The 70,782-nt window shown below is 49.5% G+C and overlaps 2 protein-coding genes across 4 annotated transcripts; both read right to left on the bottom strand.

Annotated features, from left to right (window-relative positions):
* Positions 1-354: 354 nt before the first annotated feature.
* Fbxo41 (F-box protein 41) lies at positions 355-32,385 on the bottom strand. 3 transcript variants are annotated; one of them, XM_039107603.2, is made up of 14 exons: positions 32,061-32,385; positions 16,346-16,385; positions 14,311-15,348; positions 11,510-11,735; positions 10,981-11,054; positions 10,381-10,739; positions 9,390-9,631; positions 9,096-9,211; positions 8,846-8,998; positions 8,620-8,715; positions 6,617-6,735; positions 6,179-6,337; positions 4,002-4,117; positions 355-3,882 (listed from the first exon to the last, which is right to left on the bottom strand). In XM_039107603.2, exons 3-14 carry the CDS (start codon positions 15,207-15,209, stop codon positions 3,820-3,822), a joined length of 2,622 nt encoding a protein of 873 aa, XP_038963531.1. In that variant the 5' UTR covers positions 15,210-15,348; positions 16,346-16,385; positions 32,061-32,385; the 3' UTR covers positions 355-3,819.
* Positions 32,386-40,700: 8,315 nt separating this feature from the next.
* Egr4 (early growth response 4) lies at positions 40,701-43,160 on the bottom strand. The gene is given in 2 exon segments (NM_019137.1): positions 40,701-42,521; positions 42,837-43,160. Coding segments are annotated over 2 exon segments (1,437 nt in total). The 5' UTR covers positions 42,970-43,160; the 3' UTR covers positions 40,701-41,217.
* Positions 43,161-70,782: the final 27,622 nt, after the last annotated feature.

Below are 70,782 nucleotides of genomic sequence, written 5' to 3' on the forward strand. Positions count from 1 at the left end.
CTACTGGTACAGCAGCTTAACCCAGACCCTCAGTACGCGAGTAATTAAACACGTCTGCCTTCCTCCTGTCTCAGTGTCCTTAGTTGCAGAAGAGCTGTAAGGAGGCCTGAGGATGTCTGTTAGGGTGCTCACCCAGCATGCACAAAATCCTGAGCTCAATCCCCACCCTCACACAGACTGTATGATACACACATGTACTCCCTAGCACCAGACAGCTAGAGCAGAAGCTGAAGGGGTCTTCAGTATTGACTTTGAAACCAGCCTGAGCTACGTTAGACTTCAGAAGCAAAGGGTCAGCAAAGGGTCTCACAAATTCAGCTACATGCCACCGATTTCCTTCGGCCGCACACCATCTTTTCAGTTCACCATCTTTTATTGGATACAGAACCATAAATTCTGACGCCCACGAGTCCTTTTAAATACATACGCTCGGATACATTCTGCAAAGGGCATCTGGGCGACATGGGGCAAAGTGCTGGAATGGCAATGCCTGGTGGGGCAGGTAAGTGGGGCCAGGGAGGGCCCCCTGGGGGCTGGAGGTACAGGCACCACTTTAGAAACAAAACTAAAATCAAAAGTTCCTGTCCACCCCTCTGCCTAGTGTGCATGAGGGCAGGTTGCAGCCTGGCTGTGCAGGGAGTCAGGGCCTAAGGGCTAGCTGTGCCCTCTTGAGCCACCTCAGGTCCCTGCCTGAGATCCCTGCCAGGGCCGAGTAAAGCCTTGGGAATTCCAGGTCAAGCCTCCCCAGGGCTGTAATAACCACAGAGGCCCAGAGCTGGCCTCCTGGTGGGGTGCCTGCTTGATTGTCGGGCAGTCTAAGGACTAAGGTCCCAAAAAGTTAAGGAAAGCCTAATGGTCTGCTCTTCACCCACCCTTAAGACTTGTCCTCAGGCAAGGACTACAGCTGAGCTCACTTGTCCAGGAGTGAATATACACAGTAATATATACAGAGAGATGCTGGCCTGAGCCAAGGCTGGATGAAAAAGCATGGCCACCAAGGGCAGGAAACTGTCAGGTCCTCAGGCTGGTGACTAGGGTAGACCCCATCAGTTCTTAACTCCACCGGGCACTGGACCATGTCCCACTGAGGTCTCACCTCTCCAAGTTCACCGGGAACTGTCTTTGGCACCAGCTGTCAACTCTGGGAAATTGTCCTTCAACATTGTGCCTTACACACTGGAGTTGACAGCTTATTGCCTGTGTTCTGGATTCAAGATCAGGGCTGGTGACAGAGCAAAGCAGGCCTTGGGAAGAAGGCCTGGTAAGTTTCTGATGCAATTCCTGAGGCTGACTTAGCCTCAGTTGTCAATGGGGTTTAAAAAAAGAAAAGCCTGATTTTAGGGTACTCTCCATGGGTGGAAAGCTGGGTGTCTGGGCAGGGCGCATACCTTTTTGCCATAACTGGGGGAAAGCAGCCTGCATAAGCATTAAGTACTCAAGCCAAACCATGCCACAACTTAGATGCGCCAGGCTGTTTGGCAGGGGATGGGAGTGTGAGAGATAGCAAGTGGTTGCCCTCTGTGAGCCTTCTCTGCTGACCCAGAGCTGCTTTCTGGAGCAGGGCATGCCCACTCGGGCTTCCTGTGCCTCAGTAAGTATGAGATGCAGGGGACTTTGAGTAGCTGATGAAAGGCTGGGGTGCTTCTAAGGAAGCCAGGGGCTCACCCCATGCCCAACAGGCTCTGTGACTGCTAAAGATGTAAATGAGCACAGCATCCAGAGGCAGGGATTGCCCCCCTTCGGAGAAGGCAAAGGGTCCACAACTTGGTGTCAGAGCTGCTGGCTCTCAGCATGCCTGAAGACTATGATGCCCAAGACTCAGCCAGGCAGGACACAGTGACCTGTCACTTAGGTTGGTAAAGGCTTAGGTTAAAACTTACACTTTACTCACCTTTACTCAGAACAAGAACACGGGTGGGACCTCTTAGGGGTAGGATTCCCTCTCCGTGGATCAGAATGCCCGGGGCTAGCTAGCTTCTTGCCCTGATGGCTGTGCACCCTGATCTACTTCCCCCAACAGCAGGTGCCTCCCCTACCCAGGGAGATGTCCAAATCCTGGGGTTGTGAATCGGAACCCCCTTGGGGCAGGCTTGGCCAACAACATTACTTTGTGCTTTATCCAAGAGACAGAAAGGGCAGCACCTCAGTCTTGAGAGTCACAGGAAGCAGGAGCTACATGGATGCAGCTGGCAAACACCTGACCTACTAAAGGCAGCTGGGGCCCAAGCGCACCTCCACCCCCTTTCTGGGCCACTGAAGGAGGAAAGTTGTGCTGTTGCCTGTGACTCCTGGGGACAAGGCTGGGGAGGTGGGAGCAACCGGAGGCAGCTGTGAGAGGTAGGGGCATAGATACCGCACAGCCAAGGTTACATGCAGGACGAGGCGTGGAGTACCCAGCACGACAGCCTTGGCATTTCAGTCTGTAAGGAGCAGGTACAGAACAAGCCACACAGCTCAGCGATGATGACAAACTGGGACAGAGCTATAGGGTCAGGGAGCATCCAGCTGGAGGCTGTGCAGCAGTGGAAGGGACTTGTTTGGCAACAACCTACAGATGTGTTTGTGCCCAGTCCAGGTTGTGCACAGCTGGAGAAAACTGGCAAGAGGATCCCACCTTATAAAGGAGCAAAGAAAACCCTAAGATGTGGATGACAAACCAGGCATTTGAAAGATCTGCCCAAATGAGGGTGGCCAAGACCTGTGTCTTGGCCACTGCAAGTTCCGAGCAGAGGAATTCAGTTAGGGGATGCTCAGTCTGTGGGGTTTGGTGACCAGACTTCCTGGGTATGATGCAAGGGCCAGCGACACCATACCACAAGTATTCTCCTACTATAGTTTCAGCCCAGGACTGTAAAGACTCAGGAAGACGGGCTGTGGAAGTGATTCCTCTGTTAGGTAACGCCACTCCCCCTCCCCCAAACTCCAGCACAGCAGGTAACCCAGAGTCCCCCCTCCCAATGGCCTAGGGACCTGAAAGGCTTGGGAATCCTGCCAAAATGCCTGGGTCCCTTCTCACTGTAGGGCTTTGGTGGGACCCCAGCTCTCTGATCCCTCAGCAAGGAGCGGTATAGACTACTTTGAGCTTAGCTCTGGAGTGTGATGACAAGAACTCTGTCTTAGGAGTAGCCTCCTCCAACTGGCCAGTCCTCTGCCTGCTTGGGAGGTGCAGGTCTCGTCCTGGTGTGTTCTAGACCTTTTTTTTTTTTTTTTAACCTTTTGAAATTCAACCCTATGGCCCTGCCCCAACTTCAGCTAACCTTGTACTTGGATTCCTAGACTTGCCTGGATTATCACAGGAGAATGTGGACCTGGAAGAAAGTCTCTCTGTCCAAAGGGAGTGCCTTACAGAGGGCTTGGTCAGGGAAAGGGGAGAAGAGTCCTCCTTGTCATGTCTGAGCTGCCTTAAGCCCCTTCTGGCCTGTGGCTTGACAGGCTCCTGACCAGGAGATGGCCTCAGGAAGGAGACCTGCCTGAGCAGCTGAGGAGCTGCTGGGTGGCTACTGCAGATCCTCTGAGCAGTGACAACCAGCTGCTGGTGTGTCGGCTCAGCTCCTTGCTGGCTGTGCCAGAGGCTGTTTCAGCTGGGAATGTGAGGGGGGAGGTGTCTCAGGGCAGCTTCTTTTCAGCCCCTGTCCTGGGCAGGCAGTGCTCTGGGTCACCTGTCACTCTGCTGTCCCAACTGGACAGGATATTCAACCACTGTCTGGAACCTGGGGAAACACTAAGCCTCCAAAGGTCTAGTCCAAGCCAGGGCCCCTCCAGAGGTCCAAAGAGCACTTGGTGTGGGGCTGGCAGGTGCCCTGCCGCCCCTCACCCGGGTTAGCAGCCACCTTCTACCTTGATGTGCAGAATCTTCGAGAAGCCAGGCCTCCGTCTCAGGGCCTGTAGGAAAGGACCCTAAATTAGCTCTCCTTAGGTTGGGAAGGTAAACTACTACCACCCTCACCAGCCCCAGTCAAGGGGGGAGGGTGTCTTATGTGGCCTTAAAAGCCACATCTCACCTGGAGTTTTGTCACCATATCCTCAAACAGCTTCTGGGCCTCGGGACTGCTGGGCTCTTTGAAGTAATCTGCAATCCCAATCTGCACCACAATGGATTTGAGGTTCCGGCAGATGCCTGGGAAGCAAGTAGGGCAGATAGTGCTTGGCAAGGGCAGTGAGTGAGCTGCATCTTTTCCTCTCATGTATGAAACCAGAGCCCCAGTGAGAAGCACACCTGTGCCAGTACAGGAACAAGAGGACCAGGCCTGTGCTGGCTGCAGCTCATAAAGAAACGTCTTAAGACAGGTAAAGATAGGGGTTGGGGATTTAGCTCAGTGGTAGAGCGCTTGCCTAGGAAGCACAAGGCCCTGGGTTCGGTCCCCAGCTCCGGAAAAAAAGAACCAAAAAAAAAAAAAAAATTTTGGGGCTGGGGATTTAGCTCAGTGGTAGAGCGCTTACCTAGGAAGCGCAAGGCCCTGGGTTCGGTCCCCAGCTCCGGGGAAAAAAAAAAAAAGACAGGTAAAGATATCCTGAGAGGACAAGTGTGTGACAGCAAGCTGCTCACTGCCCTAGCAACTTCCCGGCAGAGGGGACAGCTGTGCCATGGCCTGGGCACTTGGAAATGACCTGAGGGGCAGAGCTGTTGAACTGAGGCTGAGTGTTGAGTGGGAGGCAATCAGACAATGAAGCAAAGGTTTCAATAACTAGCAGCCATGATGTCAGGGAGAGGCAGAATGAGGTCAGGAGCTGGGAGGGGCCTGGACAACATGATTTGGGGGACTGGGTAGTGAGCTCTGGGTGGCCATTTAGGTAGACATGAGGCGAAGGTAACAGGAAGGTCCAGGAGGTAATAAGGTTAAGGAAACAGGTGTGATGGCCCAGGGCTGTCACCTCAGCTACTCAAGAAGTCAAGGTCTGCAGGGACAGCTTAGTAAGACTGTCTCAAAGTAAAAATGCCAAAAAGCCAGGCATGGTGGGGCATGGCCTTTACTCCCTGCATGGGGAGAGGAGGCAGAGGCAGATGGGTCCCCGAGAGTCTGAGGCCAGCCTGATCTAAGTCCCAGCATAATCAGGGCTAAACAGAAAAACCCTGTCTCATAAAGGTGGGGATGGGGTGGGGGTGGGGTAGAGACTGGGAGCATAGCACTTAAAGCAGCTGGATTGAGCTCCAGTACTGGGGGAAAACCGTGGCAACCTCCCAGAGACCACTGGGTTCTGAGTGGTGGTCCACAGTGAAGGCAGAGATGTGACGGAGCAGCTGGAATGGCGTAAGCAGCAGAAAGGGCCAGAGCGAAGTCCTTATCTCCAAGAAATATCCCTGAGGACTCACATATATTTTAATCTACCACCTAAAACGTTGAAATATGAGACTGCAGAATTCAGGAAGCAGAATCGTGTGTAGAAGAGTACTATCTCTTGCTGCTCTCTGCCTGTCTGCTCTGTCTCTACCTCAGTGGGAGGCTCACGGACAAACTTAGTGGCACCATACACACAGCCCTTGGGGACAGGACAATAGACACCCTATGCAACTCAACAGTTGACACTGAATGCTGCCAGGCCTGCAGTACTTCAGAGGCACTAAACGAGCCCAGGCAAAAACTCTGTCTGCTCCTGCACTGGTTAGAGCAATAGGAAACAGTTACACTGCCTGCTTGTACAAGACTCTGTAGCAACCATCACCATCTCATTGGAGAAGCTAGGACTATCCCAAGAGACCCCCACCCCCACCCCCAAGATTGGTCTTATTGATTTTTCTGAATTGGAGAATCTTCAGGGTCACCAGGTCAGAGACCCTCACCTAGGCTATCACCCAGTCCCTGCCCCCTGCCTCCCCCTAGGTGTGTGCAATTTTGCTCCAGCTGCGTGTGGTCTTTGGAGGTACCAGAGTAAGAAGAGCACTCCGCCCATACAGCTATGAGGAGGCTGTCATCTGTGCCGAGACTTTTTGTTGGAATGGCTTCTTTGGGGTGAGCCACACTGTAAGTAATCCTCACACCTATTCTGTAAGTAAACCCAGTCAACACCACAGTTCAGCAAGCTGGATTCTGGAAGCACTACTTGGTACAGCACAGATGCCCCTTCTGGGAGAGGCAGGTATCTCTGTCTGCATCCCCCCAGGAAGAGTTCACTCAGTGCTGCAAACTGTCAGAGGATAGGCTGTAGCCATGCCCTGCAGCCCCAAACCCCCATTGCTCACTGTTAAAATGTAGCAGGGCCTTAGGGGTGACAGGGGTGGCTGTGAGCACCAGCATCTCCAGTCCTTTCAGGCCTTCCCGGCAGACCTCTGCCGCCACCTCCTGGGTAATCTCTGACACGTGGTCCAGTTCCAGGACCTGCAGCCGCATACAGTTTCTTGCTAGGAGAGGAAGAAGATAGGCCTGGTGACAAACTCCCTGACCCCCATCCCCCTGCCCAGCACCCAGACTGCAGCCCCTAATGCTCGTAAGATTTCACAGGCGTATCTCACCTTCGCCCGCTTCTTTTTTTTTTTTTTTTTTTTTTTGGTTCTTTTTTTCGGAGCTGTGGACCGAACCCAGGGCCTTGCGCTTCCTAGGTAAGCGCTCTACCACTGAGCTAAATCCCCAGCCCCCGCCCGCTTCTTACCTACACACTCCGACCCCAAGGGAAGACTCACCAAGTGATGCCAGGCCCTGTACCCCACAGCCGGCACCACCTACGCCCAGGGCCCGGAGGTGGGGCCAACAGCGTCCAATCATCTGCAGGCAACGGTTGCTGAACCGGGTGGGCTGCTGGCTGAAGAATGGAGAGTGGAAAGTGGTCAGGGAGGCATTGCACTCCCAAGTGTGACAGCCTAGAGGAGGATGTTTTTCATGCCTCAGGCACGCGCCTTGCCAACAACAGCTGGCTTTTCGAGTCAGAAAATCTCTCATCTCTGACTCTGTCCTCTCCTCTCTTGCTACATCTGGCACCTTCAGATTTCAGAGCCCACCCCGGTCTCCATTCACCCTGTACCTGGTGACCAAATCCTCATTGGCACCAAGTTCTTATCAAGTGTGTGTTACAGTCAAGAGGAGCCAGGCTGTGGAATGCAGGGTGACAATGAAGACACAAAGCTCCACCCTCAAGAGCACGGGACGATTCACACCCTGGGTTCGCCAACAGACTTAGCACCAGACCTGTATTTGCCACTGCCACCTAGCCTTGAACTAGCAGAAATCCTCCTGCTTCAAGTGCTGAGGTCACAGACCTCAGTTTTTGATAACTTTATTAGATTTTTATTGTTGTTTAGATTTTGTTTTAAGAAGTATCTCATGCAGCCTAGCCTGGGTGACTTCAAACTCGTGAAGCTGAGGGACCCTCTTGCTTCAACTCCCCAAGAGCTGAGATGACCGGTGTGTACCACCGTGTCTGGTTCAATACCTTTCTTAAAACTGACAATCTTCCCAATAGCCACCTCATACTTTCTAGATAAGATACACAGGTCTACATCTCCCCCAACCCCCAACCCTGGACAGGGTCTGTTTCTACCCCCTGACCCCGAGACAGGGTTTTTCTGTGTAGCTCTGGTTGATATTGCACTCACTATGTAGACTAGGCTGGCCTCGAACTCAGAGAGCCGCCTCCCTCTGCTCCCCAAGTGTTGAAGTAAGTAGAGGTGTGTGTGCAACGCAACCTGTAGCTCTGCCGTCTTTTACCAAGGCCTTCATGGCTTTGTCCCACTTGCCTTCCCCTATCATTGTCGGCTTGCCTGCCCTACGCACTCCAGGCATCCCTACTACTACTCATCCCTCAACATCCACTCAGGCATCAGTATCTCCGTCCTCTGACCCACCCACGGCAGCAAGGACACAGAAATGACAGCGGAGACTCTGCCTCGAGAACCAACCCTTGCAGAGGAGCTTGAAGCAGAAATCACTACAGAAGAGGTGCTATCAAGGCTCGGGATGGGGGACACTGGGAGCCAAGCAGGGACCACAATGACAGACTCCAACAGTGACAGTGTGGAGGAGCTGGCACGTTGGGGAGAACACTGGGAGGGTAAGGGGCAGCACACAGGCCTGGTAACGTGAGGAAGTCCCAAGGAGAGCAAGGGACGATTCACACCCTGGGCTCTCCAACGACAACAGACTTATTCTTGATTTGAGATGGAATCTCGAGAAGTTGCTCACAGAGGTCTCGAACTCACGATCTGAGCTCTGGAGTAGCTCAGACGATGGGCGTATGATGTCCTCCCCAGCTTCTTTGTTGTTACTGACTTCTCTGACCTGCCTATACTGTGTCAGGGCAGTGCTGACTGAACGTGTATCACGGACTTCAGTCTCTGTGGACAGGATGCCACTGAGCCAGTAGTGACAGCTCTCATCATCAACGCTGTGAATCACAGGGCTGAGTGGCAATGCCAGGCTGTTAGGATGGCTCAGTGGGTAAAGGCACTTACCACCAAGTCTAATGACATAAATTTAATCTCAGAGACCCACATGGTGGAAAGGCACATACCCAAGTCCCTTGACAAAATATGTAATGAATTTTTAAGTGGCACTGCCAGCAAGCCAGAGGAGACTCCAGGTTCTCTGTCACAGCTCCTAATTAGCAACAGCAAACCAGCTCGGTCCTCAGCCCCAGACCAGGCGGGCCCACTGCTGTTCTCTCCTTACCCACCCCCTGGCCTAGGCTTACCAGGGGTGAAGTGGAGCCACCTGGAGGGAGACAATGTCTCTGCAGCCTGCGCCCAGGGCCCAGATCACCTCATGGCCGACAGGGTCCGTGGCACTCCTGTGGAAAAGTCGAAGCTCAAGTAGCCACTGGTCCTACTAAGAGGCAAGACCACGTGGTACCTAAGGATCTTTGGAGCCAGCCTGAGGCACACAAGGGGTGAGCTGTGCTTCCGCAAGAGAGGACCCACCTGTAGGTGACAGCCTGCAGGGCACGGCAGTAGCAGCTGGCCAGCCAGAGTGACCGGTCAGTGAGGATGTTGGGGCAGTGGGAGATCCGCAGGATCAGCAGGTTCCCACCAGCGGCCTTCAGCAGGGACTCCAGCCCTGCTTCAAGGCAGCCCCTGGGGATGACCAAGGTCAGGGAATTGCTGGTGGTCATTTTACCCCCACTGAGCTCTCGGGCTACCCACCCACCGACCCACCGACTGCAGGCCTCACCGGGTGCTGCGGGCATACTCCTCCTTGCTTTCCTTCTTTCCCCGCTGCCGGGGCTTCAGGTTCTGTAATGTTAATGAGTGAGCCTGGGTGCACCACTGAGCCAACATCGCCAGGAACTGAGAAAGACCAAGTGATATGAGCAGAGGTCTGAACTTGACTGGCTGGTGATGGGTTAGCCCTGAGGAGGCACCATGAGAGCATCCTGGGGAACCAGGGCTGTAAGGGTTACAAAAACTAGTCTTGGGCCAGTTCTGCTGAGCAAAGTAGGGCTCCCAGGAGGGCAGGGGCAGGCACCTTGGAACAGACTCGAGCGTTCTCGAGCAGCACTCTCGTCCAGACAGCGGGATGGCGCGCCACAAAGCGCCAGTCCCGGCAGACCTCTGCAGCATGTAGCAGTGTCCGGGTATCCAGGTAGGTGAAGATACAGAAGAGGGCAGCACGCATCTTGAGGATTTCTGGGCTGATGACCTCATTGGAGCGTGAGGGGCTGCCTCTCTCCATCCGTCGGCCTCGCCCGCTGCCTCCTTCAGGGCGGGCTGCAGAACACCAGGGCCAAAGGGAGGAGCATAAAAGACCAGTCAGGGTTGTGGGTGAGGAGCCGCAGGGGTGAGTATGAGGCCTCCCACCCCACTGAGGACTGACTCCCTGGGAAGACAGCGTCTCTGCATCCCCTTTCTTTGCAGTACCCCAAATTTTACTAATTGGAAAACGAAGTTGTCTCACGAGTTCTAGCCTGGCCTTGAACTCAAGCCCAGGATGGCCTTGAATTGCAGATTCTCCTGCATTTGCTGCCCAAATACTAGGATTACAGGTGTGCATCACCTAAAGCCAGGGCCGCATGGATCTAGACAAGCACTGCACTAACTGAAACACACACACACACATACACACACACACACACACACACACACACACGCACCTCCACCCAAAGCCCCAAACTTTCTATTTAAGAGTCACCCTGACTCTAACCCCCTAAGCCATCCACCTAAGTACAGAGCTACTCCCTCAAACCCCTGCTCCCTGCCAGGTGCTTGAGAGCCTAGAGTAAATGCTCAGCTTCTCTCCCTACCCGTGATGGAGCCTACCATGTACACAGACTCCTTAAACGGGGCGTCTTTAGGTCACTGCAGGCCTGCCCCATCACATAAACCCTTGTTCCTTGCTGTCTTGTCACATAAGCTTGAAGTAAGCAAGAGGAAGCGAGGCGTAGGAGCAGAGGGTCACCACCTCCACCCTGTGTCTCCTACGAGAAGCTGGGCTGTCTACCCCCTCTCTCAGGACTTACCCGAGAGCCGGCAGCTGTTCAAGGGTCCAGCCACAGCAGGTCCAGGGCGTGGGACATCAGAGGGTCCTTCAGCCTCTGACTCAGTAGTTCGGGAGCCCACATCTGAGACGTCACCTTCCTCCCCTTCCGTGCTATGACGGCGCGGTCGGCGCTGCCAGTTCTGGATGGCCTGTCTTCGTAGACCTGAACTACGAGGGGGCTGGGACCGCTCTGAACCACCGTTGGTTGCCTGGGCCCGTGAACCCAAGCCCCCAGGGCCACTGTCCTCCGAGGGCCCTTCCTCTTGTCGGGGTAGCTCCAGACTGTCACTGTCATAGCAGCCTGAGCTCTGGGATGCAGCTGGCACACGGCTGGAGGCCCTGGGGTGGGTGGGGGAGTGCATACTGAAGACTGAGGGATACCAGGCTGTCCCAGCTCCCCACGATATCCTTACCACCAGCCAAGGGTAGCCCACTGTCTTGCTTTCCAAAAGTTCCCTCAGCATGGAAAGCCAGACTGGTGACAACAGGGGGGTGGGCCCAGGAGACAAGCCTCTGATGGGCCAGCAGACCTTCCAGGGTGAGGGTAGGCTGTTTGGGGTGGGCCAAACCCAAGGCTTACCCTGTGCTGGGAGAGGAGCCATGCCGTGATACAGCATATGTGCTTGGCACAGCTGGGCCTGCATGGTGTTCTCGCTGCAGCCCCCAGAGTGGAAGGGAAAGAAAGGATGGGTAGAGGAGGCCAGAGAAGAAGGCAATTGTAGGAGAGAGAGGGAGACGGAGAGAAGAAAGGAGAGAGAAGAAAACAGTTGGGAAAGATGGATGAATGGACAGACAGGCAGCCCAGACAGGCAGACTCCCAAATTCCCTCCCAAGCCACCCACCCAGCATCCCAGGGCCCCGCTCGTGACTCCTAGGCTCTCATCTGAAATGTGCAGAAGGGCTTCTGAAGGCTGAGGCGACTGAAGTTGCCTTGCCACAGCCTCAGAGCCAGCTCTGCTGCCCTGCCAAGAGTGCACCTCCCTCCCACTTTAGACCTGGAGTTGCTTCTAGGGGTATAGGCAGAGGGGGTGAGTTGGAGTGGTGCATGGGAAGGCGGTGGGGGGGGGCACACATGAGCATGTGAGAAGTCAGGGCAGGCACACACTCACCATTCTGCCTGGGCCTCTCAGCCCAGGCCCCGAGGCACTGCCCCCACCTCCTCTGCCCAGGCTGGCACTGGGAGTGCTGCCACAGCTGCTGCTGATGACCTGCAACTGGCGCTCAGCCCTGTCTGCACGCTCCAGGAGCTCCTCAATGAACTGTTGCAGCCGCAGCTTGGCACTGGCCTCCCGGGCTGCCGTCTCTTTCAGGAACTGGTCGATCTGCACCACCTCCCTGGGCGGGGAGCAGTCTCTTACCCCAGGCCCCTGACCTGACTGCCCTCAAACCTCCCATTGGAGGAAAGTGGCCAGTAGGAGAGAACTAACACAGTGGCCTAAAGTGTTTGCTCATGATCCCATGGATAAGGCCCACCACATCCCCTCCCAACCCCCCAACACACACACACACACACACACACACACACACACAGATACACACAAACACAAACAGGCAGACACACAAGGCACACAGTTCAGGACCTCCATATCAAAATTGTCAACCTGACAGAATCTAGAATCACATACAAGATGAACCTCTGGACAAATCTATGAGGAAGTTTCTGGATGGTGCTAACCGAGAGGGGAAGATCCACCCTAAATTTGGGTGGCGCCATTCCATGGGCTGGGGTCCCAGGCTAAACAAAAAGTTGAAGCAGGCTGAGCAGCCGCCTCCCCTCTGTTTCCTGGCTGACTTGATGTGACCTCACACTCTTAGGACTACACCATCCCTACAACAATAAGGTCTTTCCCCAAACCACAAGCTAAAACACACCTTTCCTCCTTCAAGTTGCTTTCTTTTTTTTTTTTTTTTTTCGGAGCTGAACCCAGGGCCTTGCGTTTGCTAGGCAAGCGCTCTACCACTGAGCTAAATCCCCAACCCCTCAAGTTGCTTTCAAAATACAAATCTTTATTACATGTGTCTAGAGAGACCACTCAGCCACTTGTTACTCAGAGTGCAGAAGTCCTGAATTTGGTTCCCAGCACCCACATCCTGGCTCACAACGGCCTGTAACCCCCTCTGCAGGGGATCTGACACCCTCTTCCCACCTCCGTGGGCACCAGAGGTAATGTATGCACACATGATACTTGTTTACACATAAAATAGCAAAGATAAAACTCAAGCAAAAACATAAGCAAGTCTGGGCTCCAATGCCGTGCAGAGGCTGGAGGGCAACATGAAGGAATTGGCTCTCTCCGTCACCATGAGACCTAGGGAACAAAGTGGCAGCACTCTAAACATGTCAAGGCCACAAGCAAAGTTACTAAGCACAGCGGGTCTTCCCTGACACAGTCACAGGAAGGCTCATTCCTACACACAGAGCCCCATAAACAAAAAGCAGAAGTTCTCAGTTCCCTGTGGCCTCAATACACTGCCTCCTCACCAAGGGCCATGCCCAGCCACGTTAAAAACCTCACAGCAGTGAACATATATCCTAACTTGACCCAACACACAGCCCCCAACATGTTCCTATGTATGCAATCATATTCATCCTCGGGCAACTCATGCTCTGAAGTATATCAAGGACCACGGAGGCTCAGCCCCCCAACCTGCTCAAACTCACATGTGCTCCAGAAGCGTCAAAATGAAGGGAGTCCCATCTACACAGGCATAAAGAACGCCTACAGCATCACCAGGTACCACCTCCCAGCATCCAAGGGGGACATACAAACACAGCACACTGTTACCCAAGTGTGTGTATCCCCACATGCATTCAGCTGCTCATGGACCCATTCAACACTTCATCCGGGTGCTAGGCACCATCTGAAATACGGGGAAAACATGACTAAACAACAACCAAAAAGGAAATCATGGATGGTGCTGTCCCAAGGTCCGTGGTGCTGGGCTGTGTATAAAGAAGCAAACTGAGCAACCGCGGAGAACAAACCGTTGCGTAAATGCTCCTCCCTGGTCTCTGTTCCAGTTCTTGCCTTGAGTTCCTACTCTGACTTCTTTTTATGATGGATGGAGGAGTATAAATTATAAATAAAAATAAACCCTTTCCTCTTTAAAAAAAAAGGGGGGGGGGACAATGGGGACAAGCACAATGTCTGACTCTATGCATTCCTAAGGTTCCGTTTGAGACTAAGAGAAGCAAAAGGGAAGCCTGAAAAGATGGCTGAAAGGGGGTAAAGACAGAGGAAAGCTAAGTGTGGTGATGCATGGCAGTAATACCAGTACTCCTGAGGCTGAGGCAGGAGGATCACCAGGTCAGAGGTAGCCTGGGCTACGGGGTGAGGCTGGGGGGGGGGGTCTGTGTCAGGATGCTGTAGATGGATCCAGGAGGATGAACAGTAAGTTTACCGATGACATAGTGGCTGGTGGTGGAGGTGGCAACCTGACCCCAGTGGGTAGGTTCAAGAAAGAACTAGAAATGCAAGGAAGGCCTTCAAGAATGCAAGAGTACAGAGGTAGCAGGACAAGAGGAAGCAGGCGCACGGTACCTCTTCCGTTTTTAAAGAAGGGATACAGTTGTGTCTGCATGCTCTATGAAGTACAAGACATGGAGAACTAGGTCATTTCTTTTAGTAGGCTAACCGAAAGATCTAGTACCAAAATGCAAGCGCTGCCTGGCCTGGATAGCAAAGGTGAAGAAAGACTTTCAAGGATGGGCACAAGGTCCCAATAACACACAGTCGGAGGTCCCAAATCATCACCACGACACCCTTGAACTCAGTGACATTACCATCACAGACTCATCTTAGAACTTACATTCTAAAGCCTGGCCACATGGAGACACCCCAAACACGTGTGTGGATAAGTGTGTGACACATACGAACACCCACCCGCTGGACTTCCAGGGCCTACTCACTGCTGCTTGCGGCTCAGCTCCTGTTCCTTATGCACCAGGTCCTGCTTGAGCGAAGCCAGCAGTTCCACGCTCACGTCCACTTGGCGCGAGAGCTCAGACGCGCGCTCCTCCAGTTCCTCCTTCTCACGCCCCAGGCGCGCGCTCTCCTGTCGTGCAGTCTCCAACTCTGCTGCCTTGCGCTCCAGTTCAGCCTGTAGCCGACCCACCTGGCCCGCGATCTTCTGCTCCACCTCCTCGCTCAGCCGCTCTAGTCTCCGGTCCACCTCCAGCTTCTCCAGGGCGCGGATCTTGAGGCGTGCCAAGCCCTCTTCGTAGGCGACGTCCGCAGGTGATGGCGACGCCGGCGATGCAGAGGTAGGCCCGGAACAAGGACCAGGGCCAGGTCCGGGTGGCGGCGTCGAGCAGGCCGAGGATGCCACGGACTTGCGCGCGAAGAGCTCGCCGAGTGGGATTTCGATTTCGCGTAGCGCATAGCGCGCAGCGGGCACGAGCCCCGGCTCGGCCAGCTCCTCGCAGGGCAGGCTGGCGGGCACCAGGTCACCGGGGAAATGCGCCAGTGGCGCGTGGTGGTGATGATGGTGCAGCAGGTGCGGCCCCGCGGGCGCTGGCCCCGCTGCCTGCTCCTTGCCCTGGAAGGACGTGCTCTCGAAGACCTCGCGCCGGGCCCCGGGGACAGCCAGCAGGGCCGCGGGCTCAGGCGCCAGAGGGAAGCCAGAGGCTGCGGCAGCTGCAGCTGCAGCGGCGGCCGCGCCGTCGCAGATGCTGTTGGTCTTGGAGAGGATGTAGAGCGTCTCGTAGGTGTGGCTGTATTCCAGGTGCGCGCGCAACGACGACAGGCTCCGGAAGCGCTTATGCTCCCCGCAGCGCGGGCAGCGGTACGGTAGGTCCAGCGAGGCCATGGCCCAGCCGCCCTTGGGGCGCGCCGGCTCCACCGCGGCCGCCTCCAGGGTCAGCCGGGCGCGCTCATGGGGGGCCGCGGGTGGGCCCGGCCTGTGAGATCAAAAAGACTGGGTACACCAACAGCCAGGGCCCCGGAGGCTAGAAGAGAGAAAATGAAGCTCAACATCTTGCTAGCATTGCTCCCACTTGCTACTCCCTGCTCCAGCAACCCTCTACCCCATCCAGCGGGAAACCAATATGCCCAGGACGGCAGAGCCAGAGGTGGCCAAGAGCCACTGGCCTCCTGCCTTTCAAGTGCTAAGATTACTAGGTCTTGGTGGTTGGGTTTCATTTTCATTAATATTTGTTTTGGAAGGCTGGAGAAGACAGTTAAAAAGCAGTTGTTGCTCTTGCAAGGTACCTGGGTTTGGTTCCCAGATGCACACAAATGATTCCCAACCATTCTAATTCCTGTTCCAGGGGTCCATTTCCTTTTTCAGTCGTCCCTGACACACGTCTGGGCAAGCACACGACACACATATACAGATGCAGGCATTCATACACAAGAAATAAAGTAAATTTTTAAAAATGTAGGGAATGTTTGTTTGCCAGTGGGGCAGGTGCTTATCATCCCAGCACTTGGGAAGGGAAACCAAGAGGATGAGACATTCAGGATTATCCTCAGCTACACGAAGAGGCATGGCTAGCCTGATCTACATAAGATGCTGCCAAATGTTTTGTTTTCGATGTGGTTTTAATCCCGAGACTTGCTGGCCTGGAATTCACGATGCAGCCCAGGCAGGTCTTGAATTTTCAGGGATTCACTTTCCTTAGCCTCTCAAGTGCTAAGATTATAGGCAAGAGCCACCGTGCCTGGCTTAAAGAAATAATTATAATTGTAAGGATTCCCAACCTAGAAAAAAAACTGTCCAGGCACTCTTCAACAGCAGAGTGGGACCCAGGCGTGGTGGCATATGCCTTTAATCCCAGCACTTAGTAGGCAAAGGCAGGTGAATTGCCAAATGTTACAGAATTAAGATCCCAAGCAAGAAAACAGAATGGATCGATTTTGGTCTATTCATAACGTACTGCTTCTCTGTAGTGAGCAGTGAACCAGTATCCATAGCAAAAGACGGATCTGCTTAGATTTACTTACAGGAGAGAAGCCAAACCGAATACACTGCAGGATTCCAGAGCTGGAAAGCAAGACCAAGCATAAGTCAGAGTAAGAGGCTCTCCCTGAGGGCTTCGTGGGAAGGAACCCTGTGTGCTACTGAGGAGGTCCTGTAGCTTGATCAGGGCTGTGTTTGTGTGTGCCTATGTAGATAAAAATCATCAAGACATGTACATGACCCCGGGGTGTTTATTCCATGCGCCCTAGCTCATGTATGTGACATCCAAGGTCCTCAAACAGACACTTAATTTCCATCTTATGAAGACCACATCCGACATGTAGGCTGGATGCTAGAACTAAGTTGCAGAGACCAAGATGCTTACCCAGATATGACGCTGTGGGTGGCACTGTTCCATGCCACCATTCCAGGCACTGATGTCCCTTCCTCAAACTTGGATAAGTTGGCTTTCAGGGAATGCTCCTGCCGCTCCCTCCAAGGGCCCCATTATCTTTCCTTTCCTACCATTCCTGACAGCAAGCCACCCATCCTCCCGCCTGCCTGCGGCTTCTCACACCTCCCCATCTTCTGACTTCACCACTCCATTCTCACAGACTTCCTTTCTTAACTCCCTGAGTTCAGGCTTCATGCTCTCTCTGAGGACAATGCAGTTGTCATCAAGATCTTTGTCCACTTTGTCTGTTGATGCTCAACTTTTCCATCGAGGCTGCCGTGATATTGCCCAGGGCGGATGTGGTGGTTTGAATAGGAACGTTCCCCATAGACTCATGGCCTTACGGATGGCACCATTAGGACATAACCTGCCATGTTTCCCACCATTGATGATAATGCACTAAACCTCTGAAACTGTAAGCCAAACTCTCTAAAAGAGTTGCAGTGGTCATGGTGTTGCTTCACGGCAATAAAACCCCAACTAAGATGGAGATTTTCCTCTGAGTTTTGTGACTTTTCTGTGCTTAATGGATTCCAGCCTCTGTGTGGTAGCCCCACAGCCTCTCTCTGTCCCCAGTGACTCACACCTTGAAGCTTCTCTCAGCTCCACCTCTACCTCCTGATGGTTTCCAGACTTCTCCTGCCTTCTGCCATTTCTACACAGATGTAGCGACATCCCATGACCACCCAGCACTTAGCCTCCACCTCAGATCAGCACTCTGCTTGGATCGTGGGGAGTCTGCCTTTCCCACTTTCTCAGTCCATCCATGTGGACTAGGGCAAATAATCAATTCCCCTGCTTTGCTTACAGTGGCTCTGCATTCCTTGTACTAGGGGAAAACAGCTGAGAAATTAGAGGCAGATTCCTTTTCCAAATAGTAGGTAGGCCCTATGGTAGTTAGTGGCTTTTTCTCCCTTTACATTTAGTCCATTTTGTGTGGGGTGATCATGCCATGGCCCATGTGTGGAGGTCAGAGGTCAGGCTGTGAGAGTCAGTTCTTTCCTCTCACCACAAGGAAACCTGGGTTGTCGGGCTTGGTGGTAACGCTCTGTACCTGCCATGCACCTTTACCTCACAGACATCTCCCTCGCCCTGTGGTGTTAGTGTTAACTGTCAGGTTCACAGAATCATCTGGGAGATGGGCCACTGGGGAATTTTGATTTCGGTTGTCGAGGTGGGAAAACTGCCCACTTGGGGTCGTGTCAGTCTCTGACCAGGACCCTAGACTGTATACATGGATGAAGAAGCCAGCAGCAGCTCACGTCAGTGCTGTTTCCTGACCCTGCAATGCAAACAGCTGCTGTAAGCTCCTGTATCCTGGACATCCCTGCCATGATGTACGGCACGGTGAACTCTGAGCTAAAATAAACCCCTTCTCCCCGAGTTGTTTTTGTTATGAAGACTGCTCTTGACCAAGCTGTTGAAAAATGGCATTCAAGCCAGATCAGCCAGGTGGTGGTGGTATACGCCTTTGATCCCAACACTGGGAACTTTCTCTAAGTTCAAGGCCAGCCTGGTCTACAGAGTTGAGTGCCAGGACAGCCAGGGCTACACAAAGAAACTCTGTCTTGCATGCCTTCTCGTCCCCCTCCATGCACAAGGAAAAAAAACAAACAAAAAACAAGAAGAGAGATTAAGGCGGGGAACATTAAGATACTAAGACAAAGCCGCCCCACTTGCCTGCACTCCCTAGTGAAAAATTGGTGGTGTTCCCAGCACTCAGGAAGCAGAGGCAGGCAGAGGTTTGTGAGCTGGAGGTCAGCTTGGTCTACCTAATGAGGGCTTCAAAATAAATAAATACGTGAACCCCGTCACAGCAGCAAATCAGCCCCTGGAGCTGAGGCCATGTCCCCACAAAGGCTGTTAAGTGTTAGAATGCTGTTAGGGGTTGTGGTCTTTGCTATGGCTTTCTCAGTAAAGTCCAACAAGACCTATTTCAGTCAACCTGAAGGCAGAGGGAAAAATCGCTTTCCTGGAGAGGGCCCTTCAGCCGGGAGCCAGTAATCTAATATAACCGAGATAATGAAGAGCCGGTCCTTAGCTTTAAACCAAAGTGAACTCAAGCAAAAAAGAGAGGAGGCAGGAAGCTCAGCGGGAGGGCAGTCTGGGACCAGCCTGCTCTCAACTTCTCTGGCCCTCCTGTGTCCTCTCCATGGAAACAGCCATTATAAGCAGTCTGGGTGAGGGGGAGTTCAGCTTGAGTAGGAAGAGACCAAAGAGCTTGGGGTCCTGCATCGCCCCATGGCAGGGAGCCCTGGCTAGAGCCCTTCTCCCAAGCGGGCTACACAGGGGGCCTGTTGCTAAGAGATAACTCGATTCCTTATCCCCACCACCATCGTGGAATCGATTCTTGAATTAAAACTTTCAATGAAGTCTCTGGCTTTGTATAAACACTCTGGGGATAAAGAAGGCAAGGAGATAGGAAGCCCTCTTGAAAATCAAGACCAGTACACTTCTAGAAAAGCCTAGAAAATGTTACCCCTAAGATTGTGCCTCCTGTAACCCAAACAGAGGCTCCCTTTCGTCCCCTCATAAGGAGCCTCAGAGTACCAAGAATGGAAACTGTAGCATTAGCTTTAGCTGGGGAGGTCAAAGTCCTTGCTACAGTCAAGGCTGTGGGCTGTAGACTAGGTGTTTTTCCTTCCTATCCCTCTTCGGCTGGGTACTCCACCCCCCCCCCAGCGCCCCACCCACTCCCAGCGCCCCACCCCCACTCCCAGTACCCAACCCCCACCCCAGCTATACAGTTTTCCCTCCATCATTCGATTCTGGTCCCAGACTAAAAGACCTTAAAGACTAGATTACTATTTAATCAAACACAGCACAATGTTCTACTTGGACTGGCTGTGTTCTGGGGACGAGAGTGTGATTGACTTTGCTTCTTCTGGACACAGGGCAACCATAAGTTTGTGAAGGCTGGCTGCACTGGCTGAACTGGGAGAACATCCTACATTACTAACCAGTTGAGTGGAAACCCACGTGTCTATTAAAAGTGTCCTACAGTACTGCTAGCCATCTTTACTTCTTTGTTAACACACCCAGTTTTCTCTTGGAGAACTGTTTCGGGTCAACTCTGAGTGGGCGGAGCTAACCGCAGCCCTGGCTCCAAGGAAGGAGCGTCTGGAAAGAAATGAACAAGTCTCCCACTCCTGGTTAACACAGGTACCCCGGGACCTCTGTGTAACTAGCAAGACAGGAGCCTGGGGCTTCCGATGTCACTTAAACAGTGACACCCAAATCTGCCCAAAACTTTTTACTCAACACATAGATTTTTGTTGGCAACATGATGTATACAACTTTTGCAGGCTCCCATGTGCTGAGGTGTGTGTGTGTGACTGTAGGCACCCATCTGCCACAGCATGTTGTGGATGTCAGAGGACAACTTTCAGGAGTTGGTCCCTGCCTTTCCAATTTCTTTTTCTATTTTGTGTGCACATAGAGACCCTAAGCTAATAATGAGACTATCCTTGATCACCCTCCTACCTTATTCACGGAGGCAGGGTTTCTTAATCAAACCCAGAGTTCACTGATTATACCTAGTCCTGCCAACCAGCCTGCTGCTCTGGGGAATTCCCTATCTCTGCCTTCTGGGGCTAGAGTCACAGGCTGGTCATCATGGCCACTTGGCATTTATATGGGGGATCCAAACTTATGTGGGACAAGCACTAAGCCATCTCCCCACCTTCCACCTTATCTAAAAGAAAGGTTTGGTCCCTGTTTTAGTGGCTGTAGAAGTCAGGCTAGCTGGTCTGAGAGCTTCTGGACAGCTCTCCTGCCTCCATCTCCAAGGAATGCTGGGATTACAGACGTGTACAATGCCATCCAGCTTTGATAGGGGTTCTGGGATGAAACCCAGATTTCTCAGGCTTTCATGGAAAGGGCTTTAACCCCCTAAGCCATCTCTCCAGCTTTTGTTTTTCTAATTTTCCAAATGACTCACTTGAACATGTTGCCAGTCTCTAGCAAAGAGACTCTAGATGAACTCAGCGACCCACGGTGTCAAAACAGATTCCAAACTCCCACTCACTCCCAGCAGCCTGGTTTTCTTCAATGTTGCCACCCTCCTCCCAGATATACTATAGCTATCTTGTTTTTTCTGTTTCGAGTGCTTTGTGCTCTTTCAGGCCAAGGCCTCCTCACAACCCGGCTGGCCTTCAGTCTCACAACTCTCTTTTATCCTACATAACTATATGCCCTCCTTTTAAATTACTTTTTTTTTTTTTTGTTACCACATGGTCTCATTCTACAGCCCAGGCTGAGCTGGCCTGCCACTTGTGCTCTTCCTGTGGCCACTGTCTGGAGTGCAGGCATTTGCCTTCATGCCCCACTCCAGACCTGTCTTTCAGTACAGGATTTCTGTTCAAGACTCCTTTCGTAGCCTCCCCACTGCCTGCCTACCACTGCCAGATTCCAGTCTCCTGTCTGGTCTCTGTGTGCTCTTAGAAACTTGAAAGTGAAAACAGACCTGGTTTCTTCACCTGAGTTTCTTTGATTGCCCTATTTGGACACTTCCCCACCATTTTTTAGCCATCTTGGTCTCTTAGTGATTTGACTATATACTATGCTATTTGAATATGGGGTGGGAGTGTTAAACTACTGTGTGTGTGTGTGTGTGTGTGTGTGTGTGTGTGTGTGTGTGTGTGTGTGTGTACATACTAGGAGAGATGCACAACGGCCACAGTACACATGGAGGTCAGAGGATAGTTTGTGGGAGACAGTTCTTACCTTCTACCATATGGGTCCTGGGACTGGACTCAGATTGTTAGGGCTAGCAGGAGCAAATGCTGTGATCTACTGAGCCGTCTCACCAGATCTAGTTTTGTGAGACAGGGTCTCACCATATAGCCCAAGCTGACCTGCATCTCACCATATACCCCATAGCTGGTCTCGAACTACCCATAGTCCTCTTTGTCAGCCTTACAAATGCTGGGATTACAGGCACAAGCTGCTATGCCCAACCCAATTTTGCTCATTTTCACATGGAATATTCCAATTTCCTTACTGATCTGCAAAGGCCTTTATAATATCGATCTCTTGTCCCTTATGTACTGCAAATATATTCTCAAGTATGTTGATTGGCTTTTACTTTATATTTTTATTGATATGTTAAAAGTACACCTCAGTAAAACTTTAATGATTTCTGATTTTGTTGCTATGCTGAGGAAGTCTGTTCCCACCCAAAGGCTGTTACCAACTACACGTGTTCTTTAGTGCTTAAGACTTTATTTTTTTTCCAGAGTATTTTTAAATCGACTCTGTGTGTATGAGTATTTTGTCTGCATTTATATCTCTGAAAGACCTGTGGGCCTGGTGCCTACAGAGGCCAGAAAAGGGTGTTAGATCTAGAACTGGAACCAGATGTGAACTGGAACCAGATGTGGGTCATCATGTGGGTGCTGGAAATAAAACCCAGGTCCTCTGGAAGAACAGTTAGTGCTCTTTATTTCTGAACCATCTTGCTAGCCCCCAGGATATTTTAAGAATAAGTGTTTTAAGTAAATAACCCTGCTACCACGGCTGATGACAACTGGGAAACGTGCACGTATGACGGACTGTGTGGCCCTCTTCACATTTGGATCCACAGTTAGATTTCTTTCCCCACATTTAGAACCGTCAAGAGGACCTTTTTCTTGTCTCCCTTCTTAAGAATGTAAATAAATAAAATATTTACATCATTTTAACATGTGTTTGTGTCTGTGTGGGTATGAGAGCGCAGGTGCCTGAGGAGACCAGGAGAGAGCCCCTGGAGCTGGAGTTATGGGTTGCCAGCAAGCACTCCCAACTGATGTGCCGTCTCTGCAGCTCCCCCTTTTCTCTCTAAGTGGGGTCTCATGTAGCTAAGGCTGGCCTTCAATTCCTGACTTCTCTGCCTCCATTTCTGAGGTGGTAAGATTACAGGCCTTCTACGCCACACCCAACTTAACTTCCTTCATTTTAAACAAATATTTGGTAATTAACTTTGAAGAACAGCTCAGTTGGTGAAGCACATGTCTTGCCTACACAAACCCTAGATTCAACTCCCAACACCACACAAAAAAGGCTAAGGTCACTAAATACTCAGTGTGCCAAGGTCACCGTCCTTTAGGTATACTAAATTCTAAAAACAGCCAGAGGAAATAAATTTTAAAAATGACTTTCTAGAAAACACTAAATATATATATGGAGAGGGAGGGGAAGGGGAATGGAGGGAGAGAGGGAGAGAGAGAGAGAGAGAGAGAGAGGGAGGGAGAGAGAGAGAGAGAGAGAGAGAGAGAGAGAGAGAACAAGAACATATATGCAACCCTGAGATGAGGGACTTACTGGCATGCAGATAGATTTTTTTTTTCAATTATGAAAATACTACTAGGTACAACTCTTGGCCCAAAATCTTGAAAATCTGAATGAGCTGAGTGCTTTTCTAGGAAAATATAAAACATCAAACTGACTCAGGAAGAAATAGAAGAGCTTGAGCCGGGCACAGTGCCACATGCCTTAAATCCCAGCACTCAGGAGGCAGAGGCAAGTGGATCTCTACGAGATTGAGGCCACCTTGGTCTAGAGTGAGTTTCAGGACAGCCTGAGCTGTTCCACAGACAAACTCTATCTGGAAAAACCAAAAGCAAAAGGAAAGAAAAGAAGAAAAGAAAAGGAACAGAACACCCAAATAGACGCGTTACAAAAGGCAAGACTGAGGAGGCCAGACTTGTGGAACAGCTTCCTCTGAGATTGAAACATTTTATCCTGAGGGGGCATTAGACTAGAAGGTAAACAACTCAAAATTGTTCCAAGTCCCTGAAACTGAGCAGACTCAGTAGGCCCCTCTCTCCCAAGAGTAAACAATGAAGACAGCTGAATCATCCTCAGAGGAGCTGTGCTGACCAGCTGCATGGAAGAAGCAAAAATAAGCAGTCTAGACCAGCTGGGGCTCTTGGGAAGGCCGCCCTCCAACCTGTTGTGCTTCCTGCAGGCTGTGCAGTGAGCTCCCATTTCCCAGCCTTTGTGAGCTGTCACCCAGGCTGAGGGGGACCTTGGTAATGCAGCTGACTCTGAGTCCTTTCTGCTTCTGTAAGTCGCCTCTCATCCATATTCTTCTAAGTTAGCCCCATAAAACTCATTGGTTTGCCAAGGTGGCCTTTGGCGATATCCGTACTTTGATCTGTTGCTGGCTCTGTATCTGGGGTGAGTGGACAAGTGTGTAGTGTTCCTGTCACACAACAGTGGGCCTGGAGATCCCCAGTTCACATACACAGCTGGTGGGGAGCAGGGCTGCTCTGACCTGAGTGAGTACCTGTCTGCACTAGTGTCCTATGTGTGCTTCCAACTCTCTCCCTGTCCCTTCCCACATTTGAAGAACACTTTTTTAGCTTTCATGGCACCCTACTAGCCAGGCTCCAGGAAATCAAGGAGAGGGAGAAACAGGCCTGCGGCAGGTCTGTGGATAAACACCAAAGCAGATGGGAAGAGAGGCTACTGATCTCCCAGAAGCTCTTTACCCCAACACATCCTGCAGCTGCCTGCTGTCTACTGTACCTGAGACATGACTATGAATTGTTCTTGGGAATACTCTTGTCCAGACTTGCACACCTCCACGTGAGCATGAAGCTTTCCCTGAAGGCAACCCAGAAGTTGGTGGGGCTTGAGAAGGTGGCTCAGTGGTTCAGTGCTAGTTGGGCAAGTATGAGGACCAGAGTTCAGAACCCCAGAAACCCACATCCGCTGGTGGGCATGGCAGCCCGCCTGTCGTTCCAGCATCAGAAAAAAAAAAGATACAGGGGACCCACAGAACAAGTTGGACTACAAGACCAGGCATATCAGAGCGCTCCAGGTTCGTCTGATAGACTCTGCCTCGATGACTAAGGTGGAAGATCAAGAGGGATGACTCTTTTTTTTTTTTTTCCTTTTTTCTTTTTTCCGGAGCTGGGGACCGAACCCAGGGCCTTGCGCTCTAGGCAAGCGCTCTACCACTGAGCTAAATCCCCAGCCCCAAGAGGGATGACTCTTAACATCAACCGCCAACCATCACACGTTGGCACACTCACACGAGTATGAGTGCTACACATGCGAACATTCACACACACACACACACACACACACACACACACACACACACACAAGAATGTGGGAGGATGATGGAGGGTAGAGAGTAGGATGAGAAAAGATGAAAAGGACGCAGTTTCATCATCCACTTAGATTCCTGGCTGTATCTGAGCATGGCAGGGGTGGGGGGGAGGGGCTCTAATCCAGAATACCCATCTCAGCGATCCTTTCTTTCTTTCTTTCTTTTTTTCTTTTCTTTTCTTTTTTTTTTTTTGGAGCTGGGGACCGAACCCAGGGCCTTGCGCTCTAGGCAAGCGTTCTACCGCTGAGCTAAATCCCCAACCCGCGATCCTTTCTTTCTACGCCCAGTTTTCAGTTTTCTCTGGCTAGGATTCTACAGGCTGAACTCACTGGAGTAACTTTTTCCATTTATTATTTATTTACTATGTTTAGCCTTTCAGGCCCATCTCACCACTCCGAACAAGACTTAAATCCTCCCGAGCTGAGTGTGTCCTGTCACAATCTTACCTGTTATTCCTGCCAGAAGCATAGGGAATCTTACTCTATGGCTTGCACTGCCATGTGGACCCTGGTGAGTCCTGCAGGGGACATTATTGTCAACTTCACCTTTTGATCACGCAGCAACCAGCCTTTCTTTGGCGAGCTACCCTTTCTACTCCATGTGCTACTGGCAGGCCTACTAAGCCCCAGGAAGTGGACAAAGGATCTGGCCACGTTTCCCTGGTCATGACGACTGACCCAGGATGGGTACAATTCTTAAACTGAGTCAGAGGTTCCCTTCATTAGATTTGCGGGGGATGGGGAGGGAAGTCCTCTTTTCCTTTGGAGATCACATGCTAGGATGAAGCTTTCTGAGACCTTGTGCAGTCTCCACTGAACTCTAGAAGAGAACAGGGATGTCAGTGCACAGACTGACCCGCCACACAGTCCATGCACAGAGGGGAAAACGTGCCAATACCCAAGGAGGCAGAGCCAGGAGCTGAGGAGTCACCCCACTTCTCTGAGACCCTGCATGCAGGTATGCCCAACACCCCTTCATCTCCTCTCTTCATAGTTACAGAGGTCTCAAGATCTTTTATTGGGGGCTGGAGAGATGGCTCAGAGGTTAAGAGCACTGACTGCTCTTCCAGAGGTCCTGAGTTCAATTCCCAGCAACCACATGGTGGCTCACAAGCATCTGTAATGAGATATGATGTGTGTCTGAAGAGAGGGACATTGTACTTACATACATAAAATAAATAAAATAAATTTAAAATTTAAAAAAGATCTTTTATTGGTTAAAATAAAATTGGGATGGGTCACCAAGCCTGAACCTGAGTTCAAACCCCAGGACCCACAGGTCGAAGGAGGGAACTGACTTTTCAGTTGTCCTTTGACCTCTCTATTCTAGGCCATAGCACATGTATACATGCATGCACACACACAAATGATGTAATTAAAAGTAAATGAGATTGGATTTCTGTCACGTATAATAAAAGCCTCTTCTCCTCTAATCAACCAAAGCCTTTACTTCTTACCTAAGCTGTAGTTAAACATGAGTTCATTCTCCGTACACTTACTGAGTGCTGCTCAAAGTCACACATACCACACAGGCACAGTGCTCAGGATATACTGGTTGCACAGACAAATATGGGTAGAAGATGATATGGTCGGAAAGAGCATGGGAGATGAACAAAGCCTCTGTGGTTAAGAACACACACTGCTCTTGCAGAGGACCTAAGCTCAACCCCCAGTACCCACTTCAGGCAGCTCCCGCCCACACTTCCCTGTGGCTTCAGGTGCTCTGATGGTCTCTATGACAAGAAGGCAAATGCAAACCCTGACATCCACACCATTCAAAGAGTTGGATGTGGTGGTACATGCCATTAATCCCAGCATTTGGGAGATAGAGGCAGGTGGACCTCTCTGAGTTTAAAGTCAGCCTGGTTTACAAGGTCCAAGCCAGCTAGGACTGCAGAGTGAGACCCTGTCTTGGAAGAAGGAGCAAAAGCAAACAAACAAATGGGGGGTGGAGGGATGGCTCGGTTGTTAAGAGCACTTGTTGCTCTTCCAGGAGCTGAGTTTGATTCCCAGCACCCACATGGATGCTTACAACCACCTGTCACTTTGGTTCCAGAGGATACTTTGAGCCTCCACAGGAACCAGGCACATACATGATGCACACATACACACAGACATGCAATAAAATATGCATACACTTAAAATGATGATGATGATGATGATGATGATGATGATGATAATGATGATGGTAATGACAACAGCAATACAAAGCAGGAATGAAGCTACTCGTACCTACTTTGCAGTCTGCAGCCAAAAATACATTATTGGGAATAGTAAGGTGGCTCAGTGGGTAAAGGCACTTGCCACATTCCTGAGTGGCACTGGAGTCCACATGGTGGAAAGAGAAAATGGACTCTCCCAAGTTGTCTGTGTGTACATCCAATTCTATACACCCATACACAAAGCAAGTGAGTGCAATTTCAAGAAAGTAAATGCATTACTGGCCAGATAACGCTTAGAACCCCAGAAGTTCCAAGGCAGAGGCAGGAGGAGCAAAAGTTTAAAGTCATTCATAACTACGTAGCAAGTTCAAAGCCAGCTCAAGCTACACCATTTTTTTTTAAAGATTCATTCATTTATTGTATATAAGTACACTGTAGCTGTCTTCAGATACACCAGAAAAGGGCATCGGATCTCTTTACAGATGGTTGTGAACCACCATGTGGTTGCTGGGAATTGAACTCAGGACCTCTGGAAGAGTAGTCGGGTGCTCTTAACCGCTGAGCCATCTCTCCAGCCCAAGCTACACCATTTTTTAAAATGTAAGCATTTAAAAAAATTAGGCTTATTTATTTCTATTTTGTGTGTATGACTGTTTTGCCTGAATATGTGTCAGTTCATCATGTGTGTGCTGTATCCTTGGAGGCCAGAAGAGAATCAGATCCTTGGAACTGGAGTTACAGATGGTTGTGAGCTGCCCTGTGGTTAAGGAACCCTACCTGGGTCCCTCTGCAAGAGCAACAAGCACTCTTAACGCTTAGTGATCTGTCCAGCCCCAAACTTATGCTTTAAAATAAAATGATACTGGGCAAGCAAACCCAGGGTGGGAACACAGAGAGAGAAGAGAAGGGGGTAGAGAGGAAGATGGAACCTTCAAAAGATGGAGGACAGAGAAGAGCCAAAGAATCTCAAGAACCAACAGCAGAAACAGGAGTTTGGCAGGAAACTTAGGAAAGAGTGGATGGAATCTGGAAGGAGTGGGCAAGTTCATGTAGGACTGGAACTGAGGAAGACCCATTGGGGACTGCTAAGAGGGCTGCTTTAGTGAGTCTGGGTGCTGTGGGCTGAGGTGTGTATAAGGCAAGGCACGGGTAGACATGAGTTCCCTGTGCTGGGAAGGAGGCAATGTGGGCGAAATTTTTAAGATAGGAGAGGATGAACATCTTAGAGATAACCTACTTCCATGGGTCAGAGATACAGATAATGCCTTGAGCTTGAAACTGCGCTGAAGATCCCTTCCTTCCTCCTTCCCCCTTCCCTCTCCCTTCTCTCCTCTTTTTTAAAGCTTGAGGTGAATTAAAAAAAAATCAGTAAAGGATGAAATGAGTTCCCCGGGCAGTGGCTGTGCATGCCTTTAATCACAGCACTCAGGAGGCACAGGCAGGTGGATCTGGGATCTCTGTGAGTTCAAGGCCAACCTGATCTCGAGTGAGTTGAAGACAGGCAGGGTTACACAGAGAAACACCATCTCAAAGAAAAACAAACAAATAAATAGACTCAAACGGATTATTTCAATATTGGCAGCCAAAATCTTTAAGTGGGTAGTTCTAAACTGTTAATACCATTGTACACACGCTTACAATTCCCAACTTAACCAACAGCCTTGTTACCAGTTCAGCACCATGGACAGCAACACCACTCGCTTTTGTCCAATGTGGTCGACTTCTTGCTTTTCCGGTAGTCACTGTTGCCCGTTGGACTTCTATCCTTGTTTATTTAGACTTAAATTCACCTATCCTGCAATCCTCATGACTTCTGAAGCTTTTTGCAAGTATTAACCCAGTCGTGCATGTCACATATGATCTAAAACACGGGCTGTGGAAAGGTGCTTTCTGCAGGAGCATGCAAACTGAATTCAGATCCTCACACAAAAGGTTCAGTGTACATTTACAATCCCAGAACTGGGAAGGTGGAGACGAGAAGGCTTGATTTATCAGAGGTCCTCATGCAGCAGCCTTACTAGCTGGAGAATAAAGTCCCAAGAAGGGATACCAGTCTGAGCCTATATTTGAAGATGTGAAAGGGCCCAGTGCTTCCCAATGGAGCAAAACCCTGATGAGGCTCAATGGCGGTTTGTGTGGAAAGGGAGAAGAGACAAAAGCTGGTGCTGGCAAAGCTGAGGGCGGAACAGATTCAGCCACCCTTGAAGGCAAGGATTGCAGGTATACTTCACCCCCGAGCAGATGGGGTGGGAATATAACTCAGTTAGGTTGCTGGTACTATCCAAGCATTCAGGAGGTAGAGGCAGGAGGATCTAAAGTTCAAGCCCATCCTTGGCTTCACAGCAAGTTTGAGACCAGCCTGGGCGACATAAGAACCTGTCTCAAAGGAGGAGGAGTAAGAGACCATTCTTCAGAAATTATTTTACTTGTCTGGTGTGTGTCTATGTGTGTGTGTGTGTTCATGTGTGTGTGCATGTGAATGTGTTAGATGCTTTCTTTACTTGTTCTTCACCTTGTTCTTTAGCAAACAGGGTCTCTGACTGAACCTGGGATTCACTAGTTTGGCTGGGCTGGGGTGGCCACTGTACCTCCCTGGTCACTTACTAAGAGGTCAGAATTCCCTGTGTCTTCTTATCCCCATGGTTTGCTCTAGTTGGCCTCTGAGGCTTCATGATCACCTGCTTTATTCTATGTCATGTGTCCAGCACAAGATGACAGAGTCAAGTGGACCGACGACTGTTTCCTAATTATTTCTGGTCCATCACCACGTTCACAACAGTGCTCTCAAAGAGGTGGAAGGCTTCAGTGCTGGAATGAGGAGGGCAAGGCTTGGATCGGTCAGATCACCTGCCCACGGCCGATAAAGACCTGTAACAAATTGCTGCTGAGGAATCAAGCTTTCTAGTCTTGCCCTTGTGTGCCTTCTGTGCCTCCCACACTGACTCAGAGCTCGGCCAGATGGGTATCAGCAAGCTTCATGCAAGCAGAAGCCACTAAGTAGTTGTACATCAGGACTTGTCATCTTGGAACAATTCCCCTTAGGGAGCCTTGGGACCCAGAGGCTGGGTTGTGTAGGAAGGATTACCTGAGGTTACTGTTGAAAGGAGGCCCCGGGGGGGGGGGGGCGCTGAAAGGCCACCTTGAGGATCACTATGTGATTCCAAGAGATATTCACAGATTCCCATAGCCACAGTCACAGGCAACTCACAGACCATGAGAAACAGTGTCATTGCTAGTGGTTGATACATGCCTGAAGTCCTAGCAAATTGGGAGACAGAAAGACCGAAAGTTTAAGGCCAGTGGTAGATCATATGCCTAGTAGGTGCAAGGTCCTGAGTTCAATTCCCAGCACTGAAATAAGCAAGCAAACAAACAACCTCCATCCAAAGTTTCTGTGGGTGTTGGTTATATAGTAGTAAATAAAAAAAAACCCTTTACAAACTGGGATTTGAACATAAGACTTCCAACACCCTGACCAACTCTTATTCTATGCTACCTTCCTTCTAGCTGAGAGTGGAGCGCCTGTACCAATCCTGAAGTATTCATTGGATAAAGGGCCCATAGTGGCACTAAGGGGATATTGATTGACCATACAAAGCACTATCAGAAGAAAGTCTAGGGAGCTCAGAGGCCAGGTAACTACTACATTTTTACAACCTCCACCACCTCTTTACTCTCCCTAAAAGCTAGGTACTCCTCAGTGTAGGAATGAATATGTCACAGATCTCTGTCCCCTGTCCTACCAGTTAAACTCAGATCAGGCAAACTGAGAAGCTAGCAGAGTTTGTTTTTTGTGACTTCCCTATCTGGCTCCCAACTTCCTGCTTGACCTACCCACTGTTATCTTCTCTCCCTCCCACTTGGCCTTCAGGGCCCAGGAGCACTTCCCTCTTTCCAATGAAAAATCCACTTGCAGGAAAGAAGCACAGGAGGCAGAAATCGGACAACAGAGCGGGTAAGGTTTGGGTGGTGGTGGATGGATTTAGAAGCTCTAAACTAGGTGTTTACCAGAGGCCTCCACCAGCAGGTGGAGGCATTCTGAGGATGAAGAGGTAACTGGAGGTGTCCACATTATACCCCCATTATGCCCCAGTGGGTGGAGAATAAAGAAATGCCCTGTCTGTCTAACCCCCCTGCCCAATCTTCCAGGAAGCTTGGGCCCGAACCCTGCAGCTATGGAACCCCAAACTGTGTGCCTACAGAATAGTCACCCAGCCTGAAAAACCCACAGGAGCCACTGCAGCCAATCTTCTGCTTCCCGGCCACCCCCCACACTGCCTTTCTGTTCTAAGCACCCCCTCTCGTGGTCCTAAAAACATGCACACGCCTCCCAAGGTCACACACACACACAGGCTCCAGCACCTGGATCCCACACCCGGAAAGCCATCTGAGCCCCTCACCGCAGGCTAAACCAGAGGGAGGGGGCAGGCCTCACTCTTCCCTAGGCAGACTGTAGGCAGTGTACACAGGCACAGCATCACACACACATGCAAGGCGATGGAGTGGAGCCCACACCTCCAGAGACACTGTGGGCACAGTCACCCGCAAAGGCACTGGGGCGTGGGGAGGCAGAAACATGTGTGCACATATATGAACACCTCCAGACGATCACACGTGCACACCGGCACGCACCTACAACCCGCACAGGTGCCCAGCCAGGCCTACCAAGACCCTCCCCCATTCCATCACCAGCAGGTGAAGAGGACTGGGCTTTCAGGGCACTCCCCCTTCTCCCTCTCTAAGGTCCAGAGTCCCAGTGGGTTTTTTCTGGAGCCCGCCCCCGCCCCCCAACAAGGCTCAGGCAGCGACAGGCGGGAGGGGGGAGGGGAAGCCTGGTCTCAAACCCGTTCTGATTTTAATTCCTTAAATTAACACCTCGGCTGCCTGGAAGCCTGGCCTGCCCAGAATCCCTCCCAGTTCTAGCGGCCTCGCGGCCTCAGGAAGGCAACAGGGAAGAAGGCAGGGGAGGAGGGGGCAGCGGCTGAGGTCTTCCCTGCCTAGCCTCTCCAGGACCAGTCCCGCAGCACGCTCCAGACTTGCCTTTACCTCTTCCAGCCTGTGGTGAGGCCAGGCACCGTGGCCCTGGGCTGGGGGCGCAGAGGCACAGACCCCCGCGTGCCCGGTCCAGACGCAGGGCCGCCGCTGGGCCTTAGATCTTGGTCCCCACTGCAGCCTTGGGTGGCCGCCGCCGCCTCCCGGTTGGGGCGGGGGCGGCCGAATCCCCCAGCCCGGCGCAGCGGGAGGGGCTCACGATGCGATCACGGGCGGGGTACGCAGGGCGGAGAAGGGGGAGATAGGAGGGGGCGCTCGGCCGGGGCGCAGCTAGGAGACAGGGAGGGAGGCGGCCCGGAGGTGGGGCGGAGCCGGCCCCTCCTCCGGGGCGGGCTTTCCAGCAAGAGGGGAGCGGCAGTTGCAGCCAGAAGCGGCTGCGCCTGGTCCCCACGTTTTCCGCAGAAGCTGGTGGCTTGGGTGGAGGATGGGTACTACTGGGGTGGGAGTGCAACCTTCCCCATACCAGGCACCACCACCAAGGCATTCCTGTGCCTTGGAGCTTCCAGTTGTGTCCTCTGCTGCCCACCTTTAATCAGGGCCTGTCCACCCTAACCCACCCCTAGGACTTGGCCTGCACCCAGAGAGGAGCAGATCTTGGGATGGATGGTTCTGGAGACCAAAATGAGGCTGGCATGGGCACTATGGCATATACCACAGTTCAGCGTCCTCTTGGGCAGCAAGCCCAAGTACAGGTCTTGTGCTCAGTGACTTCAGGTCAGACGTGTTGTCTTAGGGAACACTTGGCTGCATTGGACCACATTGTGTCATGTTTCCGGACCTAATATTGCACGTAGGTCCTACAAATGGAAAGGAGCGGGGACCGGACATTGATTTGCTCCAGATAAACCCATTGCTTCCATAGGCTAGCCCCGGAATTCCTGAGTCGGAAGCACCTAGAAGACCCCTCACCCCTGACTTCAGGCCTACTTATCTGCGGAGATAGGCACAGCCTGGCTGCCCTGCAATAGAGGAAGTTCGCAGGGCTGGAGTTGAACTGGGAAAATAAAACAAAACAGCCGGTTGGTGTTCCCAAGCAAGGCTAGAGCTGAACTAGGCCTTGAACGAGGAAAAGGGAGATGCTACTTCGACCACACAGTGGTGCCTGGGCTCCATCGCCTCTGCTGGTTTGTACCCTGGGGCCTGCAGCAGAGCAGAAATCCAGCATAGTTCTAGTACTCCGCTGGAGGCTTTGGGAGGCTTCCATTGACCCCATCCCACACATGAGAGGCAGAAGCCACAGGGAAATGGAGTGTGGGTAAGGAATCTGTCGACTGGTCTAGAGGGAAATGGTACATCTAACAAGAATTGGGGAGTGTACAGTGGCCAAGCCAATGAAGTATTCCCTCTTTTTCTTCCTGAATCCCTGAACCTTTCCACCTCCAGGAAGTCTTCTTAGATTAAGAAGGGACACTTCTAAGATATAAGTCCCTGTCAATTAAGCAGCAGGCATCCCAATGGCGCTTTAATACACATTACTCACTTTCCAATAGAGTAACAAAGCAGAAGCTATTACTACCTCTCTGTGATGGTTCATCCTCTCTGTGAGCTCCAGGGGGTTTGCAATCACCTGAGGTGTGTCTGAAAAGGGGTTAGAGAGAGGTTTAAATGAGAAGGCTCACCCGCGTGGGCAGCACTGTCCTATGCACTGAGGTTCCACACTGAAAACAAAGGTATGTCGGGCACTGCTCCTGCCGTCGGCTTCCTGACTGGAGACACTGTGACTAGCTGCCAATCACTCCTACTGCCATGCCTTCCTGGCCATGCTGGACTGCATCCCATCAAACAGTGAGCCGAAGTAAGCCCTTCCTGCCTTAAATTGGTTGTGTCAAGATTTTTTTTTTTTGTCACAAAAGTGAGAAAATACACACACTTCTGCATTGGAGAAGCTAAAGTTCAAAGTTCAGCGAACAGCAAGACCACAATTTGAAGGCCAGGTACTCAATCCATCCTATGAGCAAAACACAGCGTCTGCACACCGCTTCTTTGTTGCAATAGAGTTCCCGGCCTGAGCCTGTCAAAATGCAAACTTGATAAATCCACCTGTTTCTGTAGCTAGCCAAAAGTGTCTCTTTATCATCTTGACCTTTGTTGTGATATTGCCTTTACTCTGTGCGTGTTGTGCTTACATGAAAACAATTTAAGGCATGGAGTGTGCTGTGTACGTGTATACGTGCATTTGAATGGCTATGCAGGTCTGTATAGGTGCATGTGTGTATTTGTGAGTGCATGTGTTCATGGTTGTGTATGCATATGGATGTATATGTGACAGTGTGTGTGCTTATGTACATAGGTACACGCACATATTCCCACACACATATGTATGTGCATATGCATGACTGCATATGCGCATGTGTGACCATGCTATATTTCACAGACAACAGTTCCTGCTTGGTTGTTATGGGAACCACTGTTCTAAAAATGTAAATTCCACTCCATGTGGTCCAGAGAAACCCAAAGAGAGAGTGCTCGGTGACAAACACATCTAGGGCTCTCAAGGCTACGCAGGGAAACATGAATTAAGAATCAGGCAGGTCCCAGCCAGTCAGAGGTATAGTCCTGTTCTCAGGATCCCCCTGTTGTGTCAGGGCTGCCATCCTGCCTTTTCTCATCTCTCCTCTTCTCCCTGCGCCATGCTCTCTGGATGCCTTCCTTCTCTCTTCCTGCTCTTGTGAGCTAGTCAGAACAGTGATTAAATCCTTAAGTGAACTATGCTGTCTTGCTGAGGTGGAGGTCACACTTATGGGTCAGAGGAGGTTTCCACCCTAAAGGGAGCTCAAAGGTGGGAATGTTCTGCTAAGGGAGAGGATAAAGAGATGGAGGTGGCTGGAAGACAAATTTACATTGGACGTGGGAGGTTTTATCTGTGCAGTATACGTGTGTTTCTTTTTAAGATTTTAGTTGTGTGTGTGTGTGTGTGTGTGTGTGTGTGTGTGTGTGTGTGTGCGCGCGCGCGCGCTACAGTGGCCAGAGTGGAACATGAGGTGGAGCTGGGCTTATGGATGGTTATGGGCTGCTGTTCTAGGAACTGAACTCACGTCCAATCCAGTAACAAGTGCTCTTAGCTGCTGAGCCACCTCCCCAGTCTTTATGTATTAGACAAGAGCTCTCCATACAGCCCTAATCTGGCTGTCCTGGAATTCTCACCATGTAGGCCAGGCTGGCCTCAAACTCATAGAGATTCACTTTGCCTTCTGAGTCTCAAGGTTACAGGAAGGTGCCACCATGCCCCAAGTGTATGCGTTTTAAAAATATTTCTTTGGTGTGCATACATATATATAAATATGGGCTCATGTGTCCCATGGTTTGTGTGTGGAAGTTAGAGGGCAACTTTTCTTTCGTTTTGTTAAGGCAGAGTCTTTCTTGATCTATCTGCAGGTGCCTTCTACACTTCATGCTAGCTGGCTGTGAACGTCCATGTGATTCTATGCTTTTCTTGTCTCTACCTCCTACCTTATGAGAGGCATGCTGGGATTACAGGTTCCTGTCACGTCTGGTTTTTTAGTGAGTTTAGGGCAATAAACTCAAGTCATCAGGCTTTGTGTGGCTGTGGGCACTTTGACCTCCACAGCCATCTCCCTGGCCCAGGTATAAGTATTTTGGTACAAGGCTAGAAGTCCTGGTCAATTTGGGTTAAACCACTATTATGTCACGAATGGTGTTCTACAGAGTTTCTATTAGCACTATGTGATGGAAGGATATATGAGACAGGAAATAGTTGGGCAGTTTAAACTGGTTATACTGGCCTTATTTCAAACGAACAGGGGTTGCTTGGGGTGAAAGGAAAAGACAGAGCAAATGTTCTAGGCTGCTTTGTCCAAGGCTTCCAGAGCTTATCTCATCAAACTTCTTATTTCTGGGCTTGAGGATGTAGCTCAGTGGGTAGAGGGCATGCATAGCATGCAAGAGGTATTGGCTTGGGCCCACAGTGCCAGATAGATGATAGATAGATAGATGATAGATAGATGATAGATAGATAGATGATAGATAGATGATAGATAGATAGATGATAGATAGATGATAGATAGATGATAGATGATAGATGATAGATAGATAGATGATAGATAGATAGATAGATGATAGATAGATGATAGATAGATGATAGATGATAGATAGATGATAGATAGATGATAGATAGATGATAGATAGATGATAGATAGATGATAGATGATAGATGATAGATAGATAGCAGTGCCAGATAGATGATAGATAGATAGATGATAGAAGATAGATAGATGATAGATGATAGATAGATGATAGATAGATACATACACACATACATACATAGGTAGATACATACATACATGCATATATACATAAATAGATACATAGACGGACAGACAGATACATGCAAAATTTTATGAAGGGAATGGAATTTAGACAGAGAAAAAAATGTCAGCACAAAATTATGAAAAATGTTGAGTGCAGCCCCTGGAAGGCTTGGGGAGGAAGTCAAGTAACCTGTAAGCCCTTTGGAGAAGGAGAGACTGCCTCTGAAAAGTTATAACTATTTATACCTATGTGGAACAGGAGCTCCAAACAAAGGAATTGTCAACAGATTCAGCTGGGTGTGGTGTGGCATGTCTGTAACAGCACTGTGGAGGCTGAGTGAGCTTGAGGAGGGCCTGGGCTACATGACTCCACTCAGCACAACAAGGACTTCACTGGCTCATACTCTTAGCGTGCCAGGTGAGGGGAAGAGGGAAGATATCCTCAATCTGGACCACAGGGCCCTGCTGCCCAAGTCAGTCCCCAATGCCAGATGACTTTAGAAGCTAAAAGCAGTAACTCATAAAACAATGGATCACAAAGGAAAATGCACAAGATGCCAAAGAATGCCCGACTACTCAGTAGTTAGAGGCACTGGCTGCTCTTCCAAAGGGCCCGGGTTCAATTCCCAGCATCCACGTGACAGCTCACAACTGTCCTTAACTCCAGCTCTGGGGGTTCATGCAGATAAGATACCAATGCACATAGAGTAAAAATAAATTATTTTAAAAAGCAAAATAAATAATAAAAATTAAAACAATAAACCCTAAAACAATAAAAATCAAGTCAAAATGAAAATGAACTGACATCCCTTGATGCTTTTTGAGTTTGATTTAGGTTTTCTGGTTGACTTTAATTTTCTCCATCTCTGGCCTAACATTCTCTTCCTTCAAAGCCCTTGGGGAATCTCCACTACATGGGGACAAAAAGGACTTCTTGGCCACTCACCAGAATTACTACAAGCTAAACTTAATAGTAGGGTATGAGGACAATGTGGGGAAGGACAGAGATGACCACGGTGATGGAACCCAGCAGGACCGGGCAAGGACCTTCTGGTTCAGAGACCAGCCACCAACGACAGCCTGTCTATATGACCTCCTTTTGTTTAGTGGTATGGTTTGGCACTGCTTAAAATGTGGGCCTTTTCTGTCCTGCTGATTCTAAGCTGCAGGACCTTCATGACACAGAAGCCAGAAACCTCGAACCAGGATGATGACTCATTGCAATAAACATTTGCAAGAGATTACGTGTGGACAGAGGGAGACACCATGGGACACACTGTGATACACCACTGCTTCCATGATGAGAGGCTTTTTTCTATGCTTTGTTTATTTTTTGTTTGCTGTGTGTTTTTTATTTGGAGGGTGATACAAGGCAGAGGGTGGATACAAGGAGATGGGGAGATGTGTGGGACTGGGGTGCATGATGTGAAACTCACGAAGAACCAATAAAAAGTTAAGAAGTAGAAGAAGAGGAAGAGAAGGAGGAGGAGCTGGGCCTTTATGCTTTTCCTTGTCCAACTCTGCACAGAAATGAAGTCTGAGGTCCATGCCTGTGAATGAAGGTATAGTTAGTAAGATAATGAGGTTCCCCTTTTATCTCAGGTCTCCTGAATCTACCACTTACCTGACAATCATTATTTGAGCTCCAAAGGGTTAAATATTGCCCCTGCAGGCCGTACTTCTGAAATAGCAATTCTTTTGGAAGAGACAGCATCAGTTTGTCACAACTAGTTTATTATACATAAGTCCTCATGCACTTAATAACTAGGGAGAGAAAAGGCTACAGGTCTGGGACTCAGTCATTTTGTCTCCCATCAGCTGTTGGGGTTGCATTTGAGTGACATCTCCTTCGGAGACAAAATACATTCATCTACTCACCCCTGGATGTGAACTCATGACAGACCAAAGTACAGACACCAAAATCCAACTTGGTGAACCAATGAGTTTTATTGAGGTTACTCACAGGAGCAGAAATGACTCAAAGGCAGCTGCATCGCCACGGCCCACTGCAGCACGGGTGACACATCTTGTAAAAGCTGGGAAACGTGACGTGCACTGCACACAGCCTGCAGGCGGCTCAGCAGGTTGGAGGGTGTCTTTTCCAGGCACTTTTCCCAGGCGCTTCAGCTGGAAACTTGACTGGTCTCAGGCACCTGAGTCTTCTGCAGACTTTCCCCTTCTCAGTTCTCTTGGCGACTCACCTAGTTTGAGTGTGCAACTGGGCTCCACTTACTCTGGAAGGGAGGAGCCTAGTGAATCTGGTTAGTTTCAAGGAGGTCTTGAAGCTTTTTGTTGTTCACCTCCCGGTTTAAACTCCCTACAGGGTGGAATGTTTTAATCTCAGGTTACTGAAGGGCAAGCACAAAGGAGAGTAGGGGCTGAGAAAGCAGGAACACCAACCCAGGGCATCATCTGTCTGTGGTCTTTCCTGGTTCAAAAGCAGCTGGGGGCTGGACAGCGATCTGTTGGTAAAGTGCTTGCCTTGCCAGCATGACTTAATTTCCAGCCCCAGAACCTATGATAAAAAAGAAAATCTGGGCAGAGTATGATAACCGAGCTGGGGAGTCAGAAACAGAAGGGTCCCTGGGCTTCACTAGTAGGACAGTCAGACCAGATCAGTGAGAGACCTTATCTCAAAAGTCAAGGGAGAGCATTTCTCTCTTAGAGTATCTCCTACTCTGAGGATCCCCCCCCTTTTCCTTTAAGAAAACTACATTTCTTCAGCAAAACAAAATAACTAAACAAGATAGATGGCTGGGAAATGACCAATGGCTAAGCTCATTTGCTATGCTAGCTGGATAGTGTGAATTTTAATTATCAGTACACACAGTAAAAGTCGATCATGGCCAATGATAACATGGGGATGCCTGTAAGCCCAGGGTGGAGGGGTGGAGACAAGTGCATCTAGGAAATTTACTGGCTAAATAGTCTAGCCAAAACCCTGACCTTTAGGTTTTGAGAGACCAGATCAGAAAGAAAGAAAGAGAAAGAAAAACTACAGTGGGAGGGATTTGGGGAGATGTCCTGGTGGTTGCTTAAGAACACTTGTTACTCTTGAAGGGGACTGAGGTTTGATTCCTATGACCCACTCAGTGTCTCATAACAATCTGGAACTCTAGTTCCAGGGGATCTGACGCTCTCTTCTGACTTCCATAGGCACCAAATACACATGCATACATCCAGGCAAACAGTTATGCATCCAAAGTAATTAAGTGAAAAAGCATATGGTGAAGTGTGGCGAAGTCATCTGACATTCTCCTTTGGCCTCTGCAAAGGTATGCACTTGCAATACACACACACATATACATGTACACACATACAGAGATAAAAACGACTGAAACCCCAAGTAGATGGCTCCTGAAGAACATTACATAAATTTGACCTTTAAACACTTTCCCCTCCCCCTTCCCCCTCCCTCTTTCCCCCTCCCCCTCCCTTCCTGAGAGGACAGCTGAGTTGGCCTACCCTTGCTTTAGCATAGAGCTGTCATTCAGGGGCAAAGGTAGGCCTTATAAAAGGCGGAAGACTTTGAGGAGCAAAACAAGAGGATAAAAAGGATGTCCCACCTTCCTTGTTACAGGATCATGCTTTCCTGTGCCTGCCTGCACCCCAAACCATAAAAGCTTAACCTGGAAGTAAAGTTTTGGAAAGGGTTTTGACTGTGCCATAAAAGGCTGTTTAATAAAAGGACTGTATTCTCCTGGAGAAGGCTCTTCTGAGAGCCTCTAGCTTTTTCTTCACAACCTCAGGCCTGGTCTAGTTGAACCCATGTGATTTTTTTTTTTCATCTCTGAACCCATGTGATTCTTGAACAGATGTATCTGTGGTAGCAAATACTAACAGAATAATCACATTCACTAAAACGCAGCGGCCTCTGCCGCCCAGGGCGCCCTCTAGTGCCACATCTTTCCTGTTTGGGAAGCCGTTTCCAAAGGCTCCTCCTTCCTCCCATTCCGGGGCTGGAAAGCAAGCCTTTCGAGTTAGGGATAACTAACTGACCCTGGTGTTTCCAGTTGGATCACACAGTAAGCAACTTACACTGACTGATTTTGAAAATAGTACTAGAGAACTGAGGCCTAGAGGACATCACGCCATTACTACCTTTCTTTGCCTTCCACTTTTGGTTCCAGAAACATTGCTAATTCTTCAATCAGCTGTAAAGGTGCATATTAATTCATTCTCTTGTATTTATGAAATGCCTAATGTGTGTGTGTCAGTGTCCCGTAGGAGTGCTTGTCAGTAATATATCAGAGTAATGTATCTCACCAATGTGGGTATTTTCTGCTTCCTGGCATATACTGTCCCGGGACAGAAGTTAGGGGTTCAGGATTAGGAGTTTTTACAAGGCAGATTCGGTAAACTTTTAGCACAATAATTTTAATTGCAAAAATAAACAGTTTTGTCAAATGCTTGAGAGTAGCGTCTGCTTTACAAAAAATGAACGACAACAAAAAGGAAATAACCCCAAAGCAAAGACATCACATCCAAAGGCTTGCTGGACTTGCTGTACAAAGTTCTTGAGAGACCGGCTCGGTACATCCCCAGCTTGACTCTGGGAAGGGATAAAGAGGAAGGCGTGGGGCGTACGCCAGTTACAAAAACTCTCTTCAGTCCTAAGGTATCGCCTGCTCTGTGGGTGGACCGAGAGGACAGTCCCCAGAGCGGGTGGCTAGAGGAAGGCGGCTCCGAAAACAGCGGGCGCTGTCCGCGGAGCCCGTGCTGAAGGGCGTGAGCGGCGGGCGCTTCGGGGGAACTGGAGCTGGGCTGCGGGTGGCCCCGGACGTGCGTGGAAGAGGCAGGGAAGGCAGCGGGGACGAGGGAGCGGCAGGACCGTGTCGCGTGCGCCGAGCGCCGGCGGCGCCGACCTACGGAGCCAGCTCCGGCTACAGCGCGGCGAAAGAGAGGCCCAGCGAGTAGAAGCCCAGGCCCTTGAGGCGCTCCTCGGCGCGCGCCTTCTGCTTGAGGTGCACCTTGCTGTGTCGCTTCTTCTCGTCGCTGCGCGCGAAGCGGCGGCCGCACACGTCGCAGGCGAAGGGCTTCTCGCCGGTGTGGGTGCGCACGTGCGTGGTGAGGTGGTCGCTGCGGCTGAAGTTGCGCAGGCAGATGCGGCACTGGAAGGGCTTGTGGCCCGTGTGGATGCGCAGGTGGCGGTTGAGCTCGTCGGAGCGCGCGAAGCTCCGCACGCAGCTCTCCACGGGGCAGGCGAAGGCCTTGACGTGCGGCCGCGGGCAGAAGCAGCGCGCGCTGCACTTGCCGCCCCGGCGTCCCTTGCGCCGGGCTTTGGCCGCGGGGAAGGAGGTGGCGGGGGATGAAGGCGCCGCCACTCCGCTGCCCCCCGGGAGGTCGGCCACCAGGGCTTTGGAGAAGTCTGCCGTGGCGGCGCCGCGCAGGCCCAGCGGGGACAGCTGCGCTTGAGGGACGGCCAGGAACTCTCCGCCTTCGCCGCCGCTCCCTCCCTCCCCGCCCGGAGGGGTCAGCAGCGCCGGGAGGCCCTCGGTCCCCTCCCCTAAGTCACCTGGGGCCAGCGAGAAGGCATCGTAGGCCCCTGGCGGGTAGAGTCTGCTAGCCGGACCGGGCAGCTCGGCGGGGCAGCTGATGGACAGCAGGTCCTCGACCTTGGTCCCCACGGCGGAAAAGCGTGCCTCCGGGGTGGTCTGGAAGCTTCCCTGCGACCCACAGTTCCCCGGAGCCCCGGCCGACAGCAGCTCCCAGGGGGCGTAGGGCCCTTTGAAGGCCGAAGCAGCAGCGTCCAGCGCTGGCGAAGCGGGAGGCGCCCTCAGCCCGGGCTTGACGTCGGGCGGGGAGAGCTGGGGCTCGAACAGGCACTGCGAGGGAGCGCCCGCCGAAGGCGCGGCCTCCCAAAACGCCTCCGGGAAGGCGGCCGAACTCAGATCCGGGGAGTAAAGGTCCGGCAACAAGGCATCGGGGCCCGCGGGGAAAGGGACATCCAGGGGGGACCGAGACGCTGCCGCCTCGGGGCTAGGGAAGGGTGCCAAGCCCAAGATGCCAGACATGAGGTTGAAGAGGGCCTCCGGGTCGTGCGGGTGTTCGGGAACCGCCTGGATGAAGAAGCTGCCGCTGTAGCTGAGGCCCGAAGGGGGCGTGGGTGCAGGGCCCTCCAGGAAGCAGGAGTCTGTTAAGTCCCCCCCGGCGCCGCAGGTGCTCAGAGCCCAGCTCAAGAAGTCGCCTGCCAAAGGAGGGACCACGCATCAGCCCCGCACACATCCAAGGGCGTGCCTCGGAGCCTGCAGCCGCGAGTCCCTCCACCCGAGCCCTCCTGGCGCAAGCCACCCGCAGAGCGCCTCGTGCACTTCGGATCCTGCAGCGCAGGGACCCCCACGGACGCCCCAGGGCGCGCATACGCACGGGCTCCCACACAGACGCCTGTGGCCTTAGTGGGAATGGTACCGCGCGCTTGGGGACCCCCACCCCACCCCCGCACGCCTCTCCCATCACCCCTCGTCGCATTCGGCTTCTTCGAGCTCCTAGCCCCGCTCCTTACCTCCAGGATACGCGGCGGCCGAGGGAGCGTCCCTAGCAGGCAGCCGGGGCAGCTCGGGGCTGGTGTGGGCGCAGCCTTCGGTGGGCTTGGAGAGGAGCGCGTCGGGGCCGGAGAAGTCGCTCAGGTGGAGCATGGCGTGGTGGCGGCGGGGCGCCCGGGGCCTCGCTGGGCTGGGGCGCGCGTGGCTGGCAGGGAATCCGGGCGCCCCAGCTCCAGGCTCCCGGCGCTTGGCTCGGGGACGAGGGTTGGGGGGCCGCGGCGCCCTGGCTCGCCCGCACCTGCCTCGGGCGGCGGCTCCTGGTTTCTCCAAAGTGCAACCGGGCTCCCCCAACCTACAGTTCCCCCACTTATATAGCTGCGGCGGCGCTGGCTCCGGGCTTCCGACTCCCCGGGCTACTGCCATTTCGGGAGGCCCCGGCCCTGGCGCCGTGACGTAAATGACCAAACATGGACACAGGATGTATGCCGGGGACTCCCGAAAAGGAAAGCTCGGCCTGTGACGTCGCTGCCGCCGCCGGGCTCGCGCCGCTACGTGCGCGCGAGTCCCCAGAGCGTGGAGCCTCGTGCGCGTCGGGCCACGGGTGCGCCCCGCAGGGGCTGAGGGCCATGTGAGAGCCCGGGATGCGCGGCGCCCTCCAGTCCGTAGAATCACTAGTTCGAGTCCTCTGTTTCCCATTTAAAACGTTCGTTTCCACCTAACACCAGTTTCTTCACCTGTGCGCTTGCTAAGGAGAGACATAACCAGATAACATGAAGTCCCCGGCACACTTAGGAACCCTGAAGTGGTTAAGAGCACATGAGGTGCAAGCAGGATTGACTTGCATGAGGATCTGAGTTTGAAACCATCCACAGAAAAGGCTAGATGTGATTGCATTGGGGGTCTGAGATAAACAGGTCCTTAAAGATCACCTTTATTTAGGGGTGTGTGTGTGTGTGTGTTCCTGTTTTAACATTTTACTCTGTGCTTTGGAAAAACAAAAAATCGTCATAATGAAAGATTTGATAATGGAGGTGGATGGAATCAACTAGTATACAAGAGCATTCCTTTCTTTTTTGAGACATGGTCTCACATGGAGTTCTGGATGACCTGGAACTCACAGTGTAGACCAGGATGGCCCTGTACTTATAGAGATCCACCAGCCTCTGTCTCTGCCTCCTGAGCCCTGAGAGTAAAGGTGGGTGTCACCATGCCAAGCTGAAAGTACATTCTGAAAATTAAAGGTTTCTCATTTTTTTTTCTTGAGGTAGCCATGTTGACATTTCTTAAGTAGTTTTTGGGAAAATATTTTTGTCCATACATCAAACTGTTCTGGAAATTTTCTTTTTACTTTAGCTGAAAGATTGCATCGTGTCTGAAGACAGAGACCTAGTTTGTTACTTTCTAAGGCTGAATAGTTCTCAGGAAGACCCTGAATTAGCCTCGGATTGGTTCCTATTTACGAACACAACGTTCTGCTTTTTAAAAAAATGTTGGTGTTGCTGTCCTTAACTATGAATATGAACTCATCCGGGATAAATTCTCACACATGTAAGTCTAAGCTACAGGATATTCAAGTTTTGACAGACAGCTGACAAATTGTCCTCCAAAGAAGTGGCAGTCCCTGTTCTGCCACCTGCAGGGGACCGGATGCTTCTGGGATTAAAGGCCATTATGGCAGCCTGAAAGAGCATTTTAGATTTTTTTTTTTTTTGGTTCTTTTTTTTTGGATCTGGGGACCGAACCCAGGGCCTTGCGCTTGCTAGGCAAGCTCTCTACCGCTGAGCTAAATCCCCAACCCCTAGATTTATTTTTATTATTGTAAATTTTATGTCTCTGTGTGGATATGTGCATGCGAGTGTAGATGCCCACAGAGCCAAGACATGCTGGATCCCCCCATGGAACTAGAGTTATAGGTGGTTATGAGTAGCCCAGTGTGGGCTGGGAACAGGACCTGGGTCCTCTGCAAGAGCAGTGAGTTCTCTTAACTGCTGGGCCACCTCTCCAGCCTGAAACAATATTGAAAAGTAAAGAGCTTCAATTTCAGGGACTCTGAGCACTGGAGGGCAGGGTAGCAGGTCTGAGGTCCGCCACCTCATTTCCACTCTCCCCGAAATGGAGATAAATTCCTCGTGGGGCAAGGGCTTCAGAGAGGCTGCCAGTGTATCTCCGAGAATCCCCTCCCTTTATGCTTTGTCAATAGTCTGTGTCCCGTTCTCTGCTGCATAAACTCGGTGTGGCAGAACACTGAGCATCGTCTCAGCGTTCATCCCCTAGGCTCCTCTCTGGGCCCAGGCGGTCGAGTTCAGCTTCCACTGGGGAGGTCCACTCCCATCCTTAGCCGCCACTCCACCCACCGTGACTTTCCAAGTGCTAACAGAATCAACTCCATCACACATCTGCAGGATACACTGATAGACTTCCATGCATCTTCCCAAGTCTACAAGCTGGGTGAAAGATTCTTTGCAACCATGCACAGATGTGGTCCCGTGATGGCCACGGTTCGAATTCTATGTCATTAGCTCTCATGTGTCCATTTTGAAAATACAGAAGCAGGGATGTTGCTGCGGCTCAGTGGTAGGTGCACACACATCCCTATGTAAACCAGGTGTGGTGCTTCACCTTTGTAATCCCAGCACTGTGGAGGGAGAAGTGGGGGAGGGCGGTTAGAAGTCCAAGGCCAGACTTGAGCTACATAAAACCCTGTCTACAAAGAAACCTGTTTGTAAGGAGTGCACACACATGCACAGAAATTTTTTCTTCTGCTCTGTTTCGGACCCAGAGCTTGACTCGAATCCAAAGGCATTGCCTAGGCCAGGTGAGCCCACACCAGACAGGAAGGGCACACGTGTCTCACATATATCCTGGCATCTTGTGGCCTAAGGGGAGGGGAAGAGAGGAGCTTGGCTGGGCAGGTGTCCAGGGCTCCTCGGGTGGCCCGTCGGGCCAGATTGGCCAGCCCCAGGCTGCTGATTCCTTCTGCTGTTCTTTCCTCAGCCGAAGCCTCCTCCTCCCTCTTAGTCATGGATAAGTCCCGTAGTCCTGTGTGGGGTGCCAGGCCACTACCACTCTCTGCCAAGAGCTGTTGGGCTAGGTCTGTGCTGGGACAAGCATCCAAGTCACCTCAATTTGCTCTTGCTAGAGGCCAGACCTGGGGCTGGGCTGGAAAGGAGGAGAGATTAGGAGACAGGAAGACCGAGGTCTGAATTGGGCCTGGCACACCAGGACAGGACATGGTAGTGGCGGTAGTGTGTGTGTATGTGTGTGCGTGTGCGTGCATGTGGGGTGGGTGGGTGTGGTTGTCACTCTGTGTGCTTACATCAGGAGACACATTCACACAAAATGGATACTCCTGGAGGATAAAGCATTTATCCGTATTTGTTTCCCTGTGAACAAGGAGGGACTAGATGGGAAACTTGAGTATTTGCCTTCTACTGTGGCTCCCTTTTCCTCCAACTTTGTGCATGCACGTTCATATGGAGGTCAGAGGCCAATGTCAAGTGTCTTCAATTACTGCCCCTCTCCCCCCCAGCTGAGGACTGAACCCAGGACCTTGTGCTTGGTAGGCAAGTGCTCTACCACTGAACTAAATCCCCAACCCCCATCTTCAATCACTCTCCGGTTGACTAATTTTCTGTCAACTTGACACAAGGTAGGGCCATCTGAGGAAAGGGAACCTCAACTGAGAAAAAACCATCAGGTATTTTCTTGATTAGTGGCTGGTGTGGGGGAAGGGCCAGTTCACTCTTGGCTCTGCTGCTCTAGATCCTGGGTTGTATAAGAAAGCAGGCTTAGCAAGCCACTGGGAAACAATCCAGCAAGCAGTAGTCCTCCAGGGTTCTGCTAAGGTTTCTGCCCCTAGCTTCCTGCAGTGAGTTCCTGCCCTGACTTCTCTTCATGACAGAATACAACTGTAAGCTGAAATAAACGCGTTCCTTTCCAAGTTCCTGTCGATCTTGGTGTTTATCGCAGCAGTAGAAACCTAGCTAACACGGCCCTGCCATCTTTTGAGGCAGGATTGTTCACTGACCTCAGGGCCCATGGGTTCTGAAGGACAAGCTGAGCCCCAAGCTGAGCCCCAAGCTGAGCCCCAAGCTGAGGACCTGATCTAGGACTACAGGCAAGCGCGGCCACACCTGACTGGGTTTTGTTTTGTTTTTGTTTCTGACGTCATGTTTGTGGAGCAAGTACTTTACCAAACACACCATCTCCCCTGCCTTCCCTCTGAACTTTTTGACACTCTGGGTTCAAAGGAAATAAAGATCTCTGGGGAGGGATAGAAGATAAGGAAGCCAGGCTCTGGTGGTTACACCTCAGGTAGAAAAACATGTATGCTCAAAAGGGAAAAACTCTCTGCCTAGACTTTGCAAACATTGTATCATTTTCCTACCTCTTTGGAGTAAGGAGCTGCAGATTCCTGTTTTCAGGGATCAAGGATGAAACACTGGAGATGTGTGAAGTAGCCAGGGCAACTTCTGTTCTTTGGTGGGGGCAGAGTGGTGAGTTCAGGCTAGTCTGCTCTACAAGTTTAAGAAAACATTGTTTACAGAATGATTCACAGAACATATTTGTGGGTGGTAGATCTTCTAGCTTTTCAAGTAGGGAACACAACTTAGCCATCACTGATCCCTGAAAGACTGTCAGGACCACCATGGACAAGACCACAGGGGCTCATACAGATGCCTGTTATAGAACCTGATCTGATCGTGGGGGCAGTAAGGTGTGTGTGTGTGTGTGTGTGTGTGTGTGTGTGTGTGTGTGTGTCCTTGAGGAGAGGAAAAGGATATTTCATATTTCTATGGTAGAGGCAAGGTGGAGTTTATTTTTAGATAATCGAACAAAATGGGGCCAAATGAATGAGTGAATGAATGGATGGATGGATGGATGGATGAATGATTTCATTCACCAAGTGTTCACTGAACACAGCCTGATGCCAGGCGCTGTGAGGGCCGTTCAGATGGTGATGCTGCAGTACCTGGCAGGGGAAGCACAGCATCCAGAGAGCAAGCAGAGCCAGGAGGGGATGGCAGGGAAGGCAGCCTACTTTCTTCTCTGAGAAGAGAAGAAACCCAGCCCCCTGCCACAGCTCAGCTAACAGGACCGCTCTTTCCCCACACCCCACCTTGATCTTTCTGCTCTAAATATCATTGTGTTCAAATAATACTGTGTGTATTTTAAAAGACTCCGAGAAGACAGCTGCCTGGGAGTATTAATCATGAAGAGACCAGTGCTCGGTCGCCATGGTGACTCCTGACAGCTCTGAAGAGCAGCTCCCTGCCCCACTTCCTGGGGCCACGGGGATGCAGGGACACTGTATCCCTAGCTTGTTCCTCTCTTTTCTTTCTGCTTCGTCCCTCTTCTGTTCTTTCTTCCCTCCTTTGTCTGTCCCTTCCCTTTTCCAATTCCTGAAGGATTTACTTTAAAACAAATAGAAGCAGGATGGGGCTACCAGATTGACAATTCCAAAGGCCAATGAAACTTCAGCAGGGAATGAAGGAGTGTCCACAGTGTGCCCAGCCTCCCCTCAACTCATGCAGAGCCCCGAGGTTTCCATGAGCACTAGGGCAGGAACCTAATCATCTGGTCATGGAGCAAGGGACCCCTGCCAGGGTCCTCTGTTCCTTCTCTCTTCTGCAAAATAGGCAGTCGTTTTATTTTTTTCTTCCTTTCATTCTTCCTTCTCCCTTCCCCCTTCTCTTTCTTTTTCTCGATCTCATGATGGGGCTGAAATCCAGACCCTCATGATATGTTGGACAAGCACCTCTTCTGTCATGTACACACCCTGCTTTTGATATTGTAGCTGTTTTTTGAGGTGGTCTCGCACATCCAAGACCAGCCTTGGATTTGCTGTGTAGCAGAGGATAACCTTGAACTCCTAATTCTCCTACTCTTGTTTCCAAAGAGCAGGGATTACAGGCACGCACCATCGTGCCTGGTTTATACATGGCTGGAGATCAAACCCAGGGCTTTGTGCGTATAAGCAAGCACTCTTAACTACCGAGTGACGTTCTCAGCATCATCTGTACGTTTTAAATCCCAAAGTTTACTGATTGTAAAGGAAAATCTGGGCATTCTGTATGGTACCTAATGAGAAAAAAGAAAAGAAAATCATTGGGCACAGTGGCTTATGTTTGAATTAGTCCCAGCACTTGGGAAGTAGAGGAGGTAGGACCAGCAGTTCATGACCAATATGGGCTACATAGCCAACATGTCATAATGAATTGAAGGCCAGCCTGGGCTACCCAGTGAGACCTTGTGCCAAACAAAGTAGAACTGGGGTTAGAGATGTGACTCAGTATTTAAGAGCACTATTTGGCTCTTGCAGAAGATCCAGGTTCAATTCCTGGTACCCTCGTGGTCTCTTATAAACCATGCAACTGCAGTTTGAGGGCATCCAGCAGGTATTCCTATGGTGCACATACATGTATGAAGGCAAAACATTCAAAAGGGCCGGCGGGATGGCTCCATAATTCATAGCAAATTTGCCCTTGCAGAGGACCCAAGTTTGGTTCTCAGCACCCACACAGGATGGCCCACAACCACCTGCAACTCCAGCTCCAGGGATCTGATGCCCTCTTTAGGACCCCTCTGATACCTGCACTTGTGTGCACAAACCCACACGCAGACACACACGTCACATGATTAAAAAGAATTATCTAAGAACAAAAGCTAAAAACAGGAGCCAGCCACAGTGGAACACGGTTGTCTACCTAGCACGCAGGAGGCAAAGGCAGGAGGATCATAAGTTCAAGGATATCCTGAGCTACATAGTTGAGACCCTATCTGAAAAATTGATAAAAAGGAATCCAACTGCTTCAAGTCTTTTGTTTATATTTGGAGTATTGGTGGGGTATTTTTTTTCTTTTTTTCGGAGCTGGGGACCAAACCCAGGGCCTTGCGCTTGCTAGGCAAGTGCTCTACCACTGAGCTAAATCCCCAACCCCTTGGTGGGGTATTTTTAAAAAGATTTACTTATTTACTTATTTTATGTGCATCGGTGTTTTGCCTGTATATATGTATGTCTGAGAGTGTCAGACCCCCCAGAACTTGGAGTTACACAGTTATGAGCTGCCATGTGGGTGCTGGGAATTGAACACAGGTCTTCTGAAAGAACAACTATTGCCCTCAAATCCTGACACATCTCTCCATTCCTTATGGTGGAGTATTAACATGTTAGTTTAGGTACCACTTACTATGGGCACCATTTGCTGGGCATTGAGATCTCACACACAACATCACGTACTTCTACAAGCTCACCGGTATTATTATTACCTTTATTTTACAGGTGAGTGATCTGAGGCATGAAGTCGTTAGCTTCCCTAGATTTCTAAGATTAGAGGTGGCTGGGTCAAAGGTAGCAACATTTAACATTATAAATACTGCCAAGCCTTCCTTGGGAAAAAAAAAAAAGACTTCGGTTTCTAGGTCAAGCAGAGGGGAGCCACCTGGCAAGCTGGCCAATGCTCTCCCAGATGCATTGTAAACATTTTCAGTAGGGATGGGCATCCTTGCACAGGCCCTTGGCGTGCCTTCTTTTCCCATCCCAGGGACATGAGTGGAAGCATCCTTTTACAGCATGGTGGACTCTGAAGGTGAGGCTTTCTACAGTGGCTGGGCTAAGGACTAGATTGGAATGGGGGTTGGTTCTGTACCCTCCATACTTTCCTCTGTTTTGGCTGATGGGCAATGTGGAGAGGAGAACAAGATGGCTTCCTAGAAGCTACTCTCCCACTGTGAGGGAGGTTAGCTTTTCTCTTGACTTCCACTCTGTACCCTTCTCTAGTGCAACTGTTTCCTCCAGGTTGGACCCCATGGTGGCCATGCTGAAGCATAACAGCAGTGGTAACCGACACGAGGCCCTCAAGAGACCAGAGTTCCTCCAAAATGTCCTCCTTCCATTTCTGTTGATGTGATAAAATATCCTGACAAAAATAAGTTAGGGGAGAAAAGATTTATTTTAGCTCAAAATTCTAGGTTACAGTCCACCACAGCAAGGAAGTCACAGACAGTAGGAACTTGAACCAGCTAGTCACATGCAGAGTCAAGAGCAGAGAGAAAAATCAATGAACCTATGCACCTCGCCCAACCCTCATGCTTATCTGGCTTTCTCTATTCTTACACAGTCTGAGACCCCATGCCTAGGGAATGGTGCCACCCACAGTGGACTAATCAGCTAATATAATCAAAACAAACTCCCAAAGGCCAGTTTAATGAAGACAATCCCTTATGTAGACTTTTTCCATGTAATTCTAGATTGAGGGAAGTTGGAAATTAAAGCTAACTACAATACTAAGATCCTTATGAGATCTTTCCTTCCCCAAAGATTGTATAAGAGGCAGTTGACAGTGTTCAGACTTCTTAGTGGTTTAGCTGCCTTCGAGTTTCCCATATTCTTATAATTAAAACCCAAACTGGACTTGGAAAGAACTTGGTTTATGACTCTAAGAAAAGTCTCACAACATCTTTTTCTTTCAAAGTAAATATTGGATAGAGCTGAGGGGTGGATAATCACTGGAGAGGTATGGCTCAGATGAATTATAGATGGATCAGAGGATTTGGAGTCAGCCTCTTTGTTTCTAAGCATGGTCCTCCTTTGAGGCCAACAGTGGATTTGGATTTCTTGTATGTTTTATTTTTATTTAATTTTATTTATTTATTGGGATACAGGGTCTTTCTACACAGCCATGACTGCCTGGAACTCACTATCAGGCCGATAGACCAGGCTGGCCTCAAATTTACAGCAATCAGCTAGCCTCTGTCCCCAGTTCTGCTGGAATTAAAGGCATTACCTTCACCGCTTATCGTCATCGTCGTCATCATCATCATCATCATCATCATCATCAACATCAACATCAACATTATATCATTATTTTATTATGTGGTTTTTTAAGATAGGATTTCTCTCTGTAACTCTGGCTATTCTTGAACTCACTCTATAGACCAGGCTGGCCTTGAACTCACAGAGATCTGCCTGCCTCTACTTCCTGAGGGCTGGGACTAAAGGTATGTGCCACCACCACCTGTCAGCTTATTTTATTTTTAAGGATGTATTTATTTATTTTTTTTTTTGCTATGTGTATGGGTGCTGTGCCTGCATGGATGTCTGTGCAATGCAGTGGAACTGACCCTGATGACAAAGGCACAGGGAAGCCATGCCCAAGGCTCTGAGAGCAGAAGGCTGACCCTTGAAGGCTGCAGTACTTGGGGGATTGGGCCCCTTGCCTTGATGGGGCAGCACAGTGGAGCTGGCTCTGGAGGTGTGGCTGTGGATGAGCTGTCCCCAAGGACACGAGAGCAGGAGAACTAAACCCTGTCTTCTGCCGATGGAGGCACTGGGTGGCCTAGCTGGAGCAGTGCTGAAGAGCTCCCCCTGCTGGTGTGGGTCAGGGAGAGCCAGCACACTGACCAGTTGAGCTGTCACCCAGGCTCAGACTCAGGGCTCTGAGTTGGCCCACCCCAAAATCTGTATCATCTGCGAACTGTTGGGATGTGTAAAACGGCCAGTCCCACCATCCAAAACTGCAGGATCTCCATGACACAGGGCAACAACAGGACAGCCCAGAGTCCCAGTGAGGATCCAATATTGATGGTGTCACAGAAGCGAAGACCTCAAACCAGACCATTGACTCACTGCAATATAATTGTTCATTGCATAGATGAGTGCGATGCCGTGACTTCCCTTGATGGATTGAAACCTCAAGTAGTGAGCTAAAATTAACGTTTTCTTCCTTGTTTGTTCTTTTTTTTTTTTTTTTTTTACTAGATATTTTATCCCAGCAACAGAAATGAAATTTGGACACTTGGGGAGCCCGTGGTCTCCTGAGGGTCTCACATAGAAGAAGGTGTCGGGCTCCCCAGATCTGGACATCTGTAAGACAACTTACAGATGTGTGAGCTGCCATGTGGATGCTGGGAATCAAATCTGGGCTCTCTGGGGCTTGAACTCTGGTTGTCAGGTTTAGCACCAGGCACTGTTACCCACAAAGTTATCCTGCAAGCCCTGGATATGTTAGCTGATGGTAATGTTAAGAACACTGATTTTTCAGTTCATGGGGTAAACAGGAAAAAAGGAGGCTGCTGGAGTGGACTGGCGGGTCTGGAATTCTAGAACAGAACTGAGACGCTCGGGTCAAGCTCACTACATCCTACTCCAGTCACTTCTGATATCCTCCTGCTTCCTCTCTCCTTCTATCACGTTGTATCCATGTTTTGTCTGCATGTGTGTCTGTGTCAGAGTGTCAAGAGCTGCCATGTGGGTGCTGAACCCAGGCCCTCTGGAAGAGCAGTCAGTGCCTGTAACCACTGAGCCATCTCTCCAGACCTGATTCCTCTCGTCTGACTTGAGCTCGTCTTTTTATCCTTCACCTCTCTTCTCCTTCATCTTCTTTTTCTTTCTAAATGTCTGAGCTAAGGTGTCAGGTGGTCCGAGCTAGCCTTGTATTTAGTAGATAGTTGAGGATGACCTTGAACTTTGTACCTCCCTCCCCAGACCCCCAGCAGTGGAATTACAATCGAATGCCACAAAATCCAGACTTTCCATGTGAACTCTGAGAATCTCAAGCTTGCAGGAAAGCACTTTGCTGGCTGACTCAGCTTTTCTAGTTTTCCTCTCTGAAATAGATTGGTTATTAAATTAGGACCCAACATGACTGTAAGACACACCTGGACAGATGAGTCCATGACTCTTGAGTCTGGGTATTCTGCCTGCATCCCTGAATCCTGTCTACCACCAAGCTAGGCTTCTAGTTGTCAAGGACAGAAATACAACCCGAGTGAGTTTGGGGTGGTGGTGTGGGAGGAATTCATCAGCTAAAGGGGGTGCCTACATTTAGGAAATTCAAGGATGACCCAAGGAAGGAGCAAAGACTAGGAGTCAGAGATAGTGGGCTCAGCCCTGGTCTGCCATTTGATCATTGCATGACCTTGAACAGATAACTCATCAACTTCATATTTGATTAACAAAATAACAAAATGAGGGAGTCTGGGCTATAGCTGAGTCAGGAAGTGAAGAGTTTCTGGAGTGTTCTCGCGTCTTCTTATGCGCTTGCTGGTGACTGGAAACTTGGCCATTAGCAGATTCCTATGCTACCCTCTACTGCTGAGGTAAAGGAAGGCTCCTTCTGAGTCCCAGGCAGGGAGTCCCAGGCAGGGAGTGAGTACCAGGCAGGGAAGGCCTGCCCTGTTTCCTAAGGCAGTGTTCTGGCTGCTGGGCAGGGGAGCACACAGCTAACAGCATCATTAATGGCTTGCACTTGTTTTCAGGACCATTCTAAGAGAAGAGGGTACCACTGTGAACCAGGAAGCCTTCCAAGAGGCCTCGGCCTCAGCCAGTGAAGGCAAGAGCTGGGCCACCACAGGCCCTGGCACCTTCTCCTACCCCAGGGCAAATCAGTAGTTCCCTCTGCTTAACATGCCCTGGAGCAAGTCACCTCCTCCATCTGTCTGCCAGCTCCAAGGAGCGATGCCCAAAATAAAAATCCCCAATTAGAAATTCCTGCAATCCAGAGCAAAACAACTTATTTGTTTCCTAGAATAATCCGGAGCTGCATTTGGCTTGGCAACCAGTGGGTTCCACATATTCATGCCGTGCACCAGCAGGGACTTCTGTTAGTCAAGGCCCAAGAAGAGGGCCTGTGGTCACCTCCCAGGCAGCAGCAAGCAGGGGCTGAGAACAAGGCCCGTTTGCTCAATGCTCTGCAATGGGTTTCTGGAACAGGATAGCTAGTGAGAAGAAAGAACTCCAATAGGACTTCAAACGCCAGCTCCTGCAAAGGCTGAACCAGTGATCCCTATGTTCGTTAGGGATCCATGCTCTGCAGGGAGACAGAGACACCAGTGAAGGAGTAAAGACGTCAAGCTGGGAGTCACGGGAAGTGAATTAACCCTGTTCTACCACTCGCCTGCTCTCTGACCTTGAACATTCGGCTAACCTTTTCTGTGCTTCCTTACCGATGAAATCCTACCTACACTCACAGTTGGAAAGAGTTAGAATTATGGCTAGGCATGGTGACAGAAGTCTGATCCTAGCACTCAAGACTCAGCCAGCCCAGTCAGAACTTCATAGTGAGTGGACCGACCCTGTGTACAAATCAAAACATAGCCGGGGACATAATGTAGCCAGGTCTGAGAGTGCTTTCTTGATAGGCACAAAGCCCTGGGTTTCATCTCCTGCACCACACACCCCAGATGAGGTGGTCCATACCTGTAATTTCAGCACATAGGAGGTGAAGCAGGAAGATTAGTTCCCGGCCTGCCTTGGCTACATTGGGAATTCCAGCCCAGCCTTGGTTAAGTGAGACACTAGCTCAAAACAATGACCACAAAAGCAAGGCAAAGCAAAAACAAAAAGCAAAACAGCAACAACAAAAGGAGTTAGAGTGAACAAAAGAACTAGTCCAGGGTCAGAGCTTGCTATAGGAAGGGAAAGAAGGAAAGAAAAGATTTGGCAAGGTGAGACAATATATTCAGCTAAGAAAGGGGGTTGGGGCTGGGGAGCAGTTAAGAGCACTTGTTCTTTCAAGAGGTCAGGAGTTCAGTTCCCAGGACTCCACAACCCCCTTTAACGCCAAGATGTCCATCCACCTCTTCAGGCTTCATGAGCACTGAACCTACATTCATGCAGATAAAACACTCATATATAAAAAATATAGCTCTTAAAAGAAGAAAGAAACAGTGATAGCCTTGTGTTCTGTGTTTTCTGGCACCTCCTTTGTTGTTGAGGCAGGGTCTCATCTTGTATCCCTAGACTGCAAGGAACTAAAAAAATGTAGATCAAGCTGGCCTTAAATTCACAGAGATGCAGCCACCTCTGCCTCCTGATTGAGGGACATAGGTGTGTGCCACCATCTTGCAGTTTCCTCTCCTCCATCCATCGATCTGTCCATCTAAATATTTACTGATTAAATTTCAGCCTGGTCACTGACTTATTGCATAAATGTGTGATGCCCATGACAGTAGTGGAACAGGATGGTTTGAGAGCCTAGGGGGAGGGAGGCAAAAAGTAGTTATCCAGTCAGAGTTCTCTAGGATGAATCCCCTGGGTACTGCTACTGGAATTGCTCTCAGAAGCTTGGTAGAAGTGACCCAAGGAACTGAGAAAGTTTGAGAGGGTGGATGTTTGGGAGGCAAAAGCTACAGTGTATACAAAGTCAGAGACAAAGAACAAAGAAATGAAATTCAAGGCACTGGAGAAAGTCCTCGGCGGCTGGAAAAGAAGTCGTGGAAGGGCCAGAAAGGAGAAGCTGGGTTTAGCTGTGGAGAAGCCAGGTTTAGCTACAGAGCTGCACATGCTTAGGACCAGGGAGGACCTTTAACTTAAAAATGATTTTTATGGGGTTGGGGATTTAGCTCAGTGGTAGAGCGCTTGCCTAGCAAGCGCAAGCCCCTGGGTTCGGTCCCCAGCTCCGAAAAAAAGAAAAGAAAAAAAATGATTTTTATTACCTGCATTATTGCATGTGCACGGCACACCATGTGCACCAGTGCGGAGCTCAGAGGACAGGTGGAGGAATCAGTTCTTTTTTTTCTACCTTGTGGGTCCTGGGGATTGAACTCACCATCAGTTGTCAGCAAGCTCCTTTGCCCAGCCCCCGTGAAGGATAGTTTTAAAAACTTGCAAAGGTGTCTGGACCTTACCACTCACTTAAGTAATCAGAGGCATCAGGAAAGGTCAAGCTATATAGGTACGACAGGTATTTTGTTTTTTTGGGGGGGGATTTGTTTGTTTGTTTGTTTTGTTTTGAGATAGGGTCTTATATAGACTCAGGTGGCCTGAAACTCACTATGTAGACCAGGCTGGTTACAAACTCAACAGAGATCTGCCTATGTCAGGCTCCCAAGTACTGGGATTGAAGGTGTGTGCCATCACGCACTGCTGGTGACAGTTTTAAATTTAGAAAGATCAGTGTGACTATAGTAAGGAGGATGTTCTAAAGGGAAGTCAGCAAAGACAAAGTTCAGTTCTGAGGACCCCACCCACCCTTGTACCGCCTGTTGGCAGCCCCACCCTCTAGTATCCCCCCCACCCAGGTCCTCAGGTGCTGGGTGCTCTATCCCTGAGCTGCACACCAGCTCAGAAACCATCTTATAAGGGACACGTGGGTCCGATTAGCTTCACTTGGGCAGAGGGGTCAGAGTTCCTGGGTTCTTTCCACAGTGGGCTGGGTACTTTCTCAGGTGGAGGACCACCAGCAGCAGCAGCAGCAGCAGCAGCAGCAGCAGCAGCAGCAGCAGCAGCAGCAGCAGCAGCAGCAGCAGGAGGATCTTCCCACCCACTCACTGTTTATTTATGGAGTTATACTTCACACACAGGGCAGTAAGCAAATCCTTTGGGTATCTGTTGACTTTTCTCCAAAATCAAGACATGAAACACCTCTGTCCCCTTTCTAGCCATCAGACACCCCTTTCCTCAGTTCTATCACTAAAGATTAGTTTTGCACATTAAAAAGTACTTATTTTAAATTATGTGGTGTGTGTAGATTTTTGCACATGGGTGCCAGTGTCCGAGGGGGCCAGCAGAGAGCGCATGATCCCCAGGAGCTGCAGTTACCGGCCATGTGCTCTGCCATGTGAACCTGGTAAGGGAATTTGGGTGTTCTGCAAGAGCAGCGAGTGTTTTGTCTTTGGTATTTTTTTAGAATTATTTATTTTATGTGTATGAGTGCACTGCGCTGTCTTCAGATGCACCAGAAGAGGGCATCAGATCCCATTACAGATGGTTGTGAGCCACCATGTGGTTGCTGGGAATTGAACTCAGGACCTCTGGAAGAGCAGTCAGTGCTCTTAACCCCTGAGCATCTCTCCAGCCCCCAGCAAGTGTTCTTAAACATGGAAGCTTGTTTCAGTCCTCTTTGTCTTGCATATTCTTGAACCATTTACACACGGGAAGAGTCCATTTATGCCTGCTACCCTTCCACCTTCATGTCTCCGTCCTCATTCCTTCCTCCTCCCATCTGTCTGTTTTAAATCATTCTATTCGTGTGTGTGTGTGTGTGTGTGTGTGTCTGTGTGACTGTGTGTGCGTGTGTCTGTGTGTGTGTCTGTGTGACTGTGTGTGTGTGTCTGTGTGTGTGTGTCTATGTGTGTGTGTGTCCGTGTGTGTCCGTGTGTGTCTGTGTGTGTATGTCTGTGTGTGTGTCCGTGTGTGTCTCTGTGTGTGTGTCTGTATCTGTGTGTGTATGTGTCTGTGTGTGTATGTCTGTGTGTGTGTCTCTGTGTGTGTGTGTCTGTATCTCTCTGTGTGTGTGTCTGTGTGTGTCTCTGTGTGCGTGTGTGTGTCTGTGTGTGTCCGTGTGTGTTTGTGTGTGTGTCTCTGTGTGTGTATGTCTCTGTGTGTGTGTCTGTGTATATGTCTATGTGTCTGTGTGTGTGTCTGTGTGTGTGTGTCTGTATCTCTCTGTGTGTGTGTCTGTCTGTGTGTCTGTGTGTGTGTGTCTGTGTGTCTGTGTGTGTGTGTGACTGTGTGTGTGTCTGTGCGTATGTGTGTCTATATGTGGGTCTCTGTGTGTGTGTCTGTATGTGTGTCTGTGTGACTGTGTGTGTGTGTCTGTGTGTGTGTGTGTAACTGTGTGTGTGTGTCTGTGTGACTGTGTGTGTGTGTCTGTGTGTGTGTGTGTGTGACTGTGTGTGTGTCTATATGTGGGTCTCTGTGTGTGTGTCTGTATGTGTGTATGTGTCTGTGTGTGTGTCTGTGTGACTGTGTGTGTGTGTGTGTGTCTGTGTGACTATGTGTGTGTCTCTGTGTGTGTCTGTGTGTGTGTATGTGTCTGTGTGACTGTGTGTCTGTGCATGTGTGTGCACATGCACATGCCATGGCACGTGTGTGCAAAGATCAGAGGACAAATCTGTGGAATCAACTCTGTCCTCTGTTTTATGTGGGTTCTGGGGACTGAGTTCAGTTGCCAGGCTTGTACCACAGCAGCTTGCCTGCTGAGCTAGCTCACTCCCTCTGAATCTTCTCTGTGTTTGCAACACAACTACCCACCTGCCCTCATGCCTTCTCCACCATAATGGATTGTGTTCCTTCAAACCGTGAACCACAGTAAGCCTTTCCTTCTTTAATTTACTTGTGTCAGGTGTTCTGTTAGAGCGACAAGAAGACTGATTAACAGGCTTTAGCTTCAGAAGCTCACATTCTCCTGATCCACAGTGAAAACCGAGAGTAGGAAGCTTGTCATCAATGGGATCTCCATCTTCCAAGAATAAGATCCCATCAACATCAGATGGGGCGGTGCTGGTGCTGAGTCTGCTTTGGAGTCTGCTAGTAACTTCACCACCTTGGAGAAGGCAGGGCCCACTTGCAGGATGGAGTCAAAAGGATTGTTACCTCCTCTGCCTCTTCTGGTGATGTACGTTTGTAATGGGCATGAACCACGATACCTATGACAACTCGAGATTGTCAGCCATGCCTCCTGCCCACCAACTGCTTAACCCCCTGGTTAATGTCATCCATGACAATTTTGTCATTGCTGAGGGACTCATGACCACAGTCCATGCCATCACCCAGAAGACTGTGGATGGCCTCTCTGGGAAACTGTGGTGTGATTGCCATGCTGTTGCCCAGAGCAGCATCTCTGCATCCACTGATGTTGTATGGGCAGAAGGGAGCCATACTCTCTCAAATGCTATCAATACAGTTTGCCGTATCTGGCCTTAAAAGGAGTGGGGAGAAGAGAAAGAATCAGTGGTAATGGAGAGCTGCATTCAAGTTATTGGAGAACAAGCGTTATGAACAGTGATTTAAGCAGAGGCTGTCCAAGCTACGCCCTGTCTCCCACTTGATGGAGCTATTTGAGAAGAATTAGGAGGCATTGCTTGGTTGGGAGAGGTGTGTCACTGGGGTGAGCTTTGAGGACTTGAAGGCTAGCCTGTGATTGTGGATCAAGATGTAAACTCAACTCATGCTCCAGTAAGTATGAGGGGTTCGAAGAGTGGCAGGAGGTAGGAGATGTCACTTGGAGGCAGCTGTGCCATGGAGAAGCCCGTCCTCCCAGCAGCGCTCACCACTGGAGCTCCCTACAGAACTTGCAGGCAGCAGCTGGTGTCTCAACAGTTGTGACTACTGGTGTAATTGGGAGGGGGTTCTGGGTGTGTGTGTGTGTGTGTGTGTGTGTGTGTGTGTGTGTGTGTGTGTGGACATGACACCAGATCTTTGAATCTTGTAAATTTCAGGAGCTTTCTGAGACTTTGTAAATTCTGCTCACCTCTTGAACCTTACAGGGAATGTTTTTTTTGTTTTTGTTTTTTTTTTTCGGAGCTGGGGACCGAATCCAGGGTTTTGCACTTGCTAGGCAAGCGCTCTACCACTGAGCTAAATCACCAACCCCTACAGGGAATGTTTTAATTTGAGGGACACCAGCTACAGAAGACTGCCCCCCCCCTTTTAAAACTTCCTTTCAGTTCACTGGGAGGTACCCGGGAGGCAGATGATTTTATAGTCAACATTTATAGGGGAGGGATCTGAGGGTCATACTTTCCAGTTCCCAGTGAGTTTTATTGTTGTTGTTGTTACTGAAATTTTTAGTTTCTAATATATTTTGGGGCTTAATCCTTTGTTATATATATGACCTGATGTCATCTTTTCATCAAAGGGTGCCTTTCTGTTCTGTTACCCTCATTCCCATTTTCTTTCTTCCTTCTTCCTTTGCAATGCTGGGGATTGAACCCAGGACCTCTCAAGTGCCCCGTTAGTGCCTTACATCCCCGGGCTGGGTGCTGTCCTCATTGATGTGTTCCCCTATCAAAACTGTCACCCACACCTATGACAAGAAGCCTTTCATGTACACTGACTTCTAGTGGTTGAAGGTTTCAGGTCTTAAAGTAAGCTTCCCATTTTTTGGAGTTGGGTTTTGTATTTTTGTACTATTGTAAACTAAGGGTCCAGTTGCATCCTTTACTGCATGGGTCTGTTCCCCAATGGCAGCTACTGAACAAATTACTTTTCTTCAGTGTGTCTCTTTTGATATTCAGGTTGGAGTTCAGTTGGCCTGAGATGTGTGAGAGGTTTGTCTGTGGGCTCTCTATTCTGTTCTGTCAGTCCACTTGTCTGTTTTTATGCTAATACCTTGCTGCTTTTTATTACTGTGTGTGAGAATGCATAGTGTATGTGTATATGTACATGTGTGTACAAGGGTATGAGTATGTGCAAAGTGCATACATGTGCAGGTCAGAAGTCCACAGAATTGTCTCCCTCAATTAGTCTCTGTGATGGTTTGAATATGCTTGGCCCAGGGAGTAGCACTGTTGGGAGGTGTGGCCCTGTTGGAGTTTGTGTGTCACTATAGGCATGGGCTTTAATACCCTAGTCCTAGCTACCTGGAAGTCAGTCTTCTGTTTGCCTTCAGAACAAGATGTAGAACTCTCAGCTCATCCTGTACCATGCTCCCACCTTGATGATAGTGGACTGAATCTCTGAACCTGTTAGTAGCCCCAATTAAATGTTGTCTTTATAAGAGATGCCTTGGCCATGATGTCTGTTTGCAGCAGTAAAACCCTAACCAAGACATTTTCCTCATTATCTTTCTAGACAGGGTCTCTCAGTGAACCATTTGCTCACTATTTGGCCTGACTGTTTGGTCAGAGAGCCCCAGGAATCCATTTTCCCTGTCCAGGGGTTACAAACCATGCCTGGCTTTTTGTGCAGGTTCTGGGGATCTAAATTCAAGCCCTCATGCTTGTGTGGCAGGCACTTGACTGGGAGAGGTGTCTGTCGATCCCTGTTTTGTGATCTATTTGAAATCAGTAAGTGTGATGTCTTCAAGTCAATCTCTGTTCTTCTTGCTTGTGCTGGATAGTTTTATGTCAACTTGACACGGGTTGGGGTCTTCTAAGAGGAGCCTCAATCAAGAAAATGCCTCTATAAGATCTGGTTACCTTGTAGAGCCAAAGAAGTCCTGAGCAATGTCTTTTTTTTTTTTTTTTGGTTCTTTTTTTTTTTCCGGAGCTGGGAACCGAACCCAGGGCCTTGCACTTCCTAGGCAAGCGCTCTACCACTGAGCTAAATCCCCAATGTCTTAGTTAGGGTCCCTATTGCTATGATGAAACACCATGACCAAAAGCAAGTTGGGGAGGAAAGGTTAATCAGGTTTACACTTCCAGGAAACAGCCCACCAACAGTGGCACCTACAACAGCAAACCTGCAAGGCATTTTCTTAGTTAGTGACTGAGTCAGTGACTGGTGAGGGATGGTCTAGTCCTTTGTACATGGTGCCATCCCTGGGCTGGTGGTGCTAGGTGCTCCAAGAAAGCAGGCTGAGAAATCCATGGGGAACAAACCAGTAAGCAGTGCCCTCCATGGCTTCTGCATCGGCTCCTGCCTCCAGGTTCCTTCCCTGATTTTTGAGTTCCTGTCCTGACTTCCTTCAACAAAAGACTGTTATCTGGAATGGACTGCTTGGGCTCTATAAGGTAAAGGTTACCTTTTTGAAATTTATGTATTAAAACTCACGGTTGGCAAGATGTATCAGCCAGCAAAGTGAGGACCTGAGTTTCATCTTCAGAACTCACATAAAAATGTTGGGTGTGATCCCACTGATGGGGAGGTGGAGACAAGAGCACCCCTGGGGCTCGAGGGCCAGCCAGCTTAGTCTGTATGGTCAGTAAGAGTCCCTGTCACAAAAAATAAAATGGAACAAACCGGAAGAGTGACACCTGAAGCTGTCCTCTGACCTCCACATGCACACACGCACACACGCACACAGGCACACATGCACACATGCACACATGCACACAGACACACAGATGTATTCCCTTGTGCTGGAGAAATGGCTCAAAAGTTAAGAGGACACACTACACTACTCGTGCAGAGGACCTGAGTTGGGTTCCCAGCACCCACAAAGAGAGGATCAAAACAGCCTGCAACTCCAGATCCAGGGGAGAAGGCACATCTACAGACTTTTACATACCCACACACGCATGTGCACACACATGATTACAAACAAAATGACTCTTTGTATATACACCCTCATGTGAATGCACACAGACACATGGGCAAGGTGGATAATGTCTCTAATTCCGGCATTGATGTATCACAACAGGAGAGTGTTACTGGGAGTTCCAGGCCATCCTGAGTCATCCCTCAGGTTCTCAGCTTTTCCTAGCCATTTCTTCCATTCATATACTAATCAGGGATGGCCATGATTGACCTCAGAGATCAAACAGGATCTGGCGCTTTCAGGGTGGTCTGAATGCAGCCTCTCCTCCTCATTTATAAGTTACAAGTCCGTAGGAATTCCAGAATCAGGACCTGTTCACCTCACCCTGCTCACTACATGACCCCATGCCATAGAAGCACTTTTGAAGATTTTTTTTAAAAGATTTATTTATTTATTTATTTATTTATTTAATGTATATGAGTACACTGTCACTCTCTTCAGACACACCAGAAGAGGGCATCAGATCTCATTACAGATGGTTGTGAGCCACCATGTGGTTGCTGGGAATTGAACTCAGGACCTCTGGAAGAGCAGTCAGTGCTCTTAACTGCTGAGCCATCTCTCCAGCCCTTTTGAAGATATTTTAAAGAATTTTTGGAACCTTTGTTTTTATTTTATGTGCATGAGTGTTCCGCCTGCATGACTGACTGACTGTGCACCATAAGCGTAGAGGGCCAGTGAGGGCCAGGGGGAAGGCTTTGGATCCCCTAGAACCAGAGTCACAGACCACTGTGAGTGCTATGTGGATGCTGGGAATCAAACCAGGTCTTCTGGAAGAGCAGCCAGCGCTCTTAACCACAAGACCGTCTCTCCGCCCCCTTGAAGGGATAGTTTTTACCAAATGGACTAGAATGGGAAGAAGATGAAGCCAAAGAGTGTCCTCTTCTTTAAAAAAAGAAATTATTTATTTTGTGTTTTTATACAAGTATATATTGTATGTCTCCACTCCTAGGCGCTTCCTCTTACAACAACAGCTCACCACTGAGGAGGTATCCACCCCAAGCTTTCGGATGCCCCTTTTGAGGCTTGGAGGAGAGTGCCGTTTACTTTACGCATCTGAAACACACCAGATTTGGAGAAGCGTGTTTCTTTCTGTGTAGCTAATATTTTCTAAATTGAATTCTTTATTCCTTTCCCTTTTTTTTTTTTTTAATTCGGAGCTGGGAACCGAACCCAGGGCCTTGCGCTTGCTAGGCAAGCATTCTACCACTGGGCCAAATCCTCAACCCTCTAAATTGAAAAATATCCAATTTTGTTGAGCATGCTGGTACACATCTAAAATGCCAGACTTGGCATGTGGATTCAGGAGGATTAGAAATTCAGGGTTATTCTTGTCTGCACAGCAAGTTCAAGGCCAGCCTGGGCTACATGATACTCTATCTAAAAAAAAAAGCCAAAAATATGGGCTGGTGAGATGACTCAGTGGGTGAATGTACTTGGTTGTCAAGCCTGATGACCTCGTTTCAATTCGAAGAACCCACGTGGTAGGAGGAGAGAAGATGTCTTCTGACATGGTGACACATCCGTGGACACAGACACACACAGTGAATTTAAAAAAAATGGACATCCCATTGAAAAGTAATGTGAAGATGCACAAGATTTCCTGGTTTTCCACTCCATATCTCACCCTCATAGAGAACTTTCATTTAATTAACTTTTTTGTTTGTTTTTTTTGTTTTTGTTTTTTTTTTTCTTTCGGAGCTGAGGACCGAACCCAGGGCCTTGCGCTTGCTAGGCAAGCACTCTACCACTGAGCTAAATCCCCAACCCCTCATTTAATTAACTTTAATTATGCAATAAGCTCTACCAAGCAAATAACTCAACGAACAAGTCTTCGGGTAGTAACCCACATGTAACCTTAATGTGGTCCAAGTCTCACCCAACACAGCCCCTCACTTAAGATGATTTTCCTGTGTTCCAGTCAGGCCTGTTCTGTGGTGTCTCCCTCCTGTCTGCTTTGTTCTGTACCAATAGGGCAAGTCAGCTCAGCGGGTTTAACATTTAGCAGATCCTTAAATGGCCTCACTTGGCAGAGAGGAGCGCTCGGATTAAATGCTATTTCTTGTAGCAGTTTTTTTTCTATGTTTAAGAAGAGTTCAAATATAGCTGAGATATTATTCATCTTGAAGCCATCATCCACCAATTTGGATATAACTTCCTTCTACACATTCTGGAAATTCCACCAAGATAGGACTCTTAGGCTAAAAGAACTGGAGCCAGCCCAGCGCCTCTGTCAGGACAGCGCCTCCTTTCCAGGGCTGGTCAGTGTTTTCTCCTGAGGTTCTGCCGAGGGGCGTAATGGCTCCTGAGTTTTCCTTCTAGTCTAACAATTTAGAGGTTGCTGGTTGGAGAGACACAGGCTGCTGTTAGCCACCCTTCCCAGCACTGAGTTTGTTTCTAAGTGGTCCTAGGCTTTGTAAGAAATGACTGAGGAGCTGCAGACACGGCTCAGTAGTTAGAGCATAGAACACTTTGATTTTCTAGAGGACAGGCATTCGATTGCCAGCACCTACGTCAAATGGCTTATAAGTGTGGGTAACTGTGGTTACGGGGGAATCTGTCCCTCCTATTTCCCATTGAAGTGGTGAAGTTTTCTCTCTCTGCCTCTCTCTGTGTGTGTGTCTCTCTGTCTCTCTCTCTCTCTCTGTCTCTCTGTCTCTCTCTCTCTGTCTCTCTGTCTCTCTCTGTCTCTGTCTCTCTCTCTCTCTCTCTCTGGTTTTCATCCATCCTTGAGTGTATGCTTCCTGTGTGTTATGTGAGTGCAGTGCTAGTGAAGGCTAGAAGAGGTTGTCAGATCCTATACAGCTGGAGTTACAGGCAGCCTAATGGTGAGTGCTGAACTATAAACTTGGGTCTTCTGCTAGTCTGCTAGAACAGGAAGTGTGCTTAACCTCTGAGTTGTCTGGCTCTCCAGACCCATCAGGAAAATCCTAACTGACGTAGCTCATCAGATTTCAAGCTTTATTACTTTGTTGTTTTCTTTGTTTCTCTAAATGTCTCTAAGTCTCTCGTGTCTATTTTTCTATCTTTGACAGGAATGAATTGGGCGCTCAGTGTAACCGGACTGCTTACGTTTGCTTGAAGTTTATTCACTCATGTTTCCAGCTACTACCCACTATCCTTGGTTTGGTATCTCTGCCTTCCTGCTGTCCCTCACACTCCTAATTGTATCCCTCTTAAGTCTCACCTTGCCAACATCAATGCAAAAACAAAACTCTCACCTCAAAGGGAGAAAGACGTAGTTTATTCTAGAGACAAATATCGGTGCTATTGGTCCATGAACAGACTAGGGTGACCCCAAATTCCATTATCCAACAGAGTAACAATTTGGTGATTTTTTTCATAGTAGCAAACAGAGAAAGTCATAAATCAAGGCACTTTTGAGAAGTGTTGGTAGGGACTCAGATAGACAGGCTAAGGTAGAGGGAGATTTGACGGAATCTGATGACGGAAGCTGAGGTTCTATTTGTACCTTTTAAAGGATTCACCTAATGACCACAGAATATTAGGCCACATATAGGGGGCCAATAAATGGTTATTAAAAGTACCAAAGAAAGTCAGAAATGATTTGGTTCCAGGCTTGTAATATCCCAAACTCTCCACATCCTTGAAATTTTAACAAGTCCATCAGCCTTACAAAAGATCTGGCATAAGTTATGAGCCTTTTCAGTAACATCTGCTCACACCAAGACAAGGTCTTCCCTTTTCAACCAATCATGAGTGCAGCAGAGAGAATGAAACCAGCCGAAGCCAGTCAAAAATGTCGTCTCCCCGGGCAGGAAGGTAACTCCCAGCCAAGCGTGAAGAAGATGTAGAAACTCACGGGAAACTGTAGTAGCCTTCCTCCCAAGAGACTCGGGCATCCCCTCTCTCTTCCACAGAGAATTCCACTGACCTGTGAGCCCGACAAGGGCTGGGGAGATGGCTCTGTTGATGGAACACTTGCCTTGCGAGCATGAGGACCTGCATTTGATCCCCAGAACCCATACAAAAATGGCCATTCCTCCCCTGGCTGGGGCCAGGGTAGAGAGAGGGCTCAGTGATGAAGGGCACTCACTCTTCTCCAGAGTGCTGCATGAACTTGACTGTCAACCCCCCGAGGAACTTACTAGGATGTGGGTTTCCAGCTCCCTGCCTCTTCTCTAAAGGACCTTGCTGGGGTAGAGAGCTCCATATTGCTTACCTGGAAGACACTTCGTATGCAGGAGTAATCAGAAGTGATTGTGGGTGATGCCTGCCTGGCTATGGGCTGTTGTGTGACAGTAGGAAGACATGTACAAACATCTTCTCATGCCACATAGGAACTAATGACAGACTGAAGTAATAAAGTCACCGAAGTTCAACTTGGTAAACCGATGAGTTTATCTGGGTTACTTACAGGAGTGAGGGAGAGGGGTCCCTTGCACTAGCCACATCACCAAAGGCCTCTGCTGTGCTGCTCAGCTGATCTAAGTGTCCTCCAGGCAGCTCGGCTGGTCTCATCCTTAGCAGTCCTTACTGCTTCCCCAACGTACTGCTCCCTTAACCTTGGGGAGTGAGGAGGCTTTTGTACCTGGTCAGTTTGGGGGATTTTCTTAGGCTTATGAGTTTTTTTCTTTCTGAGTTTTTTTAAAAAACTATTTTATTACATTTCTTTAGTGTGTGTGTAGGTTCACAAGTGCGGCACTCAAAAGACAACTTACAGTGCACGCCTTCGAACCCAGCATTCAGGAGGCAGATGCAGGCAGATCTCTGAGTTTGAGGTCAGCCTGGTTTACAGAGCATATTTCAGGGCAACCAGGACTACACAGAGAAACCCTGCCTTGAAAAACAAAAACAAAGACAACTTATAGAAGTTAGTTCCCATACTCTCACAGGTGGGTGGAATTCTCTGTGGAAGGATCACAGATACTAGGAGGAGAGAGGGAATGCCTGAGTTAGTTTTGTGTGTGTATGTGTGTGTGTGTGTGTGTGTGTGCCTGTGTGTGTGTGCCTGTGTGTATGTGTGTGTGTGTCTGTGTGTGTGTGCCTGTGTGTGTGTGCCTGTGTGTATGTGTGTGTCTGTGTGTGTGTGTCTCTGTGTGTGTGTCTGTATGTATGTGTGTGTGTCTGTGTGTGTGTATGTGTGCCTGTGTGTATGTGTGTGTGTGTATGTGTGTGTGTCTGTGTGTCTGTGTGTGTGTGCCTGTGTGTGTCTGTGTGTCTGTGTGTGTGTGTGCCTGTGTGTATGTGTGTGTGTGTGTGTCTGTGTGTCTGTGTGTGTGTGCCTGTGTGTGTCTGTGTGTCTGTGTGTGTGCCTGTGTGTATGTGTGTGTCTGTGTGTGTGTGTCTGTGTGTGTGTGTCTGTGTGTGTATGCCTGTGTGTATGTGTGTGTGTGTCTGTGTGTGTGTGTGTCTGTGTGTGTATGCCTGTGTGTATGTGTGTGTGTCTGTGTGTGTGTGTCTGTGTGTGTGTCTGTGTGTGTATATGTGTCTATGTGTGTGTATGTGTATGTGTGTGTCTGTGTGTGTGTGTGTGTGTGTGTGTGTGTGTGTGTGTATACTATTACAATTTCCCATGAGTTTCTGCATCTCCTACACCACCAGATAAGGTATCATTTCCACACTCCTTCCTGCACATGGAGACTGGACATTCCTCTCTGACTTTGGCTGTTTTGCTTCTCTCTACGGTTCACATGACTGCTCAAAAGACCTCTCAGGGAGAAAGGGAAGCCCTTGTCTTGGTGTGAGCAGACATATAAGTGAGCAACTTACAGGAGCTCCTTCTATTAGGGATCCTCCCATGTAAGGATCAAACTTGGAGGTTAGGGGGCGGTTAGTACCTTTACCTGCTCAGCTCTCGCTTGGTTGTTAGTGGTGTTTGTTTGTTTGTTTGTTTTTCTTTTAGATGTGGGTCTCACTCTGTAGCCCTGGTTGGCCTGGAACTCACTATGTAGACTAGGATGACCTTGAACTCAGAGAGGAGACCTGCTTCTGCCTCCTGGCGGATTGAAGTCCTGTACTCACCATGCCTGGTTGAGCCTTAACCAACTTCCTTTTAGAACTTCGGGAGACTGGAGGGGATACCCTCTGGGAATCCCTCAACTCAGAGCAAGCGTCTGCACAGCCGGGTCTCCTTGACTTGGATTCTCCCTTCCTTGCTTCACTCTCGGCTTTCTCCTGTTCTTGCCTCCTTGGGGCTGGCTCCTCTCATGACAACACTGGCACAAAAATTTCACTCCATTTTCTCTGGCAGAGAACATGGACTAAGACAGAGAATTGAAGTAAAAGGGTTAAATGTAAGTAGATTTTCCAATAGAAGACCCTCAAATTAAGTGGGAAATTTCCCTTGATTGATTCGAAGGCTCTTGGGACTTACATGGTTTGTGGATAGTTGCACAACGAGCATCCCAGTGAGGCCAGGACATAGAGGACAGTCTCCATCTTTCTAGGCTGGTCTCCTGCTCCCCAGTGTCTCTTGGGGAGTTTAGGGAATGACAGTAACTGCTCTCTCTGGGTATCTGTGGGGCCAGTGCTGTCCTTTCTTAGATGTCCTTTTACACCTTGGGACTCTTGAAAAAGTGAGCTGTGCTGTTAATGGGAATGTAAATTAGCTCAGCCATTATGGAAACAAGTAAGGATGTTCCTCAAAAAATTAAAAATAGAACCACCATATGATCTGGCAGTCTCATTACTAAGACTATATCCAAAAGAAATGAAGTCAGGATCCTGAAGGGATGTGTGCACTTCCCACTGTGCTCACTGCAGCACCGTTATTAATAGCCAAGATAAGGAGTCAACTGAAACATCTACCAAAAGGTGAATGAGCAAGGAAATCACGGTGCACATACAGACACACACACACACAGGCACACACAGACACACAGGCACACACACACAGACACACACACAGGCACACACAATCACACAGGCACACACAGACACATACAGGCACACAGACACACACAAGCACACACAGGCACACAGACACACACACACAAGCACACAGGTACACACAGACACACACAAGCACACACACACAGACACACACACAGGCACACACAAACACACAGACAACACACCGGTATATACATACACAGAGGCACGCACATAAATATGGAATATTATTTAGCTTTAAAAAAGAAAGAAATCTATCATTTCTGATAGATTGGAAAAACCTGGATATTGTGTTCTGTGAAATAAATTGAGCATTCAAATAATGCATTATCTGATTATACACAGAATCTTAAAAGTCTCATACATTGAGGCTGAGACTAGAACGATAGTTACCGGCATCTGAGGTGTGGTGTTGTTTTGGCCAGTGATGGTCAAAGGACACAAACTTTTATTTAAATAGGAGTAGATTTATGAGGCCTTTTGGGTACTCAGTGACTGCAGCTGATAACAGTTCTGGTTTGGGTTTTACTTCGCTCTTTGCAGCTGTAAGGATGGGACCCAGCATTTCTCACAGTGCTAGGGGCACACTCTGCCACCAAGCATGCCTCTGAATATTTGTGAAAGTTGTTAGGAAGTAATTTTTTAAATTTTTTTAATTTTAGGAGTATGTGTGTTTTGCCTGCATGTATGTGTACCATATGCTTGGTGCCCTTGGAGGCCAGAAGAGTGCATTGGGTCCCCTGGAACTGGAGTTATCGATGGTGGGGAGCTACTGTGTGGATGCTGGGAATCGAGTTTAGGTCCTCTGAAACAGCAGCCAGTGCTCTCAACCACTGAACCATCTCTCTGTCCCTAACTCCCAATATTCTCCTGTCATAGATTACTGCTGGAAGTAGACTACATTAAGTATACACAGCAATTATTTTGGATAGGAAATAAAAGAACAAACTCTCAGTTTGAAGATGAGGCCTGACTTTGGGTTTAGTTAACAAGTGAGTTCATTTCAGAGACTTCTGTGGCCATGGTCCTACAATATCCTCAAAAGTTCTGTAGTCGATGACATATGTATGCCGTGGGCGGGGACAGGCTTCTGTTTTATACTAGCCAGTAGCTTCCAGACCGAACCGGTTGCTATACACCAATTTTATCAGCAATGTGGTAATGATTTATTTCTGTTTACTCACTC

Source organism: Rattus norvegicus, chromosome 4 (genome assembly GCF_036323735.1).
Source record: "Rattus norvegicus strain BN/NHsdMcwi chromosome 4, GRCr8, whole genome shotgun sequence".
NCBI lineage: Eukaryota > Metazoa > Chordata > Mammalia > Rodentia > Muridae > Rattus > Rattus norvegicus.

Excerpts from the sequence above, each read along its gene's own strand:
- Fbxo41 (XM_039107602.2), bottom strand. The coding sequence starts at position 15,209 with ATGGCCTCGCTGGACCTACCGTACCGCTGCCCGCGCTGCGGGGAGCAT. Across the intron at positions 11,055-11,509 it reads TGAGAGGCCCAGGCAGAATG|CGAGAACACCATGCAGGCCC; the intron begins GTGAGTGTGTGC and ends TGGGGGCTGCAG. Across the intron at positions 6,338-6,616 it reads ACAGGGCCTGGCATCACTTG|CAAGAAACTGTATGCGGCTG; the intron begins GTGAGTCTTCCC and ends TTCCTCTCCTAG.